General features: G+C 44.6%; 2 protein-coding genes and 1 long non-coding RNA gene across 4 annotated transcripts; all 3 read right to left on the bottom strand.

Moving 5' to 3' along the window:
* Nucleotides 1-14,567: 14,567 nt before the first annotated feature.
* On the bottom strand, nucleotides 14,568-21,432 carry LOC125542640 (E3 ubiquitin-protein ligase PRT6). Its single transcript, XM_048705750.2, has 8 exons — nucleotides 21,159-21,432; nucleotides 19,697-20,755; nucleotides 18,157-19,229; nucleotides 17,939-18,079; nucleotides 17,117-17,360; nucleotides 16,293-17,027; nucleotides 15,807-15,992; nucleotides 14,568-15,022 (listed from the first exon to the last, which is right to left on the bottom strand). Exons 1-8 carry the CDS (start codon nucleotides 21,213-21,215, stop codon nucleotides 14,687-14,689), a joined length of 3,831 nt encoding a protein of 1,276 aa, XP_048561707.2. The 5' UTR covers nucleotides 21,216-21,432; the 3' UTR covers nucleotides 14,568-14,686.
* A 4,930-nt stretch (nucleotides 21,433-26,362) lies between these two features.
* On the bottom strand, nucleotides 26,363-30,024 carry LOC147978354 (uncharacterized). The gene is made up of 2 exons (XM_087516581.1): nucleotides 27,075-30,024; nucleotides 26,363-26,950 (listed from the first exon to the last, which is right to left on the bottom strand). The coding sequence occupies exons 1-2, from the start codon at nucleotides 30,004-30,006 to the stop codon at nucleotides 26,574-26,576; spliced, it is 3,309 nt and encodes a 1,102-aa protein (XP_087372707.1). The 5' UTR covers nucleotides 30,007-30,024; the 3' UTR covers nucleotides 26,363-26,573.
* Nucleotides 30,025-37,257: 7,233 nt separating this feature from the next.
* Nucleotides 37,258-45,861, bottom strand: LOC125542639 (uncharacterized). 2 transcript variants are annotated; one of them, XR_007298002.2, is made up of 5 exons: nucleotides 45,210-45,861; nucleotides 45,014-45,132; nucleotides 44,751-44,904; nucleotides 44,375-44,465; nucleotides 37,258-37,577 (listed from the first exon to the last, which is right to left on the bottom strand). It is a non-coding gene; the product is annotated as an uncharacterized LOC125542639 (long non-coding RNA). The 2 variants fall into 2 exon arrangements; XR_015618075.1 differs by lacking the exon at nucleotides 44,375-44,465.
* Between the last annotated feature and the right edge of the window lie 14,088 nt (nucleotides 45,862-59,949).

Here is a 59,949-nt window from a genome sequence, read left to right as displayed (position 1 = left end):
CGTGGTCGAGCTTTAAGTCTTAACTTCATACCTTAAAACTCAGGCAAGAACTCCTTCTTTGACTGATCCATCTTGAACACCTTCAAGATCATGTCAAGGTATGTGCTCATTTGAAAATACCATTAAGCGTTTTGATCCATCCTTATAGATCTTGATGCTCAATGTTCAAGTAGCTAAATCCAGGCTTTACATTGAAAAACGCTTTTCAAATAACCCTATATGCTTTCCAGAAATTCTACGTCATTTCTGATCAACAATATGTCAACAACATATACTCATCAGAAATTCTATAGTGCTCCCACTCACCTTTTGGAAATACAAGTTTCTCATAAACTTTGTATACACCCAAAATCTTTGATCATCTCATCAAAGCATACATTCCAACTCCGAGATGCCTACTCCAGTCCTCAGAAGGATTGCTGGAGCTTTGCATACTTATTAGAATCTTTCAGGATTGACAAAACCTTCTGGTTGTATCACATACAACCTTTCCTCAAGAAAAATATCGAGGAAACAATGTTTTGACATCCTATCTGCAAGATTTCATAAATAATGCAGTAATTGCTAATATAATTCCAACAGACTCTTAGCATCGCTACGAGTGAGAAAGTCTCATCATAGTCAACTCCTTGAACTTGTCGGAAAACATCTTAACGACAAGTCGAGCTTTCTTAATGGTGACATTTACCATCATTGTCCGTCTTCCTTTTAAAATCCATATGTACCTAACAGCCTTACGACCATCAAGTAGTTCTTCCAAAGTCCACACTTTGTTTTCATATATGGATCCTCTCTCGGATTATATGGCATCGAGCCATTTATCAGAATCCAGGCCCACCATCGCTTCTCCATAGCTCGTAGGTTCATTGTTGTCTCGCAACATGACTTCCAAGACAGGATTACGTACCACTCAGAAGTAGTACGCATCCTTGTCATCCTACGAGGTTTGGGAGTGACTTGATCCGAAGTCTCGTGATCAATATCATAAGCTTCCACTTCAATTGGTGTAGGTGCCACAGGAACAACTCTTTGTGCCCTGCTATACACTAGTTGAAGTGACGGTTCAATAACCTCATCAAGTCTCCACCATCCTCCCACTCAATTCTTTCGAGAGAAACTTTTCCTCGAGAAAGTACCCGATTCTAGAAACAATCCTTATTGTTTTTCAATCTGAGACAGGAGGTATACCCAACTGTTTTGGGTGTCCTATGAAGATGCATTTATCCGCTTTGGGTTCGAGCTTATCAGCCTGAAACTTTTTCACATAAGTGTTGCAGCCCCAAACTTTTAAGTAATGACAGCTTAGGTTTCTTTAAACCATAGTTCATACGGTGTCATCTCATCGGAATTACGTGGTGCTCTCTTTAAAGTGAATGCGGTTGTCTCCAATGCCTAACCCATAAACTATTGTGGTAATTCGATAAGAGACATCATAGTATGCATCATATCCAATAGGGTGCAGTTATGATGTTCGGACACACCATCACACTATGGTGTTCCAGGCTGTATCAGTTGTGAAACAATTTCCACAATGTCTTAATTCTGTGCCAAACTCGTAATTCAGATATTCATCTCTATGATCATATCATAGATATTTTATCCTCTTGTCACGACGATCTTTCAACTTCACCCTGAAATTACTTGAACCTTTCAATAATTCATACTCATGATTCATCAAGTAAATATACTCAACATCTACTCAAATCATCTGTGAAGTAAGAACATAACGATATCCACTACACGCCTCAGCACTCATTGGACTGCACACATCAAAATGTATTACTTCCAGCAAGTTGCTTTCTAGTTCCATTTTACTGAAACCGAGGCTTTCAGTCATCTTGCCCATGTGGTATGATTTGCATGTCTCAAGTGATTCAAAATCAAGTGAGTTCAAACGGTCCATTTGCATGGAGTTTCTTCATGCATATATACCAATAGACATGGTTCGCATGTCTCAAACTTTTCAAAAACGAGTGAGCCCAAAGATCCATCAACATGGAGCTTCTTCATGCGTTTTATACCGATATGACTTACGTGGCAGTGCCACAAGTAGGTGGTACTATCATTACTATCTTTTGGCATGAACATGTGTATCACTACGATCGAGATTCAATAAACCATTCATTTTAGGTGTAGGACCATTGAAGGTATTATTCAAATAAACAGAGTAACCATTATTCTCCTTAAATGAATAACCGTATTGCGATAGACATAATCCAATCATGTCTATGCTCAAAGCAAACACCAATCTCGATGGTAGAGGGAGCGTGCGATGCTTGATCATATCAACATTGGAAACACTTCCAACACATATCGTCAGCTCACCTTTAGCTAGTCTCCGTTTATTCCGTAGCTTTTATTTCGAGTTACTAACACTTAGCAACCGAACCGGTATCTAATACCCTGGTGCTACTAGGAGTACTAGTAAAGTACACATCAACACAATGTATATCCAATATACTTCTATCGACCTTGCCAGCCTTCTAATCTACCAAGTATCTAGGGTAATTCCGCTCCAGTGGCTGTTCCCCTTATTACAGAAGCACTTAGTCTCGGGTTTGGGTTCAACCTTGGGTTTCTTCACTAGAGCAGCAGCTGAATTGCCGTTTCATGAAGTATCCCTTTGTGCCCCTGCCCTTCTTGAAACTAGTGGTTTCACCAACCATCAACAATTGATGCTCCTTCTTGATTTCTACTTTTGTGGTGTCAAACATCACGAATATCTCAAAAATCATCATATATGTCCTTGATATGTTATAGTTCATCACGAAGCTCTAGCAGCTTGGTGTTAATGACTTCGGAGAAACATCCTTATCTCATCTGGAAGATCAACTCCCACTCGATTCAAATGATTGTTGTACTCAGACAATCTGAGCACAAGCTCAACAATTGAGCTTTTCTCCCTTAGTTTGTAGGCTAAGAAATCGTCGGAGGTCTTATACCTCTTGACGTGGGCACGAGCCTGAAATCCCAATTTCAGCCCTCAAAACATCTCATATGTTTCGCGACGTTTCAAAACGTCTTTGGTGCCTCAACTCTAAACCGTTTAACTGAACTATCACGTAGTTATCAAAATGTGTATGTCAGATGTTCGCAACATCCACAGATAACGTTCGAGGTTCAGCACACTGAGCGGTGCATTAAGGACATAAGCCTTCTAAGAAGCAATGAGGACAATCCTCAGTCTACGGACCTAGTCCGCATAATTGCTACTATCAACTTTCAACTAATTTTTCTCTAGGAACATATCTAAACAGTAGAACTAAAGCGCGAGCTACGACATAATTTGCAAAATCCTTTTTGACTATGTTCAGGATAATTAAGTTCATCTTATGAACTCCCACTCAGATAGACATCCCTCTAGTCATCTAAGTGATTACATGATCCGAGTCAACTAGGCCGTGTTCGAGGCCATGTCTGTACACATGCTAGGCTCGTCAAGTCAACCTAAGTGTTTCGCGTGTGTAAATCTGTCTTACACCCGTTGTATGTGAACGTTAGAATCAAACACCCGATCATCACGTGGTGTTTTGAAACAACAAACTATCGCAACGGTGCACAGTTAGGGGGAACGCTTTCTTGAAATTTTGATGAGGGATCATCTTATTTACTACTGTCGTTCTAAGAAAATAAGATGTATAAACATGATAAACATCACATGCAATCAAATAGTGACATGATATGGCCATCATCACTTTGCTCCTTTTGATCTCCATCTTCGGGGCTCCATGATCATCATCATCACCGGCATGACACCATGGTCTCCATCATCATGATCTCCATCATCGTGTCTTCATGAAGTTGCCTCGCCAACTATTACTTCTACTACTATGGCTAACGGTTAGCAATAAAGTAAAGTAATTACATGACGTTTAAGTTGACTCGCAGGTCATAAATAAATAAAGACAACTCCTATGGCTCCTGCCGGTTGTCATACTCATCGACATGCAAGTCGTGATTCCTATTACAAGAACATGATCAATCTCATACATCACATATATCATTCATCACATCCTTTTGGCCATATCACATCACATAGCATACCCTGCAAAAACAAGTTAGACGTTCTCTAATTGTTGTTTGCATGTTTTACGTGGCTGCTATGGGTTTCTAGCAAGAACGTTTCTTACCTACGCAAAACCACAACGTGATATGCCAATTGCTATTTACCCTTCATAAGGACCCTTTTCATCGAATCCGATCCGACTAAAGTGGGAGAGACAGACACCCGCCAGCCACCTTATGCAACTAGTGCATGTTTGTCGGTGGAACCAGTCTCACGTAAGAGTACGTGTAAGGTTGGTCCAGGCCGCTTCATCCCACGATGCCGCCGAATCAAGATAAGACTAGTAACGGCAAGCATATTGAACAAAATCAACGCCCACAACTACTTTGTGTTCTACTCGTGCATAGAATCTACGCAATAGACCTAGCTCATGATGCCACTGTTGGGGAACGTAGCAGAAATTCAAAATTTTCCTACGTGTCACCAAGATCTATCTATGGAGAGACCAGCAACGAGGGGAAGGAGAGTGCATCTACATACCCTTGTAGATCGCTAAGCGGAAGCGTTCAAGTGAACGGGGTTGATGGAGTCGTACTCGCCGTGATCCAAATCACCGATGATCCTAGTGCCGAACGGACGGCACCTCCACGTTCAACACACGTACAACCCGGTGACGTCTCCCATGCCTTGATCCAGCAAGGAGAGAGGGAGAGGTTGAGGAAGACTCCATCCAGCAGCAGCACAATGGCGTGGTGGTGATGGAGGAGCGTGGCTATCCTGCAGGGCTTCGCCAAGCACCACAGAAGAGGAGGAAGAAGAGACGCAGGGCTGCACCAACGAGAGATCGAATCGCGTGTCTTTGGGCAGCCCCTAGGCCTCATATATATAGGGGAGAGGGAGGAGGGCTGCGCCCTAGGGTTTCCCCTAGGGGGGGGCGGCGGCCAAGAGGGGAGGGGAGATGGGGGCGCCCCCTAGGGTGGGCCTTAGGCCCATCTAAGCCTAGGGTTTCCCCTCTCTCCACCTCTTAGGCGCCTTGGGCCTATGTGGGAGGCGCACCAGCCCACTAAGGGGCTGGTCCCTCATCACTCTTGGCCCATGCAAGCCTCCGGGGCAGGTGGCCCCACTTGGTGGACCCCCGGGACCCTCCCGGTGGTCCCGGTACGTTACCGATAAACCCCGAAACTCTTCCGGTGACCAAAACAGGACTTCCCATATATAAATCTTTACCTCCGGACCATTCCGGAACTCCTCGTGACGTCCGGGATCTCATCCGGGACTCCGAACAACATTCGGTAACCACATACATACTTCCTTTATAACCCTAGCGTCATCGAACCTTAAGTGTGTAGACCCTACGGGTTCAGGAGACATGCAGACATGACCGAGACGTTCTCCGGTCAATAACCAACAGCGGGATCTGGATACCCATGTTGGCTCCCACATGTTCCACGATGATCTCATCGGATGAACCACGATGTCAAGGACTTAATCAATCCCGTATACAATTCCCTTTGTCCATCGGTACGATACTTGCCCGAGATTCGATCGTCGGTATTCCGCTACCTTGTTCAATCTCGTTACCGGCAAGTCTCTTTACTCGTTCCGTAACACATCATCCCGTGATCAACTCTTTGATCACATTGTGCACATTATGATGATGTCCTACCGAGTGGGCCCAGAGATACCTCTCCGCTTACACGGAGTGACAAATCCCAGTCTCGATTCGTGCCAACCCAACAGACACTTTCGGAGATACCTGTAGTGCACCTTTATAGTCACCCAGTTACGTTGTGACGTTTGGTACACCCAAAGCATTCCTACGGTATCCGGGAGTTGCACAATCTCATGGTCTAAGGAAATGATACTTGACATTAGAAAAGCTTTAGCATACGAACTACACGATCTTTGTGCTAGGCTTAGGATTGGGTCTTGTCCATCACATCATTCTCCTAATGATGTGATCCCGTTATCAATGACATCCAATGTCCATGGTTAGGAAACCGTAACCATCTATTGATCAACGAGCTAGTCAACTAGAGGCTTACTAGGGACATGGTGTTTGTCTATGTATCCACACATGTATCTGAGTTTCCTATCAATACAATTATAGCATGGATAATAAACGATTATCATGAACAAGGAAATATAATAATAACTTATTTATTATTGCCTCCAGGGCATATTTCCAACATTAGTTTCTTCACATCTCTGCAAAACTCGATCAAGATTGCTCAAGCAATCATCAAAAGAAGACCCATAGACGAAAAAATCGTCCATGAAAACCTCACAAATCTTTTCACAGAAGTCAGAGAATATAGCCATCATGCATCTTTGAAAGGTAGCAGGTGCATTACATAAACCAAAAGGCATACGTCTATAAGCAAAAGTACCAAAAGGGCAGGTAAAAGTAGTCTTTCATTGATCTTTAACCGACACAGGTATTTGAGAGAAACCAGAATAACCATCTAGAAAGCAGTAATGTGTATGTTTGCATAATCTCTCTAGCATTTGATCGATAAAAGGTAAGGGGTAATGATCTTTCTTAGTAGCCTTATTTAATTTGAGGAAATCAATTACCATCCTATAACCTGTAATAATTCTTTGTGGAATCAATTCATCTTTATCATTAGGAACAATAGTAATACCTCCCTTCTTTGGGACACAATGAACATGACTTACCCACTGACTATCAGCAACGGGATAAATTATACCTGCCTCCAGAAGCTTTAGTATTTCTTTTCTTACCACTTCTTTCATTTTAGGATCCAGACGCCGTTGAGGATCACAAACTGGTTTGGCATCTACTTCCAAATTTATTTTATGTTGACATAGAGTGGGACTCATGCCCTTAAGATCATCAAGAGTATATCCAATAGCAGCATGGTGCTTCTTCATAGTTTTCAATAATCTTTCTTCTTCATGCTCTGAAAGGTTAGCACTAATAATAACAGGATATATCTTCTTTTCATCAAGATAAGCATATTTAAGATTATCAGGCAATGGTTTAAGCTCAAACACGGGATCACCCTTAGGTGGAGGGGGATCCCCTAGGATTTCAACAGGCAAATTGTGTTTCAGAATATGTTCCTATTTAAAGAATACTTCATATATTTCCCTTCTTTCATTCATAAACATATCATTCTCGTGGTCTAGCAAATATTGTTCTAAAGGATCACTAGGAGGTACAGCAATAGAAGCAAGACCAATAATTTCATCCTTACTAGGCAATTCTTCTTCAGGGTGTTGTTTACTAAATTTAGAGAAATTAAATTCACGAGTCATATCATCTAAGCCGACAGTAACAACATCCCTTGTGCAATCTATGGTAGCATTAACAGTATTCAAGAAGGGTCTACCAAATATAATGGGACAAAAACTATCTTGTGGGGAACCAAGAACAAGAAAATCAGCAGGATATTTAGTTTTCCCACACAAGACTTCAACATCTCTAACAATTCCCATTGGTGAAATAGTATCTCTATAAGCAAGTTTAATAGTGACATCAATTTCTTCTAACTCAACAGGTGCAATGTCATGCATAATTTCTTTGTATAAGTTAATAGGTATTGCACTAGCACTAGCACCCATATCACATAAGCCATGATAACAATGATCTCCTATTTTAACAGAAATAACAGGCATGCCTACCACAGGTCTAGGTTTATCTGTATCACGGGGTTTAGCAATTCTAGCAGTTTCATTACAGAAGTAAATAACATGCCCATCTATATTATCAGACAAGAGATCTTTAACAATAGCAATATTAGGTTCAACTTTAACTTGCTCAGGAGGTGTATATGTTTTAATATTGCATTTACGAACCACAGTTGAAGCTTTAGCATGATCCTTTATCCTAACAGGGAAAGGTGGTTTCTCAACATAAGAAGTAGGAACAATAGGATCATTATAAGTGATGGTATTTTCTTCAACTTTAATAGGTGCAGCTACTTTTACTTCTATGGGAGGATGATATTTAAACCACTTCTTCTTGGGGAGATCAACATAAGCAGCAAAAGATTCACAGAAACAAGCTACTATCTCAGAGTCAAGTCCATATTTAGTGCTAAATTTACGAAAAACATCGGTATCCATAAAAGATTTAACACAATCAAAACTAGGTGTCATACCTGACTCCTTACCATTGTCGAGGTCCCAATCTTCAGAGTTGCGTTTAATTCTTTCCAATAAATCCCATTTGAATTCAATAGTCTTCATCATAAAAGAGCCAGCACAAGAAGTATCAAGTATGGTGCGATTGTTGCCAGAAAGCCGAGCATAACAATTTTGAATAATCATTTCTCTTGAGAGCTCATGATTGGGGCATGAATATAACATTGATTTAAGCCTCCCCCAAGCTTAAGCGATGCTTTCTCCTTCGCGAGGCCAAAAATTATATATATAATTGCGATCACGATGAACAAGATGCATAGGATAAAACTTCTGATGAAATTCTAATTTCAATCATTTGTAATTCCAAGACCTCATATCATCACATAGCCTATACCATGTCGATGCATCTCCCTTCAATGATAAAGGGAAGACCTTCTTCTTAACAACATCTCCGGGTACACCTGCAAGCTTAAATAATCCACAAACTTCATCCACATATATTAGATGTTCATCAGGATGTTTTGTTCCATCTCCTAAAAAAGGATTAGCTAGCATTTTTTCTATTATACCCGAAGGAACTTCAAAGCAAGTATTTTCATTTTCATTTTTAGTAGGTTCAGTAGGTTGAGGAGCAACTCTTTGTTCTACTAGTCGGGGTGAAGATACCCCGAACAAGCCCCTCAGAGGATTACTTTTCATAGTAACAAGTGACAGTAAATTTCAGCACACTATATAAATTTTTCCTTAACAAATTCCACCTACCAAAGGCGCTTCACTCCCCGGCAACGGCGCCAGAAAAGAGTCTTGATGACCCACAAGTATAGGGGATCTATCTTAGTCCTTTCGATAAGTAAGAGTGTCGAACCCAACGAGGAGCAGAAGGAAATGATAAGCGGTTTCCAGTAAGGTATTCTCTGCAAGTACTGAAATAAGTGGTAACAGATAGTTTTGTGATAGGATAAGTTGTAATGAGCAACAAGTAACAAAAGTACATAAAGTGCAACAAGGTGTCCCAATCCTTTTTGTAGCAAAGGACAAGCCTGGACAAACTCTTATATAAGGAAAAGCGCTCCCGAGGACACATGGGAATATCGTCAAGCTAGTTTTCATCACGTTCATATGATTCGCGTTCGGTACTTTGATAATTTGATATGTGGGTGGATCGGTGCTTGGGTGCTGTTCTTACTTGAACAAACGTCCCACTTATGATTAACCTCTATTGCAAGCATCCGCAACTACAACAAAAGTATTAAGGTAAACCTAACCATAGCATGTAACATGTGGATCCAAATCAGCCCCTTACGAAGCAACGCATAAACTAGGGGTTAAGCTTCTGTCACTCTAGCAACCCATCATCTACTTATTACTTCCCAATGCCTTCCTCTAGGCCCAAATAATGGTGAAGTGTTATGTAGTCGACGTTCACATAACACCACTAGAGGCTAGACAACATACATCTCATCAAAATATCGAACGAATACCAAATTCACATGACTACTAATAGCAATACTTCTCCCTAGTCCTCAGGAACAAACGTAACTACTCACAAAGCATGAACATGTTCATAATCAAAGGGGTATTAATATGCATATAGGATCTGAACATATGATCTTCCACCAAATAAACCAACTAGCATCAACTACAAGGAGTAATCAACACTACTAGCAACCTACTAGCACCAATCCCGGACTTGGAGACAAGAATTGGATACAAGAGATGAACTAGGGTTTTGAGATGATATGGTGCTGGTGAAGATGTTGATGGGGATTGCCCTCTCCTGATGAGAGGAGCGTTGGTGATGACGATGGTGATGATTTCCCCCTCCGAGAGGGAAGTTTCCCCGGCAGAACAGCTCTGCCGGAGCTCTAGATTGGATCCGCCAAGGTTCCGCCTCGTGGCAGCGGAGTTTCGTCCCGAAAGGTTGCTTCTGGTTTTTTTCTCGATGAAAGACTTCATATAGCAGAAGATGGTCATCGGAGAGCCACCAGGGGGCCCACGAGGTAGGGGGCGCGCCCTAGGGGGGCGCCCCCACCCTCGTGGACAGGGTGTGGGCACCCTGGTCTTCATCTTTGGCGAGGATTTTTCATTATTTATTATAAGGTATCCCGTGGAATTTCAGGACTTTTGGAGTTGTGCAGAATAGGTCTCTAATATTTGCTCCTTTTCCAACCCAGAATTCCAGCTGCCGGCATTCTCCCTCCTTATGTAAACCTTGTAAAATAAGAGAGAATAGCCATAAGTATTGTGACATAATGTGAAATAACAGTCCATAATGCAATAAATATCGATATAAAAGCATGATGCAAAATGGACGTATCACTGCACGCCTCACACAGCAGCAACCGAACGCCCGCTGTAGCGACTAGACCTCAAACGGTCCAATCTCTGTGCTCCAGTGTCATCCCTGGATCAGTAATGCTAACACCACACAGTACTTGAAGGATTTATAACAGAGTAGCAATCACACATTTAATACATCGAGTGTCTCAAAAGAGAACTTATTACAATAAATATGGCTTAAGGCCATCTAATAATGATAACAACGGAAGGCTTGGAAGATAAGTGAGTCCATCAACTCCAACGGCATCACTGAGTATAGAACCACGACCTAAAAGCACCTTACTCGTCGTCTAAAAAGTCTGCAACATGAACGTTGAAGCCCGAAAACAGGTCAGCACATGGAATATGCTGGCAATGTAACACATAGAGAGCAATGAAAGAATAAGGCTATACTACATGCATATTTGGCTGGTGGAAAGCTCTATGGTTACAGTTTGGCGTAAAGCCAATTTTTCCCTACTGCAAAGGAATAAATTTTATTTAACTATCATGGTGGTTGTTAAACATTGAGAGTGTAGGCACCCTCTCAATCCCAATTAAACATCATCATTAAAACCCAACAAAATTAATTAGAGTAACATGATGAGATTCACATGATAATCCAAGTACTAGATACTCAAGATGTCCATAACCGGGGACACGGCTAACCATGATTAGTTTATACACTCTGCAGAGGTTTGCGCACTTTTCCCCACAAGACTCGATCTCCTCCGTTGGGATTCTCACACTACATGGTGTTTGAGAAACGGATGACCGAGACATAGTCTTTCAGAAGCGCTAGCACCTTACGATCGGGTAGACCGTTACACCTACTTTCCCCTACATCTGCAAGTCTACCACTGTAAGAGTTCGCACGACTTAATCAACTATGCTAGAGCCCATAGTAGCTTGTGGCTGCACACGGAAGTTTCTAGCATGAATAATCTCATGATCCCTTTGAGCCTGGGTGGCGGTCCGAAAGAAAAACAGGCAATCGCTGGAATATCCAGGTGCCTCAATCCACCCAGATGTGTATTTAAGTTGCCACCTTAGATAAACCATTAATTTAACAAACTCACGTCTGTCATGGATTTCACTCACCCAATCCACGTCTACTAGCATAGCATAGCATAATAAGCAAATGTAGAAATAACTCCCAAATGTTTGATAATAAACAGGTAATAGGTACTACCTCAACTACTTCCCAAACCCATAATTTAATTAGATCCTAATCATGCAATGTGTGAGCGTTGATCTAATGCAATAAAAACTGGGTAGTAGGAGGTATGATCAAAGTGTTACTTGCCTTGCTGATGATCCGCAAAACCTAGCGATTCGAAGTAGCAAGCGGCGCACTCCGGATACTCTATCGCAAACAAACAAGCACATAATAAGTACTCAACTAATGCACAGGTAAAACTCAAATAAGAGATCTAACTAAAAAGTTTAACTTAAACTCCGGTTGGCAAAAAGAATCAAATCGAACGAAACAACGAAAGACAAACGACAAAAGAAACAGGCTTCGATTACTATTCTGGATCTACGTCAAATTTTACAGAGGCAAAAACTTGTTTGGGTTGGTTAAACGGAAAGAGGGTTTCGAGACGAAACTCCAGGCGCTTGAATCGCCTGATTCCGATAAACAAGCGAAAAGTTATACTAGAACGAAAATCGGATCAGAAATCGCGATCAGAAAAATCGCGGATTTAATCCGAAAAAAAGAAAAACGACGAACAGATTAACGAACGAATGTTTGTTATCTGGATCTAAACGAATGAACGTGTTCGTTAAAACGAACGAACGAGCGAACGCTCGTTAAATAACTAAATCAAAAAATAAACCGACGGAAAAACCGAACTGTTTTTTTCTAAAAAAACGGCGGCGGCGGCGGTGCTTAGGGTTTGGGGCGGCTCGGCACGGCTCTGGGCTGCCTCGGCCCGGGGTCGCGGTATATAAAGCCCCCCCTGGAGGAGTCCGGGCCGGATATGGCCCGTAGGTCGGTTCGGGCTTTTTTTTAAAATAATTACGCTCAGGAAAAAAACAAAAGGAATACTAAACGGACTCCAAAAATCCTAAAATAAATTTTCCCCGGCTTCTAAAATCAAGCTTGACATGATGAACATTTATTTGGGGCCTAAATGCAAATTTGAAAAACACGCATTTTTCCTAAATTCAAATAAAATAGCAAATAAAACCAAAATAAAATCTTATTTGATTTTTATTGTTAAATCCTCAATATTTATTTGTTTTGGGAAAGTCATTTTATTCCGTCTCTCATATTTGGATGATAGAAATAATTGAAGATAAAATAAATAAAATCAAATGATCCTATTTTCAAAATTTGAGAAAACTCAAATATAAAAATAACGAAATCCCCAACTCTCTCCGAGGGTCCTTGAGTTGCGTAGAATTTCTAGGATCAACCAAAATGCAAATAAAATATGATATGCAATGATGATCTATTGTATAACATTCCAAATTGAAAATTTGGGATGTTACACCCGCTGCCCACCAAGACCCTTCCTGGCAAGGCCTCGCAGCGCCGCCGCCGCCATGGCTGCGCTCGCACCGCCGCCACCGCCAGTGTCGGTGCACCACCTACATCCTCCATCCTGCTACGCTCCACGCAAGGATCCAGAGACAACCGCCGCACTCCCTGTCGTGAGCACCCCAAGGACGCCGGCCAGCGCTGAAGACGCACCAGATCCGGGCCAAAACCGGACCAGGCCGCTCGGATCAGGCCATCCATGAACTCCCTCGTGGCGAGGAACACCAACCCGCAGCCGGCCTGCGCCCTCCACAGCGACGCGCCGCCGCCAGACCGCCGCGACGCCCTGCACCACCTCTCGCCAGCGCGCATCCATCTGCCGCGCTGGCCACCGAGATCCGCTGCCAGGCCGAAGAGGCGGTCCCCCGCGACCACCACTCCAGGTGAGGGCCATATGAATCCCGCCGTCGCCGGCACCACGCGGGCTTTACCCGGCGGCGGGGAGGGGGAGAGGGAGGGAGGCTGGTGTCGGCGGCGGGGTTAGGGCACCCGAGTCGCCCGCGGGGGGAGGGGGGGGGCGATGCGGGACATGGAGCGGTTCTCCAAACGGCACACATGACGAAATTGTGGGTGTACCTTTTTTTTCTTGAATCAAACACATGTAGACGTGTTTTGCACTGTGCGGCTGAAAGGCTATTTATAGCACACAGGGGTAGAGGAGAGCGGGACACCGGTTAAAGCTACCGACTAAGGGAAGGCAGATGGATTAGATCGAGTTTAAGGCTAGTTCTTTTGATGGCTTTTGGGGGCTTTTAGAATAAGATGCCTCCTATCTAGCTTATTCTATAAGTCCAATGAAAATATTTTTTAGAAACCTACTAGTCAAGTCTTAATTAGTAGGCTTCTAAAAAATATAGATTTGATTGGGCGTATTTCAGCTTATTCTAGAAGTCTGCAAAATAACTAATCCTTACTCAGGTGAGGTTACTCAACCTCCTACACTACCCTGGTTAGTACAGTATCTATCCATTTCCTATCTGTTGCCTAGTTATTTAATATTTTACAAACTAGGCAACGGGATGCGTTGCTCATACTCTTAATCTGAAAGTACCTGTCGGAGAAATGGATGGAGTATAATTTAGCAGACGTTTTGTATATATCTATTCCATCTCTTTTTACCATGATAATTTAACAAATAATCCTAGTACAAAGATCCAATTACACTAAATATTAGCATATACTCCTAATTATTTTAGGTTATTACATCTGAGCTCCACCCTATGCGTTGCAGTTGAGCTGCGCTCAGGAGATCTGCAGCAGCGGTGCACCGTGGGGTATGCTGTGTCCTCGTCGGCGCGATGGAGGATGAGAAGCACACATTGGGGATTTTGCCTTGGCTCTGGAAGTCTGGATAGAACGAGGATGAGGATCCTATGGAGAAGTCGAGTGGATGGGAAACAAGATATGGCAGCAGCACATGGTGGCCACATGCGGTGTTTGCTGCGTGCAGCTCGTCAGCCAAATGGCAATCAGGAGCGTGGTTGGTCACCCACCAGGAAGCAACATCGACCGGCCAAATGGCAATCAGAAGCATCATGCATTGCGTGGGCCAATACAATACACATACTGAATATGTCACATACATCCAGCATTTAACTCACATTTTATTTAAGATATATACACAAGATACCAAGTGGGTTCACACAACGACAAGTTCAAATAAGGTCGGCATACATCCATAAGAATCACAGTTTCAACACAGACTAAGAAGCGGGGTTACCCTGAGACCTGCGCAACAGAAGCTGAAGAATCTGGTCGGTCTCGGCTTGCTTCTTCCTGACTTCCTCCATCTCCTGTTGGGATTTGGCGATGACCGCATCAGCCTTTTCTGCTTGCTTCTTCAAGGCGTCGATTTCTTCTCGGAGCGCAGCTGCACCCCGTCTTTCCGCCTCGAGTTTACCCTCAAGAACTTGAACAGCTGGTGACTTCGACGAGCCTGTGGAACTGGCATGGGAGAGTACCTTGGAAGCGAACTCTGCAACTGATCTAGGGGTCTGACCATCTTCAACAGTCTCTGTCGTCATAGTTTCCATAGCAGCCTGAAAAGTTTCAGTTAGCAGAGTAGGAGAGAAGTTGCATCAGTGAAACATCAAGCAGAACAACTTTTACATGTTATATTGCACAGGAACTATTTTGAGTCCTAAAAGTTGGCATGGTAATCTATATTTATGACACCGACAGATTTTGTATCATGCTATTTTTGGAAGCCCCACAGTAATCACTTGCACCTTAACGTGTATCCACTTGGGAAAATATGATATATTCTAATCACTGGATGTTGAGAAATCAAAAAATATGTCATTTCCATGTGTTAGTCTACTGTATTTTGTACTTGTAGCGTAGCGTACGTGTGTGCGATTTTCCCAGTCAACACACACGTCCACCCCCTCGATCATGGCCGCCCCACGATCTCCATCGTGGCTGCAGCCCTCCCTCTGTAAACTATATGTATGCCCAAGTGCAATACATCAAGTGCATTCAATCTCTTCTTCCCAAACAACACGCACTAACAAAGGAAGGTTCCATTGGTGCCTAGCACCCGAGGAATCAGTTCATTTTTCCCGTCTGATGGACGGATTTACCCATCTCAACAAATGTTGCAAGCTGAGATTTCTGGACCACAGAACAAACAAGAATACCATACCACCAACATATAATATTTCAAACAGAACTCTAGCTAGTCCTATTGGCATGCTATTGAACGTGAGACAGTGAAAGGTACTTTAAGTTGTCACAGTACCACAGAAGGAGAATCACCAGTTCATGATGCCATAGAGCATCAGTGGATAAAGCAAGCCATTGTCAACAGAAGAGGATTATCACCTGAAGACGAATCAAGCAGCAGAGTGGACTTTTGGAATCCATATCCCAGCACAGAGAGCAAACTGGTCGCATCTCAACGGCAGTTGATCTGGGCGCATCTGGCTCAAGTGTTGGAACATCATGCCCTTCGTTTCCTGACGACTTCATACCTTCAGCAAGTTCTGACCGCTCTGCTCCCATTTTGGCCTAAGACATACAGATTCAGATAAGAAACTAGCAATTAGAATTTATGGTAACAAAAACGAGAAAAGGTCTAATTAACAAGCAACGTAGGGAGGGCAAATTGTAGGTGAATTGACAAATACCAATACGTAAATTCAAGAGCTAATCGAGGAAACTATACACCTAGTGTTTCTATCCTAGAAAAAAATTGTGTTGTAAGCACATCCAAACAAAGACCCTGTTTTTGAATTTTGACTGAAGCTGGAATTCAAGATGGCTTGAAAATATAATTAGACTAGTAAACTTGTTAAGTTAAACTCTTACCATGATTGCAGCTTTGCATTGGTGTTTTCCCGTCGAATCTGGAGATCCTAAATTCTGTTTGGCGCTGGCATGATCTGGAATGGATGGGAGTACTTGTGGTGCCATTTGTCTTACTTCAGACATGCACTGCTTACTTAGCTTGGCAAATCTCTTTAACAAACGCTCAACTAGAGATGGAATATTGCATCCAGACAAGGTGCTGTCATTCTTTTCCTTGTGCATCAGTGAAACAAGCAAGGTTAGCATGCTAGCCTTCTTTAGCTTGTCAGACTCTGGGGAGACTAGTTCTGTAGAGTAGGTCAATATGGGAAAAGCCTCTTCTGCATCCGATGACAGAACAACCCACGATTCATCATCATGCTGCAGTAAGTCCATCCCATACTGGTCGGCAGGAATTTGACTCTCTGATTCACATATGTCAAGTGCCAACGAAAGCAGGTGCAGACCAGTCACAAGAACACTGTCAGGGGCACGTGATACCGATGATGCGTCGGTGTAAACAGCATAGAAGAGAACAGCACGAACAATTTGAAGGACAGCTTTGGAGGTGGCAATCTTAGAAATACTGCGCAGAGGGCTCAAAACATGAGTCCATTGAGGCTGTTGAGCGCCTAGAGCAGAAACTTTGCAAAAACGGTAATATCTCTCTTTAGCAATCTGTAATTCCCTGGGACTCCATCGCGGGTGATACAAGTCCAACTCCTTCCAGAATGCTTCGCGAAGCACATACTTGCCCTGTGATAACCTTTCTTATTAGTCACGCATTCATTCAAACATAAAAAGTAAGTTGCAGAAGCATGTAGTATAATTTCAAGGATTAAAACCTTTTTCTTTCCAGATGGATCAGAACAAACTGCGACCGAATCTAGAACATCTTGAAATTGTTCGCTTGACGAAAGGTCACGGGGAAGAGACCTCACAATCTGGCTATGGGTGGCATCTCCAACAGCCAATTTATAAATCAATTCTCTCTTCAAGTTGTCTGCTGTGGAACGCCCACAAAATCTGCGTTCTTTGACTAGTTGCACAATCAAGGTTAGCATTTCTTGTATAAGAACTGGCTCATACCTGAAAAAGCATAAGAAAATTGTTCAACATTTAAACAAAATATTCAGGCAAACTATCAATCTGGATATATGGGGAAAACATTGACAGGAAATGCACAGAAGCAATAACATGGTATTCCCTTAAGGCTGTTGTATCATAACACAGAAAAAGGTTTTTTCTAGAGTAAAAAAAAGGTTGACCTGAACATCACTCAATTGCCCAACTAAAAGAGTACAGTAGGCACAAACGAGCTCCCATGTGTCACAGCATGTAACAAGATGAGTATTTCCCATCGCACATAAGCACAATCAAATAACAATGGTTACAGCTACAACTTATTGGCACCGACAGAGAAAATAGAATGACGAAGATAAAACTGAGCACACTCCACAAGACCAGATGATAAAATAAAAAGTAATACGAGTATACATGATTACACAAAAAGTATGTTTAAGCTTTAGCAAGTAGGGACACAAGCAAGAAAGCGGTTGACTGGATTATCAATGAAAACGTACATACATGTAGCACTAGACATGAAGAAACAATATTTTAACAGAAACACAAGTCGATACGCCATAATAAAACAACTTAGGGCTTACTCATTCTGTTCAGTGAGATCCAGAGATGTATAATCTGACAGACCAAATCTTTCTTGAATGGTCCTCACAAAGAACTCTGGAGAAGATAATGCACCACAACATTGAAGCAGAAACAAATCCGACTCCAAGCCCTGTTCAAACCTGGAAAGACGAGTAATCAGTACAACTTCAGGACTGTAAGTTGGATAGAAATTCATTTGAGGTCACCAAGAAATTACCATTGCACAGAGCGGTACCACTCAGCACTTAGTATAGCTGCATCACCATTCTTACGCCACATCCCGGCACGCACTTGTGCGCAAAATACCCTCACTCTTAATGGATGCTCCATCACAACTGAAGCAAACCCATAAGGCTCACAACCTCCAAGTACCTGAGAGAAGAACTCATTGGACTGCACAGCTGAACATTCCTCTGTTTTGGCGTCCTCTCCGAAACATTCCTTCATTGCTTCCCGCAGTAGTAATGAAAGCGTACGGTGTAAAGGGATATGAAAAGACGTTTCTTGTGAACTGACATCAAAGACAACATGATGCCAACCTGTCTTACTGAATAGACCTAGTTCATCAGTTCCTGAATGTGGGCGAGCATATAAAAGGTTGCCACCAGTCAGAGTAACAGCACTGCTAGTTTCTTGCATCTTTCCCTTGCCTGTGATGTTACCAACCTGAGGCATCCCCCCTTGATATATCAGCAACATGTTGCCGGACTCTTGAATAGGAGGACCAATTACTTCATAATAATCTGCAGCATTATCTAGTTGGGATCCTTCATTTACCTTCACGCCCAAATCACCAGCCTGTTCCAGCCAGCTACCAATAGCTTTCAAGCACTGACGAATTAAGCAGGCAGCAGGTGATGGTATCTCACTGCTCGAATAACTCAAATTGCATACCGAGTTCTCATGGGAGACCCTTCCAACTTTTGCAAGCCGCTGGTTCTCGACACTTTCAATGCCTTTTATCGTAGTGGAGCATATAGTAACACTTGTTGACTCTTGTTGCCCAGGAGAAGAAAATGCACCCGTCATCAAAAGATTCTGAATGATCCCAAGATAGTGTCCTAGCACGAAAGGCGCAGATAGATTCTCATTCTCATCTTCAACACGAATACTCGTCACTCTCTTCTGAGGATCCATTCCTTGCACAAGTAACAACAGCTTAACCCATGAACTTGTTAGATCAGGCCTCTCAGAAGCAGCATACTTAGAAACCTCCTCATGTCTCAGGACATAGCGTGCATCTTCCAATAATCTAAAAGAAGCATCGTACAAATTTACCCATTTGTTCGTCTGCAAATAACAAAGTAGAAACATTCCTGTGAGCATATGAAACACTGTACAAATCTTTGTGGGATATCTGTTAACATATAGTGTGAACACACATTTATCAGAAACCAACAAAATATTATCCTGAAATGTCTACTGTTCATCCATCCCCGGTAATCCAAGTACAACGACATGTTATTTGTCTCTTGTGCATAGTTGTTTTTGAGAGTTCTCTTGTGCATAGTCAAAGAGAAGCTAGGCGTGCTGCCTACATTCAGGGCCTATGCCCTGTTTTTGACCTATAAGTGTTACCATCAGCGGTATACAAGAGAAATATGTTCACCGCGAATTGTACCAGCAGCTTTGACAGAATATAGCAAATTAGCAATTATGCTCGAAAAGTAACAATATCCCATCAGTGCACAGTGGCTGGATAACAAGGCATATAAGCATCTAACTTTTGAGCCACAGAAAGAAGAAGCTAAACATACCTGTAAATGACCATCGTCACCAACACAAGAAAGAAACAGAGCTGTCAAACATTCAAGAAGAATACCCAACAAATTGTGCTCGCGCACAAGCCTTGTAGTCAGCGTAGGCACGGTAAATATTTGGACAGAAAAAGTCGGTATCAGTCGATACTCGTCCAGCAGATTATCATTGTTCCCTTTAATAACTTCAGAAAATGTACCAGGGTAGTACTGTATGAAAACTTTGGCAAACTCATACTTAAAAACCGGTTCAGCGATAAGCTTCAATAACAACTCATGCAATTTTTCCACAACTTTCTTCTCCAGTAACCTTTCTGCCCTCATCAATGCGTCTAAGAGACCAGGGGACTCATGGATCCTTTGGGACACAAAACTTAGAAGGCTTTCACTACATGCGCAGAAGCGAAGCAGCATGCCAGCAATAGCAATCGTCAACTCTTGGGCAACCCTCTTCTTGCAATCGTCAGCATTTTCACGAGGAATGCAAATCCTCTCCTTCCAGAACAGCAACAGCTCGTCCAACACAGGCCCTACAGAACTCGCAAGCTCCTCGGCAAGAGGCTTAATCTGTTCGGCCCCCTTGTGCCTTGAGCAGAACCCTTCAGGCTTCCAAGCAGTAGCATCCCCACAATCACAACACCCACCGCCTGTTTCAAGGATGGAGTAATCATGATCCTTGTGATTACCATTCTGGAAGCATGGAACACAAATCACGCATGTGGGGTCACTTTCGCAGGTCCGGCAGCGGTAAGCAACGCCATTCTGCCCCCAGACAGTCCCGCAGACAGCACGGTTATCCTCAGAGCTAAGCTCCATGTCATGAAGCATTGCATCTGGGTTTCTGCGGAACATCATCCACTGCAACCACAACAGGCTCTCACTGTAAGCATTGCTGCTGCTGCTGCTGTCTTCATCCTTCTTTGATGACTCCATTAAATCAGTGCCTGCTGACAAGATGGCCGCCGTGATCTCGGAAACCTTATCCTTGCGCTCCTCCAAATACATGAGCAAGCCTTCTTGATGTTGCTGCTCTTCTGGAACTCCACATATTATCAGCTTCTGCAGAGGGACAAGTGCCAGTACATTAGCAGAGTAAAAAGATTTTTTGTTTTTGCAAATGGTACTTATATCCTACTGAATCGTTGCAACTTTTCATCATGTAGATCCCCAATCATAGCATCGCGAAAGCTGAATGAGAAAAAACGTTCTTGGCTAAAAAAATAATAATCTGTCGGTGGTGATCAGGTCCGGAAGAGGAAAGGGTCAAAAGAGTACTATTACAGTAATTAATTTTTAGATGAACTTATGGATACACAAATCGATTCCAGTTCCACCAAGGCAATCGCGAGCGCTACCAGCGATTCTAAGAACAAATCCCACACAGGCATGCAGCAGAAGCCAGAAGGCAGCCAATCGCCGCCACGGGTGGGCAGATCGGTCAGAGGAGACGAGGAAGACGCACCTGCACCAGCTGCGCGGCGGCGGCGGCGGCGGCCCCGCCGTCGTCGATCCCGGCCATGGCAAGCAGAAGCAGCCGGTTGGCGCAGGTCCAGCCTCGCCTCGCCGGATCAAACCCCGGGAATCCTCCCCGCAGCCCACACAGGAACGCCAACAAATTCCCCAAGTGTAGGCGACGACTGACTTACTGAGCACGTAGAGCGGAGCTGATCGAGCCAGCCAAGTAAACTAGTACTCCCAAAGCCTGCCACGTCATCCTCCCCACCACGCACTCGGTCGCCTCCGGAACAAAAGTCCTTTGCTACCCAAGTTTTTCCATTTTTTAGCTTTTCTTTTTTTAGCTTTTCTTTTGAGAAGATTTTTCCTCTTTTTAGCTTTCCTGCACATTCTTTTGCCGCCACTAAAAGGACTTTTTGACCCAATCCTAGCCGCCGCCGCCTCAACTTCCCTACACGCGGCCGCCTCGGCCCCCTCCTCTTCCCGGTCCGGCAGCCTCATCGCCGGCAAAAGAGGTGGGGACATAGGCGGAGCTGGGCGCACAGCTTCGGCCCGGGTGTAGAGTTTTTGACTACACTCTAAAACATATCTATATACATTCGTTATGTAGTCTGCATTGAAATCTATAGAAACACCGATATTTAGAAATGAAGGAAGTATTAACTATATACTCTTTTCATTTCTAAATATAAGTCTTTTTAGAGATTTCAATAAGGACTCATTTTGTTTCATATATAGTTTATACTGAAATCTCTAAAATGATCGCATATAGTCTATATTGAAATATCTAAAAAGACCGTATATAATTCATATTGAAATTTCTAGAAAAAACTTATATTTAGAAACGGTATTTTGATATGAAGCCAGGGTTCATCCCGTCCTTTTTTTTTATGAGTCGAGGGTTCAGCCCATCCAGGAACTGGGATCAGCACCGGCCACAACCAAAATGTCCTACCAATCCTCTTATCAGTGAACGTCGTCCCACACTGCCCCCCATCTTCCGCGATGTCGTCTTGTGCTGCTGCAAGTCCGCCGTCGTCCATCGAGACCGAGCTCCTGGCCTCCATAGTCCAGGGCACGAGCGGCGAGCCCAACCGCCATTGCGCCCCGAGCGTCATCTGCTTTGGGACGAGGCCGTTGTGCTCCTGCGGTCCTACCGGTTGCTAGCTGGGTAAATTTTTGATCAAAACTCTATTTGTAGTGCATATATACTGAATAACAGAAGTATTTAATACTAAACTTTTTGTAGATCGTATTTAACACTGGGACTGCATTGAACTGAAATTCAATTCAAAAAAAATTGTGTGAAGTCTTACATGCATTGTTGAACTGTAATTTAATTGAAAAAATGTAGCATCTAGAAGTGCTAAAGTTTTATTAGAACGCTTACACGGTTATTTTGGGTAGTAAATGCGAAAGTTTTCCCATGTCGTCAAAAAAAAATTGGCCTGGGGTTTTCTTAAATCATGGTTCCACCACTCAGTGGGGATCAGACCATCTCATTTTCTTTAATTTAGGTTTTTGTTTCCCTGGTGACATCGACAAGGTTGTGGCGGTGATGGAGGGTTGAAATAAGATCTTTCCGGTCCCTCCCTACGTCAACGATGCTAGATCCGATGCCGATGAAGGACCTGTGAGATTTTGTGTCCACATATATGTTGGTTCCCTTTAGATCTTGATAGTTGGTATGTCTTTCAAAGAGAGCTATTGACTGACCATTAGTTTTGATATCTTCTTCCATGTTGTTCTGCGGTATGGTTTGGTTTCTCCAATCCTATAAATCGGTTTCTGCAAGCATGTATCACGTGGGATGATGCTTCAACCGATGTTGCTTCAGCAATGTTTAGATCTCTTCTCAAGGGCGAGTGACTATTGCCGCCTTCAAAACCTACTATGGCAATGGCATTTGCAGATGTCCCTTTTCTTTACCGTTGCATCACTAAAATTTCCAATCTCCAGCGGGTGGCATACAATCGGAGGAAGAAGAAGGCTAGTACAAGTTTCAATGGAATTTTATTTTTACTGATCTTTTTGTGTAAAGTTGTCTATCCATTGCACTGATTTATGTTTTCCTTGATATTGATCAGATCTAAGATGCCCTTTAGGTGCCTTTATTAAGAAAACCTCTGGATTGTAGGATTTTGGTAGTAATTTAGATGATTGAATCCTAAGGATTTCCGAAATCCATTTTGATCACATGATTGGGGATACTAAATTCTTGTGGAATCACTACCATGCCTCCCACTCCATAGGGAATTCCAACATGAGCCAAAACCTCTTTTTCTTTTTGCTTTGAGAAGCTCAATGCACATTCACTCTATCTCTCTACCCTGTCTCCTCAATCTCTACAATTTCCGTGTGTTTTTAGTGTGCAACATCCAAAATCACTTATTGTAGGATTCTTGTATATTGTAATCCTCTAGGATCTCATGCTATGTGATATCCAATTCCTGCATTTTTCCTATTCCATCATTTCCATATTCATATGATCCAAAGTGGCCCTAAAGTCCTTTTGTTTTGCAATGATGATGGCCATGAGCAGGGTCAAGACAATGGCGACCTAGGACCTTAGGTATGGGGGTACCACTATTCAATTTTGTGAAAATTTACCCTATAGGTAGCATAATCTGGTCTAAGCATCATCATAGTTCCAACATCAGTCCTGAAATGGCATTAAGTTGTTGGAAAATTGGTATTAAGGACATAGTACAAATTATTTGCATTTTTAGAGACGATGCTATGGAACCTCCTAGATCCTCCTTGGGGGATCACGTTGTGGGTTTAGGTAGTCTGACTAACCGGTGGTTTAGGTAGTTTGCTTTGTCATTGTGTCCAATGGACAATTTCATGCTTGTCATTTGTCGTGGAGTTGGAGCTAAACTTAGAGGAGCCTCAGTGGTGATGATGATACGTGTACGGTGATTGGTTGTAGGAGTTTCGATCGACGCAAACCCACATTTCTTTCTTGAAGCTTGTCGCCATACTTAGAGTTGTATGTCGTTCTGTCATTCACGGGTGTGGTCAACTATTTAGCATGGTTCCTTAAGTTGGAGTCACTGGATTGAGAGCAATGGGAGATGATAATGGCCCTTGTAGCCAACCATGAAGGATACTCTCTACTTGTCGGTGTATTTGGGTCCACAGGGTAGCCAAGTCAGCTAGCGACATGAATGTGTTGTCATGTTCCTTGAAGATGGGTCACAATGTGGGTTTAGGTAGTCTGCCCTTCTAGTGGTTTAAGTAGCTTTGCTAATGTGTCCGACGGAAATTTTATGCTTTCAGTTTGTTGTGGAGTTGGGGTACTATGGATGAGTCTCAGTGGTGATGATGAGGCGGGTAGGGTGGCTGATTGTAGGAGCCTCGGTCGACGCAAGTCCATATTTCTCTCCCAAAGCTTGTTGTCATAGTCAGAGTTTTCTATTGTTTTGTCATTCACGTGGGTGGTCGAGGACTAGCTCACTAAGTAGGAGGAGTACGTAGAGCGGAGATGATTGAGAGAGCCCACTAAACTACTCCCAAAGCATCGGGGACTGGCTGACTTAGAGTCACTGACATGTGGGGCCGCAAACCTGATGGGCCATATATCAGTGATCCTAAGTTACCTAACTTTAAGTCAGCCAATCTCAGTGCCTCCCAAAGTCTGCCACCTCATCCCCCCACCACAGACTCATTCGCCTCTGAAATAAAAGTTCCTTTTTTGCTACCACTAAAGTTTTTTATTAGCTTAGCTGCATATTATTTTTCCGCCACTAATAAAGTTCTTTTGTTTGGCATTGATGATGGCCATGGGCGGAGATGGATCACACCGACGGCAAACCTAGGATCTCAGCACTGGGTACCATAATTCAAATTTTATGAATATTTTACACTATAGATAGTATAATTAGGTCTAAGCATCACCATGTGAGTACCCAAGTTAGCTATTTCCATGTATGTGTTATCATGTTCCTTAATGGTGGAAGTTTGGGTGTATGCAACGGTGTTTCTATTCATTTTTTCTTCTACTATCTAGGCATCACATATTCCTTACAACATCTCCAACACACTTCCTAAACATATTTTGGGACCTCAAGCAAAAAAAACTCACTCCAGTAGATCCACTACTCAAGACCATTTTAGGTAGGCCCCTCCAAAACATCCAGAGAGCACCCAATACTAGTCTCTCTCTCTCTCTCTCTCTCTCTCTCTCTAACCCCTATTGTTGGTTGTTGAAGTAGTGGACAATTTCAGAGCGCCACTGACCTCCTTCTCCTCCGCCGCAATGTCGCCACTACTTTGTAACCTCCCGAGTTGCTTCACCGACAGCCCTCCATCCCCTTTTGAGTTATGTCACTGCCTTCCAAACCCCGCCAACCCCTCCTAGCTCCACCGCTTACTGACTTGCTGCCATTAAGCTCCGGCACTAAATGACCGAGGAAAGATGGAGGACAAAAAAATAGAATACAAAAAAAAATGAAAGAGTCATTAATGGGCTGGTCCTATATGTCATAAGAAAATGGGGTTGCGAATTAGGAGTCATTATTGGTGCCATTTCTAGGGCTTCAAAAATTGGGCCATCTCCCATTTGACTATTTCGGAGCTTTATTTTTTGGGTTGTGATTGGACATGCTCTATCACTGAGACGGGGCAATGCTTCTGCTTGCGTTTTCTTAAATGAGGACTTCATACGAAAGCATCAAGAAGTGAAGTCTGCCTGTCTTTAATAAAGTTATAAAAAAAGGTTAAAATGTTCAATCCATCGACAAAATTAGTATTTGAGAAATGAGTCAACACTGTCAAAGATGGCAAGTTTGGTTGTTGCAAAAAACGTAGTACATCTATGTTGGAAGACAGTCAAGTATTGTGCCTCTATGGCCTTTCTTTTCAAGATAAGGCATGCCTGAGAAAATAGAAAAAAGGGTGAAACTTGAATGTGTTCTCGGACTGGACTATTTGTTACTCCTTCCGTTCCTAAATATAAATCTTTTTAGATATTTCAATACAGACCACATACATATGTATATAGACATATGTTAGAGTGTAGATTCACTCATTTTGCTTCGTATGTAATACATATTGGAAACTCTAAAAAGACTATATTTAGGATGGAGGCAGTATATGGCACTTGACTCGGTATATCATAGGGATATAATCTATTTTCACACATTGTGGTCAAAGCGTTAGGCGCACTGGTCTTGTTCATATATACTCCGTATTTCGGAAAGGGTTCAATTGATAGGAAGGAAACAAGAATGTTACGTACTCACGCAACCGGAGAAAAGAAAAGCTGACCAAACGGTTGTACATGCCAAATACTCACATTCATTCGTGCCCACTCTAGTAGGGAAGTGGCTGCTCTTAGTGCAAAAGAAGCGAAACAAATACACCCACGCATAGTTGCAGTCTTACAGATGACATAGTATCAGGCTAAAAGGGAGCTCGATCATTGTGTTGCACTACGTGATGTTGTTGCTGTCTCTTTGATGTATTCAGCTTTGATCTTCTTCAACGTCACGACCACATCACGCATCGTTGTTCTTTGGTCAGGCGAGTCGCTGCAACAGAGCAAACCCAACTCGAGCACAGATGCAAGAGAGCCATTTTCCAAACTGCAGCTAGAAAGAGGGGAACCTTGCAGTAGCTGACCATCGATGATTTGGACAAGCTCTGCAGGAAATGCCTGACAAACCCATTGCCTAAAGGTTAGCTGTGCATCAAACATGGCGTCAGTTGGCTTCCTTCTAGTAAAGACTTCAAGAAGCATAATCCCGTAACTAAACACGTCGCTCTTCCGTGATGCTTTTCCGAGTGAACCGTACTCTGCTCAAGGAAACAATGAGTGGAAATTAAAGCATAAGTCCTCAATCATATTTGTTTTTCTTGGAGACACTATTTATAATTGCCTTAAAAACCAGTTTGTAATAAGACGTAGCTAATTATATACCTGGTGCCATGTATCCAACCGTTCCGGGCATGCTCGTACATATCATAGAGGTGTCATCACCGAGAAGCCACCTTGCAATGCCGAAGTCTGCCACATGTGCAGTCATCTCCTCATCAAACAACACATTGCTAGGCTTCAAGTCACAGTGCAGGATCAGCTCATAGTGATCATGGTGCAGATACTCAAGTGCCATTGACACGTCGAGCATGATGTCCAGTCTCTCTAGGAACCCCACATGTCGTGTACCCTCAGACCGGTGTAGGAGTGTCTCTAAGCTGCCATTTGGCATGTATTGAAGCACCAGTGCTCTAAAGTCAAGGTTAGAGCACGTGTTGAGTATCTTGATCAGGTTACGGTGCCGCGCCATGCGAAGTACTCGACACTCAACATCAAAACTTCGAATGGCCTGCTCGAGCTGCATGTCAAGAACTTTTATCGCAACCACCAAACCACTGCTCAGTCTTCCCATGAAGACTTTCCCAAAGCTTCCGGAACCCAAAATGTTATCTTCACTGAAATTATTGGTGGCGCGAATGAGCTCATGATAGGAGATTATCTCGTGACCCGGAACATTGCTTGTATCAACAGAAGCATTGTTCTTTTCCTTCTTTAGTTTTTTTCCGAACCATAGATACAAGAAAATGACAATGGCACTAGAGGCTAATATGAGTGTTGGAAGTAGAATTTTTAGCAAGTGTTTGTTACTTGATCTAGATCTATCAAGGCATGGCGGCACTCCTAGGCGTTGAGCACCACATAGCCCAGCATTCCCAATCAAAGATTGCAAGGTGATGTTTGAGAAAACACCCCCCTCGGGTATTTGGCCTTCTAACCTATTGAATGAGAGGTTCAAGGTAGTCAAGTAGGTAAAGTTGGCAAGGAACATGGGAATGATACCAGAGAGATTGTTGAATGAAAGGTCTAATGATGCTAAGCTTCCTAGTTTTCTCAGTGGGTCGGGAATTGAGCCTTTGAAGGAGTTATGAGATAGATTTACGTATGTTAGCATATCAAGTTGTCCAAATGATTCTGGGATGCTTCCTACCAAGAAGTTCGAAGAGAGATCAATTTGATCAATCTGTCTTAGACCAGAAACATCATCTGGTAGTGCACCATCAATGGAATTGTGAGAAACATCCAATGTGATAAGTTTATTTAGGCGGAAAAGGCTTGGGGGTATCGTTGACCCCAACTTGTTATTAGACAAGTCGATGTTTTGTAAGAAACTAAGATTACCAAAGCTGCTTGGTATGGATCCTGAGAATTTGTTTGCTTCAAGGAGTAACTGTCCTAGACTCCGAAGCATACCCATTTGTGCTGGGATAGGGCCTAACATGTCATTGTGTGAGAGATCAAGATCTACAAGATTCTCTAACATAGCGACGGAATCGGGAATCGGCTCGGTGAATAGGTTGTCACGAAGATCTATCAGTTCAAGGCTGCTAATGTTTGAAATTGCTGCAGGAATTCCACCTGTTAATTTGTTATAACCTGCTCGAAAAATGGTCAACCGTGAAGTGAGGTTTCCCACATGGCCATGGAGGACTCCTCTGAAAGAATTATTATGTATACCGAGGAACCTGAGTTGCCTGCACTGGGAAAGACTCGAAAGGAAGTCTAGATTCCCCTCTAAATTGTTACTTGACAATTCAAGCACGGTCAAAGCTGCAAGTTTCCCTAATGTTGCTGGTACTTGTCCCGACAATTGATTACCTGGCAAAGTTAGGACAGACAATTTGGATAAGTTGCCAAGCGAAGCTGGAGTATTACCTACCAATTGATTGCGTGTAAGAGACAGAAACGAGAGTTCCCGCATAAGACCTAATTCTGGTGGAATCTCTCCTTTTAGACTGCAGTTGGAGAGATCGAGACGAGTAAGACTGGTGAGATTGCTAAGAGCAGCCGGGATTGGGCCAAGAATGTTGTTAGATTGTAAGTTAAGCCAGGTGAGTCGTGATAATTTGGCTAACCATATTGGCACAACGTCCACAAAAAAATTGTCACCCAAATCAAGCACCTCTAGGTACCGGCATGATTCAAGCGCTGATGGAAACTGACCAGCGAAATTGTTTCTATATAGTGAAATAAAGCGCAACAGTGGGAGGTTAAAACTTTGATTGCTCGGAAATATTCCAGCTAGGTTACCGTTATATGCAAATGCCATGATTTGTAGCCTGGACATGTTGTATATGGCTTGTGGTACTAGGCCAGAGAGTTGATTACGCTCCATGTCCAATATCTCAAGCATGGATAATCGTGCAACGACGTGTGGTATAGGACCTGACAGGCTGTTATTTCCAAAACTGATGACCTTCAAGAAAGGCGTGTTGTTGAACAAATGTGGTGGTATTTGGCCACTCAGATCATTGCTGAACAAATTAATTACCATAAGGTTGTGCATACGTAGCAGCATCTCAACGGGAATCTGGCCTGAGAGTTGGTTGAAACCTAGGTCAAGGGACTTGAGCCTTGTGAGGTTCCCTAGGGTAGTAGGTATGGTGTTTGACAGGCTATTTCTTGCAAGACCAAGATATGTAAGACGATGTAGCCTGCCAAGTTCGGGTGGAATTGGGCCTGTGAGGTTGGTGAGAGTGAGTTTGAGAACAGAAAGGAAAGAGAGGTTACCGACATGAGGTGCCACGGATCCAACGAGAGGTGCATGCGGCAACGATAGAGCAGTGACACGTTGCCTATGTCGGCTGCACGAGATGCCGACCCAACGACAGAAAGGAGTGCCGGTGGTCCAGTTGCCGGCAAGGATGCGGAGAGGGTCGGCGAGCTGGGCTTTGAAAGCCAGCAGCGCGGCAAGATCGGTGTCACTGCCATTGCCGCTGGTCAGACGGGAAGAAGAAGAAGAAGAAGCGGAGACGGTGGAGAGTAGTAGTACCAGTATAAAGATGAGAATACGGGAAGGTGATGAGAGAGCGGCCATTGATTGAATCTTGGCTGTTTGGTTGTGTGGAGTGAGTAGGGAGAGTGGGCGGTGGATTTATGATCATGATTCTGGCGCCGCGTGCACGGCACGGCGAGCATACGTTTTTCCAAGGCAGTCAAATTTGTCCAGGGTCCAGCCATCGCCTTGCCGTGCCATGGAGTGTACGTGCTAGTCAAAGATGAGTTTTTGGCGTGGGTGAAGCGGCCATTGTGCTGATGCACTGAGCAGCGAGAGTTTTTTTTTTCTGATAAAGGGCGTTTTTTATTGACTCATAGTGTAGTATCGAAGGATACAATCACAATAAGCATACCCGGTCTCTGCATAATTAAGATGCACACAACCAACACTAACACGCGCACACACGCGGATGATGATGGCAAAGAGGTAAGTTATATAAAACCGAAGATATGTCAAGGTGAGAAGAGAAGAAAAAAGCCAAAGCTATCAAAACAGTGATCGACGATATACAACAACGATCAACGACACCGACTATTTTTTGACAACACAAGAACCGTGAGAAAGGCTCTCCAAAAGCAACGTTTTCAGAAAGGGGATGTTGCACATGCATCATCGTCACCTAATCTGACCATTGAAAGTCAGATCGTGGATTTTCACCCTGGAGATCAAGTCAAGCAAACTCCAAGCAATGTCTTCAACGGGGTAACGATGCAAAAAACACCGACATTGCCAAGTATAATCAACTAGGGTATCACATAAGGTTTTCACCCCGGAGTTCAAGACCGGGTAATCGAAAGACACCACCCAATCGAAGTCATCATATGTTATCTCTTCACTTTCTATGATTCCAACAGCATAAGACGACGTGGACTTTGACAAGGGAAGGTCACATGCACCACCAAAATATCGATCGCTGGACCCAGTCATGAATTCGTGATCAGCTGGACCCAGTCATCGCCCTGCCGGCCGGCCGGCGTTGGTGAGAATATATTTACGTCCAGACATGACTGGGAAAGGCCGGGCTGCCCGTTTCGACTTTTGATAAAGAGCTCTTTTACGGTGATTGAAAAGTTACGACTTGTAATTTCACGTAACTCCATCTATGAATTTTTCTGGCCGTTAGATCTGAAAACTCATTAAAGTATTTTTTTTATAATCTACTATTAAAGGAGGATCGAACGTCGTGATGGTTTCACCTCCTTCGATGGTTCGACTTCCCTCGTACGACCCCGCAACAAAAAATAGCAGAGAGAAAACCCACGTTTGACAGCGGAAAAAATTGAAACAACACATGTTTTCCGCCTCCTCCCCTGAACTGTCGATCTGTATCCTCCCTCCCCCAAAACACAAACCACCCGCACCCCATCCCCACGACCACCCACCTCGGACGCCACCCTCTCGGATGACCACCGAACGGCCCCTTCTTCCTTGATTGCGCCTCCCTCTACCACCATCGGTGATATGCCGCCCCACCCATGAAACTTTCGCCATGGCCGCCTCCTTGGCCATGCCCGCATGGAAGCCATGGTCGGGATCGACACCGGCCCTAGAAGAAGTGGTATGACCATGGACCGTGCGATGGAGGGGAGGGAGTTTGTGGTGGTCAGCCATGACGGTGGAAGCGGCGACGGAGTTCTAGGAGAGTTACGCGAGCTGTGGTGGTGGAGGTGGCGGCGGACATTGAGCCTCATCACCCCTGTATCGTCGGTTCTTCCTCTCTCTCTCTCTCTCTCTCTCTCTCTCTCTCTCTCTAATCCCTTCCCAATCGAGCTCGACCCACCCAATCCCCAATTCCACCTCGCTCCCGCCCTACCCAGGCCCTAACCCCAACCGTTTATCGTGGTGGCAGGCAACGATGCCGAGAGCAGCTTCAAGTTGGGTTGCCAAGGACATTGGTCTCACAACGATCCATCAGCAACCAGTCTAGCCCCAACCCAATCCCCTACCCCACCGGCGGCACCTCTCCACTAGAGACAGTCACCGAAGTCAACTAAAATGCCTGAGATGGAGGATGTTTGAAGGCGGCAAGAAGAACATGAGGGAGAGGAGATGCGGCCCAAGCTCTAGACAATAGCCTGGTCTTAGTCCTCTGCTACCTCTCAAAGACGTTCATGCCCGGTGCCCTACCCATCCACGAGGTACCCACCTACAATAACTCCAACTAAAGGTAGATGTGAATTGTGGTGCCCCTTGTTGCGCTACCTCTCCCCGTTATTGATATAGTACTTCAGCCTTCAAATTTAGTGCTTTTGTGATATTTGTTTCTTTGTTTAAATGTGCCTTGGGTACTTGATGACATGGTAAATCGTTCTGGATTGCCTGGCTAATATGTAGAAGTGAATTGGAATTTGTAACTAGATCGTTGGTGCAAACCAACTGTTACTGTATGGTGGTCCATTAGAGATTTTGAGTTGTAATTGAGTTTCATTGTTTCAAGTTTATGGCAAAGCAGATTCTGCTTGTTCTGATGCTTAATTGGTACTCCCTCCGTTTTTATTTAGTTCGCATATTAGCTTTGGTCAAAGTCAAGCTTTAAAAACTTTGGCCTAGTTTATATACAAAAATATTAAGATATACAATAACAAATCAACAACATTAGATTTATTATTAAATGTACTTTCATATCGTATAGATTTATTATGATAAATGTCTATATTGTTTTCTATAAACTTGGTCAAACTTTATGAAGTTTGACTTCAGTCAACTCTAATATGCAGAGTAAATAAAAACGGAGGGAGTAATTGATAGTCCTGGGATGGCGCCCTGAGGTTACAACTTGTTTCAGTGTAATCTTTACGCACATTTTTTTAAACTGACACATTTTTCTTAAACTGGAGTATTCTCTTGCTTAGAGGTTTTGACATTGATATGGTGTTACCTTTTTATGAAGATGGGAATGAGATAGATATTGATACTGCAGCGTCAGCAGTTTGAGTTACAATCAAAGCATGACTGCTGATATAGAGAGCGCAAGACCTGGAGTTCAGAAATGGTGAGGGAATTTTACTGCCTTATAACTATTTCGATCTTATTTCCCAATCCGGATAATTAGGCATTGAAGTGTAAATTGCGTCTTCCAGTTGCTTGTTCAACTGTAGCTTACTCTAAATGTATGGAATATTCGAATTTCTATAATCACATTAAGATTTAAATTACAGATTTTGCAGGTTATGAGGGTTATCCAATAGATAGGATGCCCGCTGGTACCAGTTGGCGTGAGCTGGTGTGTCACGAATATCGGAATGGGGATGCGGTGTTGTTGTACCGTTGCACATGTCTATGACCGCTGCATGGCGGTGGCTTATAGCTCAGGGCTAGCGGCACGCAAGCGAGAAATGATGCTTCAGGTTGCGGGGTCGAGCAAGCACACAAGTGGTACGCATCCAATTTTCACAGTCATGTTTTAAGTGATCCGACCAGTTCGCCGCCATTTGTATTTACATTACAAAATCATATATTCATGGTTTCACCCTATTTTCATGGCCTAGCGGAAGTGGAGGGAATACCATCATGTAACCAATTTTGAAAAATTATGTTTGATCTTGAACAAGGAAAAGTTTACCAACAAAGACATCAAGGGACTTATATTTAGGGAGATATTTTAATACCACCCTCAGCCTCAGAAGGATTACATGAACGACTCTTGAAAAAAAAAGCTTTCTATATGCTAGGTTTCTGTGATATATCCTTTTTCTCCGTATAATTTTGTCTATCTTGCAACATTCACAACTGATGCTCTTGAGTCTTGATTATTCTGTTATGCAGTGTAGTTGACCATTTCTAGAGGCACTTTCCTAACCTACAGGAAAATACTGATGTGCGCAGAAGTCAACATGAAGGTTGTTTCTCTCACAAGGTAACTTACATTATCACATGTTTCCTTGTTGTATCTGTTATATATCGGGTTCACAATGATTTGCGCCGCCATACACAGCTTATGTTAAAATATATTAGAAGTTTCAAAATGTAATAGGCTTTTTTACAAAGCAGGCTCGTCATATTTCAAAGCTCTATTTATGTATAATATGAATTATTGTGATGCATCACAGATTTTTGAAAATTGATGATTTTGACTTTGAGGTGACATAAATTCTGGAATTTGCTATATGGACCTTTGGTCGGCTACTTGCATGACTACAAGTTTAAAAAAACACTTGCCGAACTAAAACAATTCACTCGACTCCAATTCCTCGAACAAATGGTCCTCCCAATTCATCCCATGTTCCTCGAAGGATTCCAACATGTATTTATTAGCTATTTGTCACACAGCGACGTGGTTTTCTTATTTTCCATTTAATTTCAAACAACATCAATCTAACATATTTCACCTTTGCTACACTCGCAGCTAGACACACAGAGTGATACGTCAGCGACACCAATCAAGAGTGCAAGTGCACCGATTGACACATTGGACGAATAGTAGCAAGGGACCGGAAGGCGGATGACTCTAACAGGTAGGAGAACCTACAGGGAATACATCATCATTTCTCGGATACCAAGGTCGCGTCAGACATCGACATGATGTCCTTTCCCTACTACACTCCATTTAGCGGCATGGCCGCAATTACATGTTGATACAGCAAGGTTAGTATGGCTACAAAGATGCACTAGAGAAAAGGTCAGGCAAGCTCGCAAGGTCGAGCGTGGGAAGGCAGCCGGAGAACGGCAATGATTGATATTCCGGTTAGAGGTTCAGGGTGTGGGGGGCATGGTCAAATTCCTCCCTTCTTTTGAAATTCATAGGAGACGGGAAACAAGGGCTCTCTTATATATATATATATATATATATATATATGACAACACTTGGTCCTCTCTATTCTGGTTTTTGAAAGTGGTGATGCTCAAGCTTGTGCTAACAGATAGTTTTATCGGAGGGGAAATCAACTCTGTTCGAAATGAACTTGTAAGTTGTGGACTTTCCATGCATTTTTTTATTTTGTTTTATTTTTTAGTTGTAGCCAGCTGGATGTAATCTTGCAATTGCCTTTTTATATTGTTGAAATAAAGCCATATTTCAGATAAAGAGTTTGTGTATTAGTGACTCATTTTGTTGCGTGATCTTTGTTGCATATCACTTAGATTAATCCTCATTAGACAATTTTCTTGTATTTGATGTACATGATACAAAGAGAACAACTACAGGTAAGTAATGTATTTCTTTTTTTTTGCTCGAGTGGAATGTATTACGAAAGATAGATATGTGGTTTGAGTAACAGGGAAGAACCCAAGCATGATTTCCATATTTTGTTTATCATGGCCACTGCTACCAACCGGCAGATGTTGCCGCTGGATGTCTAACCCTTCATTATCCATGTTAATGTGAGGTTCTTAGTACATGACCATATTGTTTGTCTCCTAACTCAATACTCGCTTGGGAGCCGAGTTTAAGAGGAGATGGCACATGATGCGTGTAGCCGGAGATGCATTGAGCATTTACTATTGTTGTAATTTGATCGCTTATTGCCTTTATAAATGTTTCTGTCCCGTGGCAACGCACATGCATCCAACTAGTAAGGGTATAATAGTCCTATCTGTCCCGCGTTTGACGCAACAAGGTGCGCAGGCCCAGGGAGGCCCAAGACAGAGCCACACATTCCATCTCTCATTCCTCTTACCCTCTTTCGCGGGCGATGCTAACCCTAGCGCCACCGGCGGCCGCCGCCACATCGCCTGCCACCAGCTCCGACCATGAATTCCAGTTTCTCCCGCCATCAGCGCTCCTTCCCCAGGAGGTCTCATCCTTGGCTCTCGGATTAATCTCCGCTCCCACTCCGACCGGGTCCCTCGTGACTCGTGAGACGGCTCCGAGGCTGCATCCACGGCCGTGCATGCCGCCCGCTGGAGGTTCCTCGGGCTCGGGAACGCGGAGGAGCACATGGTTGAGTACAACGGCAAGGGCGGGGTGGAAGGAGACTCCCTGCGCATGGAATGACCCTACTGGTTCATCTGCAACATAACTCCGGCCGCCAGAGCCTCAAGTTTGGTCTTCTCTTCTAAATCGATCCGTTTAGGTATTGCGCTTCTGGTTTTAGTAAAGAAATTATATTGTTTGCATCTGCCGTCTCTATATCATATCAATACTCTCTGCAGATCCCAAGTTCCCAACTAATCAAGAGATATGAGGACATGCAGGATGAAGGATGAAGGAGCCGCAGTTGTTAGTGCTGCGGTGGGCGAGCAAAGATGCAACTGGACATTAGTCAGGGACTGCAACATATGGTTAGCTTAATGACACACACTATGTCTTCATGCACATGCTTTGGGAGCAACAGGATCTGGACCTCCCCGCAACTGACTTCCACAAGGATGAGGTTGACCTGAAATTACCCTAATTTGTCAGACTGTCCAGCCAATAGAAAACTATGCACAGTTTATCTTTTATCTGCCCAGTTAAAATACTTTCGAAACAGCTTCACGCACGATACTTGTGCTCGACCTGTGCATGACAAGCAAATCCAGTGGCTATTGCTGTTCTCAGTCATATGCATGTCCGGCTGGATTCCATCGTCGTCTACCTATCGTGCAAATTTGTCGTGTGTATAGCACAGCACCTCTCAAATACTTTAGTTTCCCCTTCGCCTGGCTCCTCAGTCCTAACTTTCCAGGGCTTTCCACTCTAACATAAGGAATTTTCAAGAATATTTAACTACTGGTATTTTTTATAAAGCAACTATTAATACCATAAAACAAGAAAAGGATCTTATTGTTTCTGGATAGGGCTATTGCGCAAATAAGTTGTGCATGAGTTCGCTATTATGTGATTCATTGTCTTCTCTACCTGATTTTAGTTGTTACACTTTACCATCGACATGATTGAAATTCAGCAAAAGAGAGTTCATTTTTAATCCACCACATGATTGACTCCAATTTATTTATTTGTATGTTATATGCAGGAAGACATAGTCGATCGATCCTAATTATCCTCTGTCCTTTGCAGGTCATGACGATGTTCTCCGAACTCTGATCTCTCTTCCGTGTTTTCAGACAACAATGACCAGTAGTAGTCCTTTGCACAATTTTACTTCTCTGTGTGCAGTTTAAAGCTAGGGGAAAAATGGGGGCATGAATACCCACATTGCTCTCATATCATCTCCATGGATGGAAAAGAGTACATATTGCAATCATTGTTCACCCTCTCCCTTTGTCGCGTGCGTTGTCTGAATCAACTTAAACTTAGCTGACAAAAAGGCTTCATGTCTCGATTTTCACCAGCCTTCACCTCTCTGCAGTTTTCTTGGCAAGAAAAGCCAACAAATAACTTAAACTTAGCTGACAAAAAGGCTTCATGTCTCGATTTTCACCAGCCTTCACCTCTCTGCAGTTTTCTTGGCAAGAAAAGCCAACAAATGTATGTGTTGATGGAATCTGGAGGTCTAGAAAAGGAAGCTATATTACCAACTTCTATTTATATTTTTGTGAGCCATGAGTACATGCACGCGATTGGTGGTCTAGCACAGAACTAGTTTGCTACTTCATGATGAGCAGGAAATGATTTACTGCTTCGTGATGAGCAGATTGAGTGGACCGACGATCTGCAGGATGTTTAAGGTTCAGGTTACTTCGGTGTGTGCTTCGGTCCTATCCTGACAGACTTGAGAGAGAACGGCTAGCTGCACAAAGGAACAGGTGTGGAGTTAATTGGTAACGATCGTCAGTAGAAGTTTTACTAAATTACCGTCATACTTCCAACCTATAGTTTACTAAAACTAACACTATCATATCAGAAAAAAAAAACTACAGTTTAATGTAAAATCACTGTTGGAGACGCGCATGTTCCAGTATAGTGTAAATGACATGTTTGTGCAAGCAGCACTATTTTTACGAGGAAATTTGAAGAGAAAACCAGTATTCACAAATGGTTCAGTTCAAGAGAAGGTTGGAACTGAAGATATATTGGAAATTATAATCCGATGATATGAAACATAGATAAAAATAATTATCACATCATTCCATCCTTTGGATAACAAAACTTGAAGTGAATGTCACTAAGGATACCTTTCATCCCGACCTGCACGAAGATGGAAGACAAAAGGCCTACTAACGAACCATTCAACATCATCCTCGTTCTTAAGTTCTCGCTGCGTGCAGAATGATCATACTCGCTCAGGCTCACTAGTACCGATCTTAGTTGTCTGGGTTCACAAGAACAGATCTTAGTTCTTCAGGCCCACAAGCATTGCTCTTAGTATTTCGGGTCCACGAGTACTGGTCTTACTCATACGACCCCACAAGTACCACTCTTAGTCATTCATGCCCACAAGCACCACACTTACTCGTTCGCGCTCACAAGTATCAATCATAGTGTGTCGAGACTACCTGTTAAGGTAGTTGTGGTTTTAGATGGAGAGAAGTGCATTTTTCAACCCCGAACTCTTGCCCTAGTCTAATTTACAACCCCGAACTTCAATACCATCTAAATTACAACCCTCAACTCTCAAATCCGGTCAGGATTCAATCCTCCCCTCCTTGTTGACTGGTTTTGACCAGGGGTGACCAGTTTTGACCAGTCAACGGGTCCAATCAGCATGCCACATTAGAAAAAAATTCAAAATTTCAAGAAAATATAATTAAAAATCTGTAAGATCGAGAAAAAATCCGAAACAAAATTTCCCGGGGAAAAAATTTCAAGAACTTTTTCCTGTAATTTTCGGGAAAAAAATAAAAATAATATATTTTTTGGAAATTACTTTTTCTAGAAATTTTAACTTTTTTATTTTACATTTTTAAATATTTTTCTTGGGAATTTGAAATTTTTCACTGGAGTTTTTTTTTTAAGTATTTTTTGGTTTTTCATGGAAATATTGATAATTTTGTTTTTCAGAAATTCGTTTTTTATTTTTCCCTGAATTTTTCCTGAAAATTTGAAATTTTTTATTTCTTTTCCTGGATTTTTTTGATTTTACAGATTTAAATTTTTTTGCTGACGTGGCATGCTGACTGGACCTGTTGAATGGTCAAAACCGGTCAACGGAGAGGAGAGGGTTGAATTCTAGCCGGTTTTGAGAGTTGGGGGTTGTAATTTAGACGGCATTGGAGTTTGGGGTTGTAAATTAGACCAGGGCAAGAGTTCGGGGTTGAAATATGCACCTCTCTTTTAGATGACTGGTAATGCTACTTGTGGGTCCGGACAACCCATACTTGTAGTTCTTCGTTAGGAGGACCCATAGTGCTAGTAGTGGGATAGGGCGACCCATAGTGTTAGTTGTGGGACCGGACGACTCATAGTGGTGATTGTTGACTCAGACGATACATACTTGTAGTTTTGGGTTCAGACGACCCATATGATGTTACTTGTGGGATTGAAAGACTCATAGTGCTAGTAGTGGGATTGAGAGCATCTCCAGCCGCGCCCCCAAGAAGGCCCCCCAGGCGTATTTTCGTCCGCCGTCGCCAAAAAATCGGCTCAGTCGCGCCCCCAAGAGCCCAGTTTTCGCCGGCTCGGGCCGAAATTGGCGCCGGCGGACCCAACCCGAACCCGGTGTGCTGGGGGTCGCTCGGGGGCGCCGGACGAATCCTTTTTGGCGCGAAGAGCCGCGGGCCTGCCGCGTCAGCGACTCTACTCTCTTCTCGCCCCTTCGTCGTCCTCATCGTCTCGTTTCCCGCGGCGAATCAATGCCAAAGCTGCCGCGCGCTGCCGCGCCGGTCAGCCTCCATTGATGCCTGACGGGCGGCGCAGTGAAGGCTGGGCGACGCGTCCCTCGGCCGCCACGCAATCACGCCACGCGTAACGGGCTTCGCCTATAAAAGCCGATTGCAAGCGCGCCGGAGAGACTCACCCCGATCATCCACCGACGACGCGCTCATTTCTCCCCCTTTCCTCCTCTCGCCGTCACCAGTTGAGAAAGCATGGCCGAGCGTTTCCCAGGCGACGGCGCAGCGGCGAACGGATTCGGGCGCCGTCATCTGCACGAGGACGAGGCTCGCCTCCTTTTCGAGGCCGAGTATCCGGTCCCGCCGGACATGCGGGTGCCCGGGGCGTGGAGGATCAGCGCCGGCGGCGTGCCGGTGCCCCCAGTACCCACCGGCGTGGTGCGGCATGCGGAGATCGCACGCATCCGCTCGTCCCTGCCGCGTGCGGCGAGGGAGGGGCCCCGGTACGTCCCCGACAGCCCAATCTGGGAGCCGTACTTCCGCCGCCGGCACGACGAGCAGCTCAAGGCCACCAACGGCGTCGTGCCATCCGGCAGGTTCAACGCCGACGACCGGCGTCGGTGGTGGGGCGTGCCCGGGCGCACGTTGGAGTCCGTCCTCGAGTACATCGAGGGCGGCAACATGTCGCGCCTCGAGTACCCCGCTCCCCCGTCCTTCTCACGCCGCCGGGGAAGCTCCTGGACGCCGAGGTGCATGGAGACCGGGGTGTCCTCCTCCTCGTCCGGCGGCTCTCCCTGCCTCCACCTCTGCCCCGTCAAGCCGGAGCCCCAGGACACGCCTGTCAGCGCGCGTACCCGCAGCTCCGGCGCCCTCGTCGAGCCCAAGGTGGAGTCCAGCCTCCCCCCGAAGTACGAGGAGATAGCCCGGCGCGGCTTCTCCGACGAGGACGCCATGCGGTGGTCGCGCGACGACTACCTGCGCGAGGAGATGGTCCGGCAGCGCCGGGCCATGGAGGAGATCGCCGCCCGCAAACGTGGGCGCGAGGACGAGGACGGTGTCGTCGTCCTCGATAGCGACGACGACGACGCCCCTGGACCGTCCAACCCGCCGCGCCAACCGGGGGAGGGATGCAGCAGGGACGGCGGAGGCGTAGGCGGGGGCGACGACGACGGCGGCGGTGACTACACGCGGTTCTACAGCCTCCTCGGCATGTAGAACCGCGTGGGCGGGCGGCGAGGAAGACGGCGGGGGTAGCCCGCGGTAGTTTTTTTCTTTTTTTGTAAAAATATGTTTAAATTTGAACGAACTCGCCCGTGTTTGCGTTGTGTTTGCGCCGAATTTAAATATTTTAAAAACCCGTGGGGGGGCCGCGACTGGGGGGCTTCACGCCCCCAGTGCGCGGTTTAGCGCCGGTGCGCCCCCAGGGGGCGATTTTTTGCCCCTCCTGGGGGGCCAACGGCTGAAGATGCCTTGAAACAACCCATAGTTCTAGTTGTGTGCCTACAAGTACCATTATGGCTCGTCCGGACCATCAATACCATCCCGTGCCCCTCTACGGCATCCGGGACACCAATACCATCTCGTGCCCCTCTACGGCATCCGGGACACCAATACCATACCGTGCCCCTCTACGGCATCCAGGACACCAATACCACTACTAGTCACTCTGAGTCGCCAAGCTCACAAGTACCGGTCGTAGTTATCCGAGGTCAAAGTACTGCCCTTAGTCGTCCGGACTCACAAGTACAGCTCTACATCGTCCAGGGTTGCAAGTACCGCTTTGAGGCATTCGGGCTCACAAGTACGAATATTACTCGTTCGGGCTCACAAGTATCAGTCTCAATAGTCTTAGTCGTTCGGGCCCATAAGTGTCGATAATACCACTTTGAGTTGGCGTACCTATTTTAGGTGATTTCATACATTATTTACGCCCCACAAGTTGCCACTGCATCACAAGTGTTCTCCAAGTATTTGAAAAAAGAACTTCAGCCTCTCTCTGAACTAGGAACCGATGGATAGTTATCAACAAAAATATGGACTACAGTATAGATTAAAGAATTGATGGAAGAACCAGTTGCTGGTTCCAGCTCATGACAAATCATATATATCAAGTTTCCTTGTTTAGCTACAGAATACTGATAGGGAAATGCATATGTACAATAACTTTTTTCAGATAAAATATAGTAACTGCAAAGTAGACAAGTCTTTTCCTTGCCAATCCATCTCTCTCCATTATTCAGATATTATTCCCAGAAGCTCAGTTCCAGGAAAGGAAGCACACCATAGGGCCTTCAGTTCGTCCTGATAGAGCAAAAAATAAGATGACACCTAATTAATTAGATCCAATTTATAAAGTGGCATCTTGTATAAAGCTTGCAAAAAATAGCACACCAACTTGATTAAAAAAAAGAGTCAATTACACTGTTGGTGCTACAACTTGGCATAAACGGTCACTTTGGTGCTAGAAGTTGTGGCGTACATCGAAGTGGTGCAAAAACATGACATTGACGTGCAATTGTCTTTTAGTTTTCGCCTCTTAGGTTACAGGCGGACCCACTTCTCATATTGAGGTTACAAAATTTCCATGTCAATTGGTATTTTTTAAAAGAAAATAATATTTCGAGGGTGTTTTTGAAAAAATCACCCCACACGTCCCTTTTCTCTAGTCTAGTCGCTGACAGCTGGCCCCACGTGTCTGGTCAGCACCGACTCCGTATATAAACGAGATAAACACCGTATTTGCACGTCAATGCCAAGTTTTTGCACCACTTCGATGTACGCCACAACTTCTAGCACCAAAGTGACCGTTTATGCCAAGTTGTAGCACCAACAATGTAATTGACTCTTTTTTTTAATCAAGTTGGTGTGCTATTTTTTGCAAGCTTTGATACAAGATGCCACTTCATAAATTGGATCTAACTAATTAGGTGTCATCTTATTTTTTGCTCTATCAGGACGAACTGAAGGCCCTATGGTGTGCTTCCTTTCCTGGAACTGAGCTTCTGGGAATAATATCTGAACAATGGAGAGAGATGGGTTGGCAAGGAAAAGACTCGTCTACTTTGCAGTTACTATATTTTGTCTAAAAAAAGTTATTGTACATATGCATTTCCCTATCAGTATTCTATAGCTAAACGAGGAAACTTGATATATATGATTTGTCATGAGCTGGAACCAGCAACTGGTTCTTCCATCAATTCTTTAATCTGTACTATAATCCATATTTTTGTTGATAACTATCCATCGGTTCCTAGTTCAGAGAGAGGCTGAAGTTCTTTTTTCAAATACTGGGAGAACACTTGACCAGAGAAAAGGGACGTGTGGGCTGATTTTTTCAAAAACACCCTTGAAATATTATTTTCTTTAAAAAAATACCAATTGACATGGAAATTTTGTAAACTCAATATGAGAAGTGGGTCCGCCAGAAAACTAGAAGACAATTGCAGCGCGAAGTCTCGAACACAACACCTCGACCAGGAACTGGAGCCGGCAAACCACTCCAAACATAATGTTCTATCGGCACAAACCGGATAACAACATTTTATGTATTTGACCTCGGTGCTGGAGGAGGTTAAATGGGCTGCAGATCTTCCGGCCCAGTTGGCACCTATTAGTTAAAAATAACTGTAGAAAGTATCTAAATTATATTTGCCTTAAAATTCCAAATTATAATCTCAGTAATAAAAATAATAAATTATTTTAAAACATTGTTCACCTATTAAGTTAAAATACTCATAATAATAATTTACTAATTATATAAATGTTTGCATAATTTATAATAAAAAGATAAATTACAATTTCAAAATATTATTTTAGTTATTCAACATTTTCAATAATTATATTAAAAAATTGTATATTTTAAATATAAGACTCGATTGTGTAATATTATGTATTCATTAAACATTTTAATTTTTATTAAATGTCTGTATTAACTAAATACTTTTTATATCATACACGGATGTATATTTAAATGCTACCTCTCCCACGTCTGTGTATCATACATATAATTTTTATTAATTACATTTTACAAATATTTAAAAAAAAAAGAACAGGTGCATAATGGGCCGAACTATCTGCGGCCCATATAAGCTCCGCATGCAGCCAAGTTAATTATATATACAAGCTTTTTTTTTGCGGGTGAATTATATATACAAGCTTGTTACCCGTGCTAAACAAGCCAACGTAAAGGTGTGTTGGTTAGCTGTATTGGTTTAACAGATTTGTTCTAGGGTTCGATACCTGCCATCCTTAGTTTTAATTTAGTTTAATTTTCAATCTCTGATGACAGGCGGGACCCACTGGTCGGTGAGAAAAAGGCCACCTCTACAACGTCAACAGGGGCTCTTTTGTGAATTTTTTATCTCGAGGGTGTTTCTCAAAAAAATCAGGCCATAAGCCCCTTCTCTCTGGTCTAGTGGCTGACAGCGGGCCCCATATGCCTAGTCAGCAATGACTAGGTATACAAACGAGATAAGCATTGTATTTGCATGCCAATGTCAAGTTTTTGCACCACTTTAATGTACTCCGCAACTTCTAGCACCAAAGTGATCGTTTATGCCAAGTTGTAGCACCACTAGTGTAATTGACTCTAAAAAAAACATGAAAACAGCACTACCAAACTTCAGTAACGATGTCAATATTCTGAAGTGTCAGTGTGTCACCTACTCTCCTTGTACTGAAAGATTAGTTGAGGAAATTTTTTTGTACCAAGAAATAGCAAACACCATCTTCACAACAGAACAAATATGGGATATCAAATTTCTAAACTACACTCCGTGTGAACAGTTCGGTAGTAATATTAAGCAAAAATAAGTACCTGATGCTCTCTGTATGAACTCTCATAATGAACTCTCTGTATGAACTATCATAATGAACTTCTATCCAGTTCTGTAACCTCAGTAGGCACTCTTCATGGAATAGACAAAAAATAAAAAATATTACGGAGGGAGTACTTCACAACACTATCATGTATTAGTAAGCTTAAGAAAACAAAAAATTTAGGCGAGGAAGAATTAATTATATTCACAATAGCATTTAGCCAATTAATTGATGCAATGCAACACATACGCAACAAGTGTATATGCGAGATCGACATGCGGATCAGGAATCCCGAGATGAACCTCGGGTACACTAAGCAAAAAACAAGCTAACCAAGAGAATTAGTTCAGGCAGACCAATCTCAACACACTTACCTGCGTATTTGTAGTTCAAGCATAAGGAGTATGTATGCGTACACAAATATCCAGTGCAGACAAAATGCTCAAATCATATCGATGGAAAACCCCGTTCATAAAGTCCAAAGCCAACTACCCTGTCAAAGGAGCAGCTGACAATGGACTCAGATACCTGAAACAAAAGCAGTAGTAAAATAAAACTTCGTGAGTGATTGCAAGTTAAATCACTATTTCTGCTAGATCTCTTCTTGCTTCAGTAACTCTGGATCATCTCTTCCTACCTGGCAACATTACGCCAAAGGCTGCTGAAACCAACTATGATCTGTAGTGAGAAGCAATAATCAAAGGACCTTGTGTTCCACGCATGATTCAGAGGATACAAAATCTGAATCTCCTACACCTGATGCAGAGAGAAAAAGGGTCAAGAACTCCACGATTCAAACCAGGCTGGGAAATCGCAAGGAGGGATGCGCTCGCCTGATGGACGACTAGGGGCGACATTTGGGCGATGGACGCTGCAGCAATGAGGAAGAGGATTGGGCGCTGCGACGGGGAGGAACATGGCCGGAGCGCTGCGGGAGGTAGCCGGGGAGGTTGCTGGAGGGGAGTATTCCAGGCGGGGAGCCATCGTATCTTCAACCTGCCGCTGGGACGGCCTTGCCGGAGCGGCCGCCGAACCGGCGCTGTATGAGAACCAGGGATGCCTCGGCGGTCAACTGCCTCTTGGACGCCCACCGGTCCACCATCGCGCGACCTCCTCAGCCTTCATGGGGCCACCGGTGGCCTTTCTCTCCCTCTCCTCCGTTCCACGGCCGCCGAACCGGCGCAGGGTGCTCCTCCTCTTCCTCTGGACGGCTACCGCCGACGTGCGCTCGATCTAGTTCTTGACGGCGAGGAACCACGACCGCATCAGACGTCGGTCCTCGAGCCCCCTGGGACCCCTCCGCCGCCGCCACCGCCGGGGTCATCGGCTCCACCTCCTCGCCCCAGCGGCCATCCTCGCCGACCGCCTCTGCCGCCGCCACCGTCGGGGTCATCGGCAACTCCTATCCTACCCTGATGCTTCGGACAGATAGGGGAACAGTCGATCAGCATTGACTGACATTGGACGGATCTACCCTTTTAGAAAATGACTAGCCCCACCATAATTTTGTAATGGTCCCGCTATTATTTGTAATTTCATGTAATTTTAGTCTCGTAATTTTTATTTCTGCACCGTTTGATCGTAGTGAATGGACGGTTCCTAAAATTGCCAATCACTGTAACAGTTTTATTTGATAAAACACAACATGTGGGCGCTGCTTTCAATTATTCACAGAAAAATCCCAGGAACAGAAGTTCGAGGTACAGAAAATATAATAAGAGTCTAAACTATTCCGAAAAGAAAGAGGACGAGGTGATCAGCTATACATGGAAAGAAAATGCACTTACAAAGGTAGTGCAGCGTATGCATCATGGAAAGAAGATTTTCTGTTCGTGCCTCAACAAAATGAATGACGCAATGACAAATCAAACGTCAGATTTTTTTAACCATGAAAAATCAGACATTTTCCATGGCAATTATAGTGAATCAGCAATTGACAAGTCAGACATGAAAAACATGAAATTATTTACCCTGGTTAAAAATCCGGCGTCACAGAGATGTGGTCCATATTCTCATACGCTTTGCGTGATCATATATATAGCTAGCATGATATTTATATATGACATATCCATTTTTCTCCATTTTCATATAGTTTTCTTATCATTTGATTCATTGAGTTATGAGTACATTCAAAAGTGTATTGATCATTCATGTATGGTGTTGCTCTTACCAAAAAAGTAATAGGAAAAAAGAGAGATCAAACACAAAAAACACCATGAAGGTGTCCAAAAAAAGGATGAGAGGGAGCAACACCATGATCCGTTTTAGTATGCACTAAGTGCTTCAAAGAAGTACCAATTCTTAGTAAAAGTTCTAAAGTGCTCCATTGTACCATTATTGCATTATAATAAAAAAATCATGATCTTCATGTTTTATATACTAGGGGGACTTTACATTATAAAATTTGGCTTATATATTGCAGTGATGGGCTTCCTAAAATGCTTTCGGCCTTTATGATCAAGCAAGTTGGATGCACCCGTAGTGTCTTGCAAGTGCATGGGTTTATCTATTTTAAAGTAAGAATATCGATCCCATGGTGAGATGAGGAAATAATCTTTTGCCTCTTGTAGAGGTTTTGTCGGAATGTGCGTACATTTTTTTTAGATACCAAGCAAAAGCAATGCGGAAGTCGAAGTATTGCAAGAGTGTGTGAACAAGAATTAAAGTGTGCCAAAATATATAGTAACTTGGAACAAAAGAGTAATGGAAATGATGGAAATTGCAATAGGGCTATCAAGATTCAACACTAGTTCTTATGTTACTTAATTGTACGAAAACACAATTCTTGGTTCTCGTATGTAATCCTTATTAAATGTATATCGTGTTTGTGGAGCCAATGACCAGATACCTGCATATTGTTGCATCTCCATGTCGTGCACGCCACCACCACGCCTGGATCGCTGGTGATGTTGCTTCTACGAGCGAGTCAGTTGTCTTCTCCTGCGAAAAAGCGGGTCATTAGAGCGGTAAGGGTTGTCATGGACTTTGGTTTTTCTTGACCGAGGCGGCGGGTGAGCCACTCATCCCGGACGTTGTGTTTGAAGGCCGCGAGAGCTTCGGCGTCCGGACAATCGACAATTTGGTTCTTCTTAATTAGGAATCTAGTCCAGAGCTTCCTGGCTGACTCTCCGGGCTGCTGGATGATGTGACTTAAGTCATCGACATCTGGTGGCCGGACATATGTACCTTGGAAGTTATCGCGAAAGGCGTCTTCCAGGTCTTCCCAGCTGCCAACGGAGTTCTCTGGAAGGCTGTTGAGCCAGATGTCCAATATTTAGGTCTGTGAATATTTTTAGTTGGTTCGGTAATATTCCGTAATATATTCAGATGTCAAATATTTAGGTGTGTGAATATTTTTAGTTTGTCATGCTGCACTCCCCGCGCGTCTGGTTGCGGCCACAGATATCTCTACACGCCTCGCCATTGACGCATCTTTGCTCACGTGCTTAGTGGACCGATGGAGGCCCGAGACCCACATGTTTCACTTCCGTTGAGGAGAGATGGCAACTACTCTGGAGGATGTGTCACTTTTGTTGGGACTCCCCTTGGCGGGTCATGCCATAGGACCGTTGGAGGCACCGGCTGCTTGGGAGCAGGAAATTGCACAACGTTTCCGAGATGTTTACCCTGATGCTCCGGCCTTAGTCTCGGAGCCTTACGGACCTAAGTTTGACTGGTTGCTCCATTTCTAGGTTAGTTCACCAGCCTCATATTTTTATTTGTCATGCATTTGGTTCTACATATACCTTCTCTATTTACTAACTGTCTCTATTTACTTACTGACTACAGATCTAGAAGTTCCCGGGGTATCCACAAGTCCCCTTGACTGCGACACAGATCACTCGAAGCCTAGAGACATACCTATTGTGGCTTATTGATAACCCACAAGTATAGGGGATCGCAACAGTTTTCGAGGGTAGAGTATTCAACCCTAATTTATTGATTCGACACATGGGGAGCCAAAGAATATTTGTGAGTATTAGCAGTTGAGTTGTCAATTCAACCACACCTGGAAAATTAATATCTGCATCAGAGTGATCAGTGGCACGGTAATATGATGGTCTGATAGCAGTAGCAAACAATAGCATCAGTAGTAACAATGACAACAGTGATTTTGTAGCAGTTGTAACGGCAGCAGCAACAGTAGTAACTTAGCATAGATCAATATAGGAAAAACTCGTAGGCATTGGATCGGTGACATATGGTGGATGACATTTATCATGTAACAGTTATAACCTAGGGCGACACAAAACTAGCTCCAGTTCATCGATGTAATGTAGGCATGTATTTCGTATATAGTCATACATGCTTGCAATAAGAATTTGCATGACATCTTTTATCCTACCCTCCCGTGGCAGCGGGTCCATACGGAAACTAAGGGATATTAAGGCCTCCTTTTAATAGAGAACCGGAACAAAGCATTAACACATAGTGAATACATGAACTCCTCAAACTATGGTAATCACCGGAAAGAATTCCGATTATTGTCACTTTGGGGTATGCGGATCATAACACGTAATAGGTGACTATAACTTGCAAGATCAGATCAAGAACATAGATATAATCATGAAAACATAAACGGTTCAGATCTGAAATCATGGCACTCGGGCCCTAGTGACAAGCATTAAGCATAGCAAAGTCATAGCAACATCAATCTCAGAACATAGTGGATACTAGGGATCAAATCCTAACAAAACTAACTTGATTACATGATAGATATCATCCAACCCATCATCGTCCAGCAAGCCTGCGAAGGAATTTACTCATGCCCGGTGGTGAGCATCATGAGATTGGCAATGAAGAAGGGTTGATGATGACGACGGCGACGACTCCCCCTCTCCGGAGCCCCGAACGGACTCTAGATCAGGCCTCCCGATGAAGAACAGGAGGTGGCGGCGGCTTTGTCTCGTGAAACACGGTGAAACTTTCTCTCTTATTTTTTCTCCGGAAATAGGAATTTATAGTCCAGGAATTAGGGTCGGCGGAGCCACGAGGGCCCCACAAGCCACCAGGGCGCGCCTGGCACCTGGGGCCCGCCCTGGTGTCTTGTGGACCCAGGGTGGCCCCTCTCCGGTGGTTCTTCGCTCCAGTATTTTTATATATTATATAAAAATTCTCCCGAAAGTTTCGTCCAATTCTGGGAATTTTTATTTCTGCACAAAAACAACATCATCGCAATTCTGCTGAAAACAACGTCAGTCCGGATTAGTTCAATTCAAATCATGCAAATTAGGGGCCAAAACAATGGCAAAAGTGTTTGGAAAAGTAGATACATTGGAGTATCACTTCTCGGGAAGGTGATGTTCACAAAGAATGGAGGGAAAGGGTTGGCGGGAAAGAATGACGACAAAGGGTTGGCGGGAAGGATAATGCCGGAACATATGGAGGGAAAGGTTGCGGGAAATTGCGGCTAACTAGGGAAAGGGTGGCGGATAAAATTACGGTCGAAAATATGGTTCCATGTAGCCGTCGGTTGAAAATTTTGGTCTCATGCAGCTGTCGAGTTTGCCTAAGCCGATTTGAACTAATCGGTTTCGGCGAAGCTGATTACTACTAATTGGTTTCGGCTAAACCGATTAGTACTAACCAGCTTCGGCTGACTGATGCTTATTAGGATTAAAATTAATAGGTTAATTAAAGAGATAATTCTCCCATTGTAATCTGTACGCCGGTTGCATTTGATGAAGCTATGTACCTAGGGTAGGATCATGGACCTGTCCTAACTGCCCTACCCAAGGACATCTCTAGAAGAAACCACCTTTCAATCGACTTGGAGGTGTTCCACTCGACAGACTCGAAGACGCTCGACCACGAAGCAATCACTCGACCAAGATCCAACCACTCGACGGCCAGGAGACCTGAAGTCACTCCGCACGCTAACGGTCGGTCATTAAGTAGCTTTTATGGTCATCATAGCACTTTATTACTAGCGTTACCGGTAACGCCCTGCCTTAATGTACATTGAACCCTTTGTAACGTGGGCTAGCCGGGGTCCTGGCGCACTCTATATAATCCACCCCCTCCTCCGAGACAAGGGTTCGCACCTCTGTAACCCATATTCATATAATCCAGTCGACCGCCTCCGAGCTCCGAGATGTAGGGCTATTACTTCCTCCGAGAAGGGCCTGAACTCGTAAACCTTGCGTACTTACAACTTCTCCACAGCTAAGATCTTGCCTCTCTATACTTACCCCCCTACACTACTGTCAGACTTAGAACCACGACAGTTGGCGCCCACCGTGGGGCAGGTGTTTTAGCGTTTGTTGGAGAAGTTGCGACTTTTTTCCGATCCGAATCATCATGGTTTTCGGCGGAGTTTCGGTGGAGGGCCGCGAGATCCGTCTCGGCGCGCTCACGTTCATCGTCGACGACTCTGCTTGGCTCCAGGAGGCTCCGCTTGACGTGGACGCACTCCCTGCTCGCGGGGCAACGCACTTTAGCGCATGCGTCCGCGGCGTTCTCCTGCGGCAACCGTCGACCCCCTATCGGTCGGCTCCTGTGTTGTCCTCACTCCCCGTTTCCCGCCAGCGCAAGCGTTCCGGTCGGTCGAGACTTCGGCGGTGGGTGAGGCACGCGGTGGCGCGTCAGTCGGCCACCCCCCAGGTCGCGGCGATCGAGCCCGACGAATCCCTCTACGGCCTGTTCGACCTGTCGACTGGCTCCGCAGAGACCGCATCCGAGTGCGACAGCAGCGATCCGGCGGTGGAGGTTCTGATGGTCGATGGACCGCCCAGTCCTCCCGGTTTTCCCTGTACCGACGGAGGCGCGGGTGGAGGCGACCCGTCGCGTCTCCATGAGGAGTATCTTCCCGAGCCTCTCACATCGCTGCAGAGAGAAAAACTTCGCCGCCGGAACATGGATGCAGTGCACACTCCTATCGTTGGAGAGACCCCCGAGGCTCGTGCCTTGGAGGACGCGCGCCTGGCAAACTTGGCCGAGCACACTCGACTGGAGAACCTCCAGCGAGCACTCAACGAGCGTGCGCGACAACGGATTCCCGAATCCAGTCGACGTCAGCTCTTCCCGCCCCCGCAGGTATATCGAACTCCGGTTCAGAATTTAGCAGCTGCGGCCCGTATAGAGGAGTCGATTCAACCTTCCCAGTCGGAGGCTGGCAGAGATTTGCTGCAGATCAGAGCGTTACTCCGGGAACCAGGAGATCAGAATTCCGCTGTTTCTCAGTCGCGGAACAGGATTCACAGCAGATCCGTTGCCGTGGACACAGTCCAGTCGGCTCACAGCCCGAGATCGCCCCCGAGGCGTGAGGGACATGGAGACCGGCGTGACCAGTATGGGAACCATGAGCAGTATGATCACCGAGTCGATCATGACGGTCGACGTCAAGTGCCCACGCCTCCCCCGAGGAGCGGGTCGTATGTGCCTCGCCAGCAGGATGACAGGCGCCCTCATAGTGGTGGGCGAAGGATTCCAGTCGGCCCCAGAGGGCCAGGCTTTGACACGAGATCCATTCTCGTCCAGGGTTTGGTCGACAGGAACAGGGCTCACCGAGAAGGTCACGATAGAGATGCACCTACCAGCAGCAGAGTACACGTTTCGGGGCTAGAATGCTTTAGTAGAGCCATCAGGGCCGCTGTGATTCCTCCCAACTTCAGGTTGGCGACTGGAGTCAGTAAGTTTACTGGCGAGTCCAAGCCCGATACTTGGCTTGAAGATTACCGAGTGGCCGTCCAGATCGGCGGCGGCAATGATGAAGTGGCCATGAAGCACCTCCCTCTCATGTTGGAGGGCTCGGCCAGAGCGTGGCTGAACCAGTTAGCACCTAGCAGCATTTACACTTGGGAGGATCTCTCCCGAGTGTTCGTCACCACATTTGAAGGTATGTGCAAGCGGCCGACAGGGCTGACGGAACTGCGGTCTTGTGTACAGAAGCCAAATAAAACTTTGAGGGATTACATCCAGAGGTGGATCATGTTACATCACTCGGTGGAGAATGTGCCTGACCACCAAGCAGTTTGTGCCTTCAAGGAGGGCGTCAAGTACAGAGAACTGAATTTGAAATTCGGTCGAACCAGAGATATGTCCCTGAATCGGATGATGGAGATTGCCACCAAGTACGCTAATGGCGAAGATGAAGATCGGCTCAGGAGTGGCAAACTCAAGTTAGTCACCCAAGAACCCGGGGGCAATTCCAATCGGAAACAGAAGCGGAAAGCCGAGCCAGCGTCTCCCGGGGAAGCCTTGGCTTTAACCCAAGGAAAGTTTAAAGGGAAACCTAAAGGGCCTTGGAACCCTAAAAAGGTTAAAGACCAAGGCGGAAATGATGTGTTGGACTTGCCATGTGTCGACTCTTGATCCAGCAGTTCCAGGGCAAACAGCCCAAAGGTAAGGAAAAGGAGTCGGACAAGGTCGAGGACAAAGAGGACAGTGACGACGGATACCCTCAAGTCAATTCCACCTTGATGATTTTTGCTGATGTTGAGAGCAAAAGTCGACTGAAAGTCATAAACCGAGAGGTGAATATGGTTGCCCCGGCGACACCAAGTTATTTGAAATGGTCCCAGACTACCATCATGTTCGACCAGTCCGATCACCCAACGCATATTGCCACCCCTGGGAGGCAAGCTCTGGTGGTCGACCCAGTGGTTGAAGGCACTCGACTGACCAAAGTCTTGATGGATGGTGGCAGTGGTTTGAACATATTGTATGCTGAGACATTGAAAGGGATGGGCATTCCGATGTCCAGACTCAGCGCCAGCAACATGAGTTTCCAAGGAGTCATTCCTGGGAAGAAGGTTGAATCACTCGGCCAGATTACTCTTGATGTGGTTTTTGGTGATTCCAAGAATTACCGCAAAGAAAGGTTGACATTTGAAGTTGTAGACTTCCAGAGTGCCTACCACGCTATTTTGGGCAGGCCGGCTTATGCACGCTTCATGGCCCGACCGTGTTATGTGTATCTTAAATTGAAGATGCCTGGTCCCAAAGGTGTGATCACTATTACGGGCAATCGAAAGAAAGCGGAAGAATGTTTTCAGAAAGGTTCGAAGATCGCCGACGCTCAGATGGCAGTGGTGGAGTTGTGGGAATACCAGAAGACTGCAGACCCGAGTGATTTGTTGCGAGCCAAGAAGCCCGCTACAGAGTCAGCTTTTCAGTCGACTGGCGATACAAAGACAGCTCATATCCACCCGACCGACCCCAGCGCTGCTCCAACTCATATCTCGACAACACTCCACTCCAAATAGGAAGAAGCGCTCATCCAGTTCCTCCGTGAGAACTGGGACATTTTCGCATGGAAGCCCTCTGACATGTCGGGTGTTCCCAGGGAGCTGGCTAAGCACCGCCTAAGAGTCAACTCAAAAATAAAACCTGTCAAGGAACATCTCCGATGGTCCGCCGTCCAGAAGAGAAAGGCCATTGGCGAAGAGGTAGCTCGGCTCTTAGCGGCAGAGTTCATCCGAGATATCTACCACTCCGAGTGGCTCGCCAATGTTGTCAAAGTCCCCAAGAAGGACAAGTCGCTTCGCATGTGCATTGACTTTAAACATATCAATCGGGCCTGCCCGAAAGACCATTTTCCTCTCCCCCGCATCGACCAGATAGTCGACTCGACTGCGGGATGTGAGCGACTGTCTTTTTTAGACGCCTATTCCGGGTACCATCAGATCCGTCTGTATGGACCTGATGAGATCAAAACAGCTTTCATCACTCCATTCAGGTGCTTCTGTTATGTTACCATGCCATTCGGCCTCAAGAATGCCGGAGCCACATTCATGAGGATGATTCAGAAGTGTTTGCTCACCCAAATCAGTCGGAATGTGGAGGCGTACATGGATGATATTGTGGTCAAGTCACGGAAGGGTTCCGACCTGCTGACTGACCTTGCTGAAACCTTTGCCAACCTCAGAAGGTTTGATATCAAGCTTAATCCATCAAAATGCACATTCGGGGTTCCTGGCGGAAAGTTACTCGGTTTTCTCATTTCCGAACGGGGAATCGACGCCAATCCAGAAAAAGTTGGTACTATACTCCGAATGAAAAGTCCTGTGCGAGTACACGATGTTCAGAAGCTTACTGGTTGCTTGGCCGCCCTAAGTCGATTCATATCTCGTCTCGGTGAAAAGGCATTACCTCTTTACCGATTGATGAAGAAGTCTGACAAGTTCGAGTGGACTCCTGAAGCTGACGCAGCGTTCGCAGAACTCAAAGCTCTGCTCTCCACCCAGCCGGTGCTTGTTGCCCCAATCAGCAAGGAGCCTTTGCTGCTTTACATTGCAGCCACAGGACAAGTCGTCAGTACGGTACTCATGGTCGAGCGGGAAGAAGAAGGGAAAACCTTCAAAGTTCAGCGCCCAGTGTATTATATTTCTGAAGTCTTGACCCCATCGAAGCAAAGATATCCTCATTATCAGAAGCTCGTATATGGGATTTGTATGACCACAAAGAAAGTTGCCCACTACTTCTCTGATCATTCCATTACAGTCGTCAGCGACGCTCCGTTGTCTGAGATCTTGCATAACAGGGACGCAACTGGTCGAGTGGAAAAATGGGCGATTGAACTCCTTCCTCTAGATATCAAGTTTGAGGCAAAGAAAGCTATCAAGTCCCAGGCAATCGCGGATTTCGTCGCCGAGTGGATTGAACAGCAACTGCCGACTCAGGTCCACTCGGAGCATTGGACCATGTTCTTTGACGGTTCCAAGATGATAAATGGTTCCGGAGCCGTAGTGGTGTTGGTCTCTCCCAGAGGAGATAAACTCAGATATGTTCTTCAAATCCACTTTGATTCCTCTAACAACGAGGCAGAATACGAAGCACTTTTATATGGGTTGCGCATGGCCATTTCACTCGGCGTCTGTCGCCTCATGGTCTATGGCGACTCAGATTTGGTGATCAATCAAGTGATGAAGGAATGGGATGTCAGAAGTCCAGCCATGACTGGTTATTACAATGCAGTGAGAAAACTGGAGAAGAAATTCGAGGGGTTAGAGCTTCATCACATACCCCGACTGAAAAATCAAGCAGCTGATGATCTGGCAAAAATAGGTTCCAAAAGAGAAGCCATTCCCAGCAATGTGTTTCTGGAACACATCTATTGGAAATATGCCCTAGAGGCAATAATAAATTGATTATTATTATATTTCCTTGTTCATGATAATCGTTTATTATCCATGCTAGAATTGTATTGATAGGAAACTCAGATACATGTGTGGATAGATAGACAACACCATGTCCCTAGTAAGCCTCTAGTTGACTAGCTCGTTGATCAATAGATGGTTACGGTTTCCTGACCATGGACATTGGATGTCATTGATAACGGGATCCAATCCTAAGCCTAGCACAAGATCATGTAGTTCGTATGCTAAAGCTTTTCTAATGTCAAGTATCATTTCCTTAGACCATGAGATTGTGCAACTCCCGGATACCGTAGGAGTGCTTTGGGTGTGCCAAACGTCACAACGTAACTGGGTGGCTATAAAGGTACACTACAGGTATCTCCGAAAGTGTCTGTTGGGTTGGCACGAATCGAGACTGGGATTTGTCACTCCGTGTAAACGGAGAGGTATCTCTGGGCCCACTCGGTAGGACATCACCATAATGTGCACAATGTGATCAAGGAGTTGATCACGGGATGATGTCTTACGAAACGAGTAAAGAGACTTGCCAGTAACGAGATTGAACAAGGTATCGGGATACCGACGATCGAATCTCGGGCAAGTATCGTACCACTAGACAAAGGGAATTGTATACGGGATTGATTAAGTCCTTGACATCGTGGTTCATCCGATGAGATCATCGTGGAACATGTGGGAGCCAACATGGGTATCCAGATCCCACTGTTGGTTATTGACCGGAGAACGTCTCGGTCATGTCTGCATGGTTCCCGAACCCGTAGGGTCTACACACTTAAGGTTCGGTGACGCTAGGGTTATAGAGATATTCGTATGCGGTAACCCGAAAGTTGTTCGGAGTCCCGGATGAGATCCCGGACGTCACGAGGAGTTCCGGAATGGTCCGGAGGTAAAGAATTATATATAGGAAGTGCTATTTCGGCCATCGGGACAAGTTTCGGGGTCACCGGTATTGTACCGGGACCACCAGAAGGGTCCCGGGGGTCCACCGGGTGGGGCCACCTGCCCCGGGAGGCCACATGGGCTGTAGGGGGTGCGCCTTGGCCTATATGGGCCAAGGGCACCAGCCCCAAGAGGCCCATGCGCCAAGAATCGAGGGAAAGGAAGAGTCCTAAAGGGGGAAGGCACCTCCGAGGTGCCTTGGGGAGGAGGGACTCCTCCCCTGGCCGCACCCTTCCTTGGAGGAAGGGCCAAGGCTGCGCCTTCCCCCTCTCCCTTGGCCCTATATATAGTGGGGGAATGGAGGGCAGCCCAACCTAAGCCCTGGCGCCTCCCTCTCCCTCCCATGACACATCTCCCTCCTCCCGCAGCGCTTGGCGAAGCCCTGTTGGAATCCTGCTACTTCCACCACCACGCCGTCGTGCTGCTGGATCTCCATCAACCTCTCCTCCCCCCTTGCTGGATCAAGAAGGAGGAGACGTCGCTGCTCCATACGTGTGTTGAACGCGGAGGTGCCGTCCGTTCGGCGCTAGGATCATCGGTGATTTGGATCACGACGAGTACGACTCCATCAACCCCATTCTCTTGAACGCTTCCACGCGCGATCTACAAGGGTATGTAGATCCACTCTTCCCTCGTTGCTAGATGACTCCATAGATAGATCTTGGTGACACGTAGGAAAATTTTGAATTTATGCTACGTTCCCCAACAGTGGCATCATGAGCTAGGTCTATGCGTAGTTTCTATGCACGAGTAGAACACAAAGTAGTTGTGGGCGTTGATTTTGTTCAATATGCTTACCGTTACTAGTCCAATCTTGATTCGGTGGCATTGTGGGATGAAGCGGCCCGGACCGACCTTACACGTACTCTTACGTGAGACTGGTTCCACCGACTGACATGCACTAGTTGCATAAGGTGGCTAGCGGGTGTCTGTCTCTCCCACTTTAGTCGGATCGGATTCGATGAAAAGGGTCCTTATGAAGGGTAAATAGTAATTGGCATATTACGTTGTGGTTTTTGCGTAGGTAAGAAACGTTCTTGCTAGAAACCCATAGCAGCCACGTAAAACATGCAAACAACAATTAGAGGACGTCTAACTTGTTTTTGCAGGGTATGCTATGTGATGTGATATGGCCAAAAGGATGTGATGAATGATATATGTGATGTATGAGATTGATCATGTTCTTGTAGTAGGAATCACGACTTACATGTCGATGAGTATGACAACCGACAGGAGCTATAGGAGTTGTCTTTATTTATTATATGACCTGGGTGTCATTGAACAACGCCATGTAATTACTTTACTTTATTGCTAACCGTTAGCTGTAGTAGTAGAAGTAATAGTTGGCGAGACAACTTCATGAAGACACGATGATGGAGATCATGATGATGGAGATCATGGTGTCATGCCGGTGACGACAATGATCATGGAGCCCCGAAGATGGAGATCAAAAGGAGCAATATGATATTGGCCATATCATGTCACTATTTGATTGCATGTGATGTTTATCATGTTTTTGCATCTTGTTTACTTAGAACGACGGTAGTAAATAAGATGATCCCTCATAATAATTTCAAGAAAGTGTTCCCCCTAACTGTGGACCGTTGCGACAGTTCGTTGTTTCGAAGCACCACGTGATGATCGGGTGTGATAGATTCTAACGTTCACATACAACGGGTGTAAGACAGATTTACACACGCGAAACACTTAGGTTGACTTGACGAGCCTAGCATGTACAGACATGGCCTCGGAACACAAGAGACCGAAAGGTCGAGCATGAGTCGTATGGTAGATACGATCAACATGAAGATGTTCACCGATGATGACTAGTCCGTCTCACGTGATGATCGAACACGGCCTAGTTGACTCGGATCATGTAATCACTTAGATGACTAGAGGGATGTCTATCTGAGTGGGAGTTCATAATATGAACTTAATTATCCTGAACATAGTCAAAAGGTCTTCGCAAATTATGTCGTAGCTCGCGCTTCAGTTCTACTGTTTAGATATGTTCCTAGAGAAAATTTAGTTGAAAGTTGATAGTAGTAATTATGCGGACTAGGTCCGTAAACTGAGGTTTGTCCTCATTGCTTCATAGAAGGCTTATGTCCTTAATGCACCGCTCAGTGTGCTGAACCTCGAACGATGTCTATGGATGTTGCGAACATCTGACATACACATTTTGATAACTACGTGATAGTTCAGTTAAACGGCTTAGAGTTGAGGCACCGAAGACGTTTTGAAACGTCGCGAAACATATGAGATGTTTCGAGGGCTGAAATTGGGATTTCAGGCTCGTGCCCACGTCAAGAGGTATAAGACCTCCGACGATTTTCTTAGCCTGTAAACTAAGGGAGAAAAGCTCAATTGTTGAACTTGTGCTCAGATTGTCTGAGTACAACAATCGCTTGAATCGAGTGGGAGTTGATCTTCCAGATGAAATAGTGATGGTTCTCCGAAGTCATTACCACCAAGCTGCTTGAGCTTCGTGATGAACTATAATATATCAGGGACATATATGATGATCCTTGAGATATTCGCGATGTTTGACACCACTAAAGTAGAGATCAAGAAGGAGCATCAATTGTTGATGGTTGGTGAAACCACTAGTTTCAAGAAGGGCAAGGGAAAAAAGGGATGCTTCATGAAACAGCAACTGATTTGCTGCTCTAGTGAAGAAACCCAAGGTTGAACCCAAACCCGAGACTGAGTGCTTCTGTAATAAAGGGAACAGCCACTGGAGCAGAATTACCCTAGATACTTGGTAGATAAGAAGGCTGGCAAGGTCGATAGAAGTATATTGGATGTATTATGTTAATGTGTACTTTACTAGTACTCCTAGTAGCACCAGGGTATTAGATACCGGTTCGGTTGCTAAGTGTTAGTAACTCGAAATAAAAGCTACGGAATAAACGGAGACTAGCTAAAGGTGAGATGACGATATGTGTTGGAAGTATTTCCAAGGTTGATCAAATATCGTACGCTCCCTCTACCATCGAGATTGGTGCTTGCGTTGAGCATAGACATGATGGGATTATGTCTATCGCAATACGGTTATTCATTTAAAGAGAATAATGGTTACTCTGTTTATTTGAATAATACCTTCAATGGTCTTACGCCTAAAATGAATGGTTTATTGAATCTCGATCGTAGTGATACACATGTTCATGCCAAAAGATATAGGATAGTAATGATAGTACCACCTACTTGTGGCACTGCCACTTAAGTCATATCGGTATAAAATGCATGAAGAAGCTCCATGTTGATGGATCTTTGGACTCACTCATTTTTGAAAGGTTTGAGACATGCGAACCATGTCTATTGGTGTATGTGCATGAAGAAACTCCATGCAAATGGATCGTTTGGACTCACTTGATTTTGAATCACTTGAGACATGCAAATCATACCACATGGGCAAGATGACTGAAAGCCTCGTTTTCAGTAAAATGGAACTAGAAAGCAACTTGTTGGAAGTAATACATTTTGATGTGTGCAGTCCAATGAGTGCTGAGGCGTGTAGTGGATATCGTTATGTTCT

Source organism: Triticum urartu, chromosome 3A (genome assembly GCF_056163025.1).
Source record: "Triticum urartu cultivar PI428250 chromosome 3A, HENAU_Tu73, whole genome shotgun sequence".
Classification (NCBI taxonomy): Eukaryota; Viridiplantae; Streptophyta; class Magnoliopsida; order Poales; family Poaceae; genus Triticum; species Triticum urartu.
Note: the sequence above shows the minus strand (reverse complement) of the source record. Positions and strands in the feature narration are given on the sequence as shown.

Coding starts and splice junctions, on each gene's coding strand:
- LOC125542640 (XM_048705750.2), bottom strand. CDS start 21,215: ATGGCCGGGATCGACGACGGCGGGGCCGCCGCCGCCGCCGCCGCGCAG. Junction 17,361..17,938: donor GATCTCACTGAACAGAATGA/GTAAGCCCTAAG, acceptor ATGCTTTTTCAG/GTATGAGCCAGTTCTTATAC. Junction 15,023..15,806: donor GCTGCTTGATTCGTCTTCAG/GTGATAATCCTC, acceptor GAAACTTTTCAG/GCTGCTATGGAAACTATGAC.
- LOC147978354 (XM_087516581.1), bottom strand. CDS start 30,006: ATGGCCGCTCTCTCATCACCTTCCCGTATTCTCATCTTTATACTGGTA. Junction 26,951..27,074: donor GGTTGGATACATGGCACCAG/GTATATAATTAG, acceptor TTCCTTGAGCAG/AGTACGGTTCACTCGGAAAA.